Consider the following 72089-nt stretch of genomic DNA (forward strand, 5'->3'; position numbering starts at 1 on the left):
TAAAGTAACGATGGACTGTCATTTCTCTTTGCTTATTTGAGCTATTCTTGCCATAATATGTACTTGGTATTTGACCAAATAGGGCTATCTTCTGTATACCAACCGTACCTTGTCACAACACAACTGATTGGCTCAAACGCATTAAGAAGGAAAGAAATTCCACAAATTAACTTTTAACAAGGCACACCTATTAATTGAAATGCATTCCAGGTGACTACCTCATGAAGCTGGTTGAGAGAATGCCAAGCGTGTGCAAAGCTGTCATGAAGGCAAATGGTTGCTACTTTGACGAATCTCAAATCTCAAATATATTTTAATTTGTTTAACACTTTTTTAGTTACTACATGACTCCATTTGTATTATTTAATAGTTTTGATGTCTTCACTATTATTATGCAATGTAGAAAATAGTAAAAAAAAAATAATAATAATAATAACCTGGAATGAGTAGGTGTGTCCAAACTTTTGACTGGTACTGAATGTAAACAAAGTATTTATGTTTTTTAATACATTTGCAAAAATGTATAAAAACTGTTTTTGCTTTGTAATTATTGTGTATTGTGTGTAGATTGGTGACAAATTGTATTTATTTAATCCATTTTAGAATAAGGCTCTAACGTAAAAAAAAATGTGGAAAAAGTCAAGGGGTCTGAATACTTTCCCGAAGGTACTGTATATAATACATTTACATTTTAGTCATTTAGCAGATGCTCTTATCCAGAGCGACTTACAGTAGTGAATGCATACATTTCATTTCATTTTTATTTTTTGTACTGGCCCCCCGTGGGAATCGAACACACAACCCTGGCGTTGCACACACCATGCTCTACCAACTAAGCCACAGGGAAGGCTAATACGCAGCATCCCCGCCCCCAAACTACTTCCCGCGGCTATGGCTCTATACCCACAATTACTTAATATTCCTTATTGTTAGGACATACTAATTAGCCTGAATGTAAGTCAAGAGGAAAAGCCCAAATTCCCGCAAGCACGCACTCACACACACGCACACGCACACACACACACACCCAAACACACACACATTCAATTGTCATCAAGTACCATGAACTCTGTTGTGTGCCTTAGGGACATTTCTCAGTTATCTCTTAATGAAATCTTTCAAGCTTGCCAAAGAATAACCAGGAAGAGCATTGGTGTCATGTTTTTACCCACCTTCTCACATACTCTGCATGCATTCTTGATGTGCAGTGACTTGAATAAAACCTGTCAAAGTAAGATTATTTAGCTTCCTCCCTCTTTCTCTCTCACTTCTGGGAAGTCATATGCTCTTTGTATGGTTGTTCTCTGCTGTACTTTGTCCATTCATACTAGACCCAAAGATATGTGTTTGAGGCGAATATACTGTATAATAACTATGTTACTGACATGTTGTCATGAGAAAATACATGGAAAATAGCTCAAAGAAACCAGGTAGGATGGGTGGGAGGCAACACAATGGGTATGTTTACAAGAATACAAGGAGAGGGTAGCCCTTTGACCTTTTATTTAGAATAGGTTTGTTGGTCTTTTGTAGGCTTCAAATGTCACAGCTGACAGATGATTAAAATATGGTTTTGTTTATGGTTTTACTAAAGATATCAGAAATAATGTCAATAACAGGAATGAGTACATGGACAAAGGGGAATCTACTTAAATCAAACTGAAAGGCTATACATGCTATATAATTAGCAGTCAATTAAACACTTACAGTACCAGCCAAAAGTTTGGACACACATACTCATTCAAGGGCTTTTCTATATTTTCACTATTTTCTACATTGTAGAATAATAGTTACAACATCAAAACTATGAAATTACACATACGTATGGAATCATGTAGTAACCAAAAAAGTGTTAAACAAATCAACAAATATTTTATATTTGAGATTCTCCACCCTTTGCCTTGATGACAGCGTTGCACACTCTTGGCATTCTCTCAACCAGCTTCATGAGGAATGCTTTTCCAACAGTCTTGAAGGAGTTCCCACATATGCTGAGCACTTGTTGGCTGCTTTTCCTTCACTCTGCGGTACAACTCATCCCAAACCATCTCAATTGGGATGAGGTTGGGTGACTGTGGAGGCCAGGGCCCAGATTCATGAAACACTTGTTATGCAAAAATGTAAGAAGTTCACAAGATAGTTCGTAAGTGCAATTCCTCAACAATATCTTACGATTTAATGATTTTCTTACGAACTTCTCAAATATCTTCTTAAGATGTTTGTTGCTAGGCAACTGTTTTAGCTAGCTATCTAGCTAGCAATGGCAATCATGTTAGCATATTTCTTTCTTTTTTTAGCCCTTTTTCTCCCCAATTTCATGGTATCGAATTGGTAGTTACTGTCACGGTTGTCGTAACAACGGGACCAAGGCGCAGCGTGTGTAGAGTTCCACATCTTTATTCCAAAGTGAAACTTCAAGCAAACGCAAAAACAAATAAATCAAATAAACAAACAACTAAACGTGACTACGTGGTGCACAGGCACAAACACAAAACAATATCCCACAAACACAGGTGGGAAAAATAGCTACTTAAATATGATCTCCAATTAGAGACAACGATTACCAGCTGCCTCTAATTGGGAATCATACAAAACACCAACCTAGAAAATATAAACTAGAACACAACATAGAAATATTAAACTAGACTACACCCTAGTCACGCCTTGACCTATTACACCATAGAGAAACAAGGGCTCTCTATGGTCAGGGCGTGACAGTTACAGTCTTGTCTCATCGCTGCAACTCCAAGAATGGACTCAGGAGAAGCAAAGGTCAAGAGCTGTGCGTCCTCCGAAACACAACCCAGCCAAGCTGCACTGTTTCTTGACACAAAGCCCACTTAACCCAGAAGCCAGCCACACCAATGTGTCAGAGGAAACACTGTACACCTGGCGACCGTGGCAGTTTGCACTGCACCCGGCCTGCCACAGGGTTTGCTAGTATGCGATGGGACAAGGACATCCCTGCCGGCCAAACCCTTCCCGAACCCGGATGACGCTGGGCCAATTGTGCGCCAGCCCATGGGTCTCCCGGTTGCAGCTGGCTGCAACAGAACCTGGACTCAAACCCAGAATCTCTAGTGGCACAGCTAGCTCTGCAGTGCTTTAGACCACTGCACCACTTGGGAGGCCACTGTTAGCATATTTCTTACTGAGATTACTATTTCAAAACATGTTCTTGGGTTTAAATTAATCACTACTAAACCTTTCAGATGAAGTTTGTGAATGAATTAAACATGATCAATTGCTTTTATTAAGATTGTTTTCTCTCACTGCCCTGAGTTTAAGGGTTTAGCTGTGTTGGAATTAAGAACATTTCCAAAAACGTTATTTTCAAGAATCTAATTTCTTCTTAACTTTTTGTTGAAGAGAAACAATAAATAACGCAAGAAAATTTCCAAGAACCTTTTTGAGAAATAGTAACTTTGCTTAACTTTCTTCTTAAGCCTACAGTTAAGGTTTTGTAAATCCGGCCCCAGGTCATCTGATGCAGCACGCCATCACTCTCCTTCTTGGTCAAATAGCCCTTACTCAGCCTGGAGGTGTGTTTTGGGTCATTGTCCTGTTGAAAAACAATTGATAGTCTCACTAAGCGCAAACCAGATGGGATGGCGTATCGCTGCAGAATGCTGTGGTAGCCATAATGGTTAAGTGTGCCTTGAATTCTAAATAAATCACAGACAGTGTCACTAGCAAAGCACTCCCACACCATCACACCTCCTCCATGCTTCACGGTAGGAACCACACATGCGGAGATCATCCGTTCACCTACTCTGTGTCTCATAAAGACACGGCTGTTGGAATCAAAAATCTCAAATTTGGACTCATCAGACAAATTTCCACCAGTCTAATGTCCATTGATCATGTTTCTTGGCCCAAGCAAGTCTCTTCTTATTATTGGTGTCATTTAGTAGGGGTTTCTTTGCAGCAATTCGACCATGAAGGCCTGATTCATGCAGTCTCCTCTGAACAGTTGATGTTGAGATGTGTCTGTTACTTGAACTTTGTGAAGCATTTATTTGGGCTTTAATCTGAGGTGCAGTTAACTCTAATGAACTTATTCTCTGCAGCAGGTAACTCTGGGTCTTCCTTTCCTGTGGCGATCCTCATGAGAGCCAGTTTCATCAAAGCGCTTGATGGTTGTTTTGCGACTGCACTTGAAGAAACTTTCAAAGTTCTTGAAATTTTCCACATTGACTGACCTTCATGTCTTAAAGTAATGATGGACTGTCATTTCTCTTTGCTTATTTGAGCTATTCTTGCCATAATATGGACTTGGTGTTTGACCAAATAGGGCTATCTTCTGTATACCAACCGTACCTTGTCACAACACAACTGATTGGCTCAAACGCATTAAGAAGGAAAGAAATTCCACAAATTAACTTTTAACAAGGCACACCTGTTAATTGAAATGCATTCCAGGTGACTACCTCATGAAGCTGGTTGAGAGAATGCCAAGCGTGTGCAAAGCTGTCATGAAGGCAAAGGGTGGCTTTGCTGGTGACACTGTCAGGGATTTATTTAGAATTAAAGGCACACGTAACCAGCATGGCTACCACAGCATTCTGCAGCGTTACGCCATCCCATCTGTTTTTCGCATAGTGGGACTATCATTTGTTTTTCAACAGGACAATGACCCAACACACCTCCAGGCTGTGGAAGGGCTATTTGACCAAGAAGGAAAGTGATGGAGTGCTGCATCAGATGACCTGGCCTCCACAATTACCCGACCTCAACCCAACGTCCCTGAGAGGATCCGAGCTTACCCAAGTTCCTCCAAGAGCCTCTGAAGACTGCCGATTTGTCCCTTCCTGAGCCGATGCAGCTCGGCAGGGCTAGGCTGTCTCCAGCCAAATGCGTACGCGGACTTAACACCCAGAATTGTCTGTATTGCGGTACTGCTGGTCATTATGTGTCTACCTGTCTCTTCAAGAGACCTAGCTCATTGGTTGGAATGAGTACTCTGGTGGGTCTTAAAGATAATGTTTCTTCTCCCCCTACTCGCCCCCCTCTCCATACCACGCTGCTGTGGGGCGACCAGTCCAAGTCTCTCCAGATACTCATCGACTCGGGGGCCATATGAATCTTATGGACGTTACCCTGGCTTCCGAGCTGGGCATCCGCACTCAACCCCTCTCCATTCCCATGGATGTTAGAACGCTGGACGGGCGCTCACACACCATACCACCCCCATCAACCTACGAGTGTCAGGGAACCACAGCGGGACGATCCAATTCCTGCTAATTGTGTCTCCACAGGTTCCTGTGGTATTGGGATTATCTTGGCTCCAGCGACACAATCCCTCGATTGACTGGTCTACTGGTGCCATCGTGGGCTGGAGCCCGTTATGCCACGCCTATTGCCTGAAATCAGCTCTGCCTCCCCCGGGACGTCTTCCTGGGGGCTTGGAAATTGCCCTGAATCTCTCTGCCATTCCCGTGGAGTACCAAGAGTACCAGGTTCAGTAATGCCCGTGCCACTTCGCTTCCACAACACCGACTGGTACCCAAGGAGGTTAAGCCGGATGTGCTGGCACGGTGCTATAGCCCCACGGCTACACGCCCAGAAGACAAGATTTTTCCTCCCTACTCCAAAATCAATAGCCCCTCTGCTGTCCGCCCTCTGTTGCCCCGTACCCTCCGGATACTTCCTACCTTTTATGTGTCTAGATCTAAACCCATGTCTCACAGCCCTTTGTCTCCTGTTTCCAGGCCCACCCTTCTCCCCCGTCTCATCGACGGTCAACCAGCGTACAGGGTGAGACGTCTCCTGAAGTTTCGACCTCGGGGCAGGGGATTCCAGTACCTGGTTGACTGGGAGGGTTATGGCTCAGAGGAGAGGTGCTGGGTCTCCGCTAGGGACATCCTGGACCCAGGTCTCATCTCTGAATTCCAACGCCAACACCCCGCTCGACCAGGTATGCATCTAGGTAGGACGCCAGGTGTGTGTGTGGGGGGGGGGGGGGTACTGTCACGCCCTGATCTGTTTTCACTTGTGCTTGTCTCCACCCCCCTCCAGGTGTCGCCTATCTTCCCCACTTATCCCCTGTGTTTTCTGTCTGTCTGTGCCAGTTCGTCTAATTTGTTCAAGTCTACCAGTGTTTTGTCTCAGCTCCTGCTTTTCCTCAGTCTCTCTTTTTCTCATCCTCCTGGTTTTGACCCTTGCCTGTCCTGACTCTGAGCCTACCTGCCTTCCTGTGCCTTTGCCCCTACTTTGGATTACCGACCTCTGCTTGACCTGACCCTGGGCCTGCCTGCTGCCTGTACCTTGGCCCCACTATCCGGATTATCGACCCTTGTCTGCCTTGACCTGTCGTTTGTCTGCCCCTGTTGTTGCAATAAACATTGTTACTTCAACACAGTCTGCACTTGGGTCTTACCTGAAACCTGATAGACAGAGGCCTTTCAAGGGTTACATAGACAAAGACACATGGTCTCTGTATGGATCTCCTTAATATTCAACAGCTCTCCTTAGACCTCACATCTGACAGGAGCAGAGGAATGAGGCAGGCTGAGTGACAACTGTGTTTTGGATGGTTCTGCCGTAACTGGATAGAACCAGGACCAGGCTTACAGTAACAGTAAGAAGCACTGTCCTACTCTGTTCCTCAACCTGGGCTCGGGGCAGTTAGCCAACCAGCCAGCCAGCCTACAGCAGTGTGGACTGGAGAGCTCCAGTAGCTAAAGGCTGCAGTGTTTACCCAGGTCAAGACCAGGACACAGTCCAACAGGTGGCCTCTGACACACTCCAGCAGATGTTTCCTCCCTCCCTCCCAGGGAAGCAGGTGCAGACGGCTGCCCTGTGTCTCCTCTCCCCACACCCTCTCCTCTGCTCTCCCCCAGCCTTCTATTCTCCTCTTCCCACACCCCTCTCCTCTCATCTGCTGTCCCCTGTTCATCCCTTTATGATGGCTCTTATCACACATGATAAAGAACCATGGGAAACTCTAGTTGTCTTGATAAACTGGGGGAAGTAATGAGGTATATTTATTTAAAAAGTAACACAACTTTATTCCTTGTGTAGGATGTGTGGGTTATGGTAAATTACAGCTGTAGCCCTTTACACTTGTACGTGTATACGGGTTAAAATGGTAGATTTGGGCACTGATAAGAACCTAAATTGGAACGCAGTGCCTGTACAGTAACATGCTGTAAATGACGTCAGAGCTCTGGCTCTGCGCTTCACAGCTCTGTAGGGGTTTTGAGTGACAGACGTTCTGAACTTGAACACAGCACGCGACAAGAAGTTTCCCCCATCCCTCCTGCCAATTGGGCATCTTTTGCAAAAATGTTGTTGTCTAATTGAGGGAAATGCTGTAAATTAAGAGGACTCAATGTATTTTGAAAGATGAGACGTTGAGGATTTTAACTAATAGTGCTTTGATGCCTTACAAGCAAGTCAAACACCAAATGTGAACTTAACATTTCCATTTATAAAACTCATGTCATATACAGCGTCAATTTATAGTGGGCCGTTTTTGAATTGCTTAAACAACAACAGTAATTGTGTGATGGTGGGGATGCAGAGTTGTGTTCCAAGCAAACAACTAGAAGTGTGCATGCTCTAGTTCCTCAACGGCACAGCAAGGAGACAGTTGAAGACTATTCTTTGGGTCATAAAGTGCATTGAAATGACTTAGCAACTGTGCACACTCTGGAAATGTGTGTGGTGACTTGAAGACACCAGTTAGTCCTCTCACTCAAACCCTTGTAATGTTTTGTCTTATGTTGCACCTACCCCACATTTTTCAGGAATATTCTTATCATGTTACTGAATGTATCCAAAGAATCTTCAGATTTTGTTGGGGCTCGGGGGGCAGTATTGAGACATTTTGAAAAAAATATGTGCCCATTTTTAACTGCCTCCTACACCAACTCAGAAGCTAGGATATGCATATTATTAACACATTCGGATAGAAAACACTCTGAATTTTCTAAAACAGTTTGAATGGTGTCTGTAAGTATAACAAAACTCATATTGCAGGGAAAAACCTGTGAAAAATAGATCCAAAAAAAATGTGAATTTTGTGACTGTACTATTTAGTGTCATTGTTTTATAGATACCATAGTGAGAAAGGATTCATTTCGCAACACCTACGGCTTCCACTAGATGTCAACGATCTTTATAAAGTTGTTTGAAGCGTCTATGATAAACAGAGAGCAAATTAGAATCCAAGGAAGTTGACATGTCATCACTTCATTTTTTTGCGCCTGCGCATAAATCTGAGAAACGTGAGTTTTGTCTTCATTGTTTATCTAGACATAGGATAGGTTGTGTGAAAATATTACTGATGTTTAACGTTAAAAATGGACCAAAAGATTCATGCTAAACAACATTTGACATGTTTGAACGAACATAAATAGATTATTTACTAGGTTTTTTTTAGCTTTTCGGCGTGAATTACACTCCCCCCACCACGTTTTGTGGGAGCATAATGAACGCTAAGTACTTGGTGTTATTTGGACATAAATTATGAACTTTGTCAAAAGAAACCACATTTGTTCCGGACCTGGGATGCCTTCCGGACCTGGGATGCCTGCCTTCTGATGGAGATAATCAAAGGTAAGGGGATATTTACAATGTTATTATCGATTTTAGATGATGCTAACTGTATAGCATAGCCTGTTGTTCTTAGCATAGCACCCCGTTTATTGCAAAATGTGATTTCCCAGTAAAGTTATTTTGAGATCTGGCCATTCGGTAGCAATTACGAGATGATGATATATTATTCTTTGAATGACAATATTATAATTTACCAATGTTTTCGAATAGTAATTTTGTTATGTTCACCGGAAGCATTTCAGAGAAGAAAAAATCTGAATTTCACGCTACTGTAAAATGCTGTTTTTGGATATAAATATGAACTTGATGGAACAAAAAATGCATGTATTGTATAACATAATGTCCTAGGAGTGTCATCTGATGGAGATTGACAAAAGTTAGTGCATAATTCTAGCTGGTTTCTGCTTTTGGTGACGCCTGACCTTGAATTGAAAATGGATGTTTGTACTTTTGTGGCTATGTACTGTCCTAACATAATCTAACTTTATGCTTTTGCCGTAAAGCCTCTTTGAAAATCGAACAATGTGGTTAGATTAAGGAGATGTTTATCATTTAAATTGTGTAAAATAGTTGATTGTTAGAGAAATTGAAATTATTCGATTTTTGATGTTTTGAATTTCCAGCCTTGTTAGCAATCCCGGTTCGGGGTTCATTGCTAACCTGTAGCCCCAACAGGTTAACAAATGCGGCGAAAAGTACAGTAAATGTAAAATGCACATAAAATCATCAGTGTAATGTCTGGATTCAGTCTTGTGTCAGGTGAACTGTTCTAATAATTTCCCCATAATCTCCAAACTGTTCCCTTTCAATTGTTACCATGCCTATGCATTTCATATTTCTTCTGTAAGAAACATTTCAATGTAGCCCTATCCATATAGGCCAATTTTCACAAGTGTAAAGGGTTAAGTAACACTTTATGGTATGCACAACTACCTTCATCCTGAAAATCCACATACAGTGCTGTTGGTTATATACAGAAACAAGTCTCCCCCTGTTCATTGTGGTCAACACCATTTCACAAGGTCAAATTCCTAGTAATGTAGATGAACTTGGTGAATAAATGTGATTCTAATTCTAAATTGCCAAAGAAACCTGGGAGAGAGTGTCTTCTAAACCAACCCTTCTTACAGAGATGTTGAAAACATGTTTTGTGGAGCTGAACGTCTGAGGGTCTGAGGGGTCTGCAAACATAAATCTGTCGTTAGGATGTCCCCGGAACGTCATGAAATGGTCAACTAAAGTGGTCAGGACGTTGTGTCATGGTCCCCTGGAGGTTTTGTCTAGTTCTCAGTTTGTCCCCTAGGTTCATGGGACGTTGTTTCATGGTCCCATAGAGGTTACCAGTTTGTCCTGGGGACAATCAAAGAAAAAGATACGCAAAACATTCTACCCTGGGCACGCGCACCCTAGTTTCATTACATCTCAGACCTTGTTACTATTGCCAAGCCCATCAAGGAGGACACACACAGAGCTTTTAACTTACATATTTGACACTCTTTGACGTATATTATTACATTGTGTAGGTTTATTTATACAGTAATTATTAATAAACATGTTCTCACCTGGGATGTCCTCACAAACTTTGGTTCACCACATTCCGATATTCCTGTTACGCACCATGTACTGTATGTGCGATTGACTGATTTCACCTGTATTCCTATACTTCAAAGTGAATCTCAGCTCTGTTATAAATACACTCAAGAAAAAACGAGTATATTTATCAAAGTGATTTGTATTTGTATTTATTATGGATCTCCATTAGCTGCTGCCAAAGCAGCAGCTACTCTTCCTGGGGTCCAGCAAAATTAAAGCAGTTTATACAATTTTAAAAACATTACAACACATTCACAGATTTCACAACACACTGATTTCACAACACACAGACTTTGTGGCACAGCAGAAAGATCAGCATACCCTAAAGGTTGAGAGTTCAAATCCCAGGTGGGGGTCGTATTGAAAAGTCAGTACTAAGTGATTATGTCAAATTTAATCATATTGTCATTCATTAAAGATTTTGATACTATTTTAGCCAAACAGCAAACCACTTACCAAAAAAACATTTAATTACTTCACCTACTGTATAATGGTTTGGTACACCTTAGACCATCACATGACAAAAACCTCTAGGGGACCATAACACAATGTCCCAAAAACGTCCTCGGGGATGTCCCCAGGACAAACAGGGAAGTAGACAAAACCTCCAGGGGACCATGACACAATATCATGACTTCATTAGGCATCTTTTTTGTGACGTTATGGGGACGTCCTTATGGCAAATTGTTGTTTGCAGAGACGTTGCCTTAGGACCATCACACAACATCCTAATGACTAGTAAAATTAAAGTCCTGCGAACGTCCTGACATAGTCCTCGGTGACGTCCTGGGAACTTACAAGGAACGAGACAAAGGTCCGTCCCCCAGAGAACGTTCCCTTTGGCCATCACGCAATGTCCTGAGTACTAGTAAAATGAAATTCCTGAGAATATCCGAAAAAGGTCCTGACAATTTCCTTGGTGACATCCTGGGAACTTACAGGGAACTACACAAAGTTACCCAAGAGAACGTTCCCCTGGGACCATTATTTACGTCCCCTTGACCATTATGGAACGCCCCCTTGTCGTCATTGAATGTTCCATGGATAACGTCTCGCGGAACCCTTTAAGGGACTTAATGGGAATGTTGCCGAATGTCCTTAGGACTTCCCCCGTTTGCTGGGAAGAAATACAGAGTGAGATAAATTCCCCTCTTGCATTTCTGGCCTGCTCTAATGCAGAACAAAGACAAAACAACATATCTGTCTGCTGAAGCCTGCACAGATAGACCCAGTAATGCTCAGTGTTAAAGATCTGGCATGGTGTGCAATGCAGACATAACTATCTGTTTGTTCAAGCAAATGTAACAGTGAAATAGTACTCGTGCTGTCACTGTGAAACATGTTTTTATTGCATTGCTCAAGGATTTGGCCATCTCCGCTCTCTTCTTGGTCAGTGTTGGAAATCCCTAATTCAGATATCTGAGAATATGCTGCTACACACGCCTGGCGTGTATGTACCTGCACAGGAGGAGTCACCCTTCTCTTTCTCTCCCTTACTCTTTTCCTTTTTCATTGCCATGTTGATTTGTTCATGCATCTGATCCTTAACAAGTTAACTTGCCTGTGTCACACCTATTCTCTTATGATCTACCTTTCTTGGTGCAACAGGAACATTTACAAGTCCGATCCTGAAGAATGCAAACAGAGGTCTCTTATCTTCAAAAAATAGTAAACTTTAGTCAGTCTTGTTGTGGCTTGCCAACCTTGTCTCTCCTATAAGGTGGTGGACAGATAATCTAAAATAGCCATCCATAAAAACAGTGAAGCCTGACAGTGACAGACCATTCCCCCCACAGGTCAGAGAGAGGAGAGGAGAAGGAGAAGAGAGGAGAGAGGGAGCATGTCTCTATTTTTCTCCCTGGGACCTTTATCTCACCTATGCTAAAGAGTGCTAATGCCTTTGGAGGACATGAGTGTTTGATCACCTGACAGCCCACTGACAGAGCTGAGCCCACCCCAATACTGCACACACCTACAGCACCCCACACCACCCCATCCGCACACCAACAACCACACCACTTCAACAAGAGACTAGACTGTGAATCACACACTCCTTAAACAGAGGAAGTGAAGTAAATACAGTCATGCAGTTAATGCAGTTTGCATCTCTGTGCTAGAACGTCTCCTAATCCACACCAACTAAACTACCTGACCTCAACTCCACCCCACATGTCTGATAAGTAGGAGGCTATCACAACCCTGCACACACACACCCACACAAACAGAGCAGGTGTTCAGTGGCGGGCAGACCACCAGCAGTCTCACAGGGTCAGTATGTGAACAGCAGCAGGTGCACCTGCACAAAGGTGTGTGAGATAGCCCATTATGGCTTTATAGCATTTATTGCCCTGCAACATAGTTTGAGACTGATAAGAGCAGTGTATACACCTGTCTCTCTGGCTCCATCTGCCTTCTCTAGTCTACTTGAATCTGGGCTAAGCCTAGTGGGTATACTGAGGATGATTATTGACATGGAGATTGCTGTATTAATGTTTGTCTAGACTGGTATGTACTGTAAACGTGGTGTGACGTTTACAGTACAAAGAGTTCCAGGACTCCAATATGCACTGCTCTCAATCAAACTTACTTCCTCTTTTGGAGCTTTCATCATGTAATACATATTTTATATATTTTTTTATTTAACTAGGCAAGTCAGTTAAGAACAAATTCTTATTTACAATGACGGCCAACCTCGGCCAAACCCTAACCTGGACAACGCAGGGACAATTGTGCGCCGCCCTACGGGATTCCCCATCACGGTCAGTTGTGATACAGCCTGGAATCAAACCAGGGTCTGTAGTGATGCCTCTAGCACTGAGATGCAGTGCCTTAGACTGCTGCGCCACTCGGGAGCAGGGGTTATATTTTGGGAACTATAGTGAAACAGAGTTCCACCAGCTTAGGATGGAAAAGATTGAGTGAATTGGGGGGAAAAAATACAAAGAAATCAAAGGCAAGCAAAAGGGGACAGTTCCACCAGCTACAAAATCCCAATTTAACTTGCGGAGACATACAATGAGAACTAAAAGCATTTTTAGACCACAATAAGTCTACATGAAACAATGACCTAAATTAGGCTCAGCTAAACCCAAAATAAATGAAACCCCCAACAAAGTTCAATACCATTGTTTAATATGAAATAAAAATTGCTTTTCAAAATGTATTGTTGTCTAGAAAACAATTCCACTGAATAGAAGCCCTTCGTCCCATGATGTACAGTACTTTAGCAAGGTGAATTATAAGATGGGGAGAATAAGAGTATACGGAAGATCCAGGGTTATGATGAAAGTTAGATGAGGACAGAAAAGGTGACCTCCTGACCAGCTCTAAAGAGAGTCACCAGTATGGATCGAGGGCTTTGATTTCACTCCTCAAACCCCTTAACACAAAGCCAGGCTCTGTCATCTAACACTGGAGCATATGGGCCCTGTTCCCACACCCTACTCCATGTAAACATCTCATTAAGCACTGAGCAGAGGCTACGTGGCCATAAAACACAGCCAGGAACAATACACCAGCATCCCCCCACAGACAGACAGTGTCAATTAGGCCCCAGTCTTTGATTACCCAGGAGCTGCTGCTCCACTACAGAGGCCCTCTGAAGGTAAAGGTAAGGTAATGATCCCCTCAAATTAAAACCCACGCAGCACACACAGGCTCAGGGGCTTTCCTGTACTCTGTGAAAAGGTTTTAAAGATACGACTGAAGTTCTTGCTACGTCTCCAGCACATACGTGGGCGCACACACACACACTGGCACACACACATCACCATACACAACCTCGACCCTTTGAAAGACAGGTTTGCGGTGCAGCACTATTGATAATTGGTGGTTGGGAGGGGTCATGGGGCAAAAGAGGGGGTTACCAGATTAGCTTCTCCAGCCTTTGTGACTGTGCTCCAAAGAGTCTCACTATGATGGGATTTCAGTGGGGAGAGGACAATACTGGGCACAAAGACCAAGAGGGTAGTGAAAGATGCATGAGGTTAGAGCTGCTTTAAGCGCTTCCTAGCATTATGCTAAAAAACAATTAAGTGGTTCCAAGGTATTGGAGGTGATGGTCACTCAGCTCAATAACCCCTTCCACCTGGTTCATTCCCTTGAAAACACAGCACTCCTAAACTATACCACCAGCACCACCACCACAAATGAATGCAGGACCCTACCTATAAGACCCCAGCTTCACTGTCCTGCTGCTTCACTGGCCGGCTGCTTCACTGGCCTGCTGCTTCACTGGCCTGCTGCTTCACTGGCCTGCTACTTCACTGGCCTGCTACTTCACTGGACTGCTGATTCACTGGCCTGCTGCTTCACTGGCCTGCTGCTTCACTGGCCTGCTGCTTTACTGGCCTGCTGCCCTCAGCCCTACACTGCCCTGCACATGGACACTTCAATTTAAAGGGAACACCCCAAACGGTGTTGGGAGGATCCAAAGGTCTGGAGCCACAAAGAGATGCAACCATGTGATCCAGACAGATTAAGGTCTAAAGGATCCAGGAGCCTCCTGGTGTATTGTGTTAACATGGAGATGAGGGGGTGGCAGATAACCGGATCAGTAGGACACAGCCCTGGTCTGGGTAATGACGACTCATAATAATGGCTGGAATGGAGTGAATGGAATGGTATCAAACACATGGAAACCACTTGTTTGATGTGTTCGATACCATTCCATGAATTCCGTTCCAGCCATTACTATGAACAGTCCTACCCAATTAGGTTGCCAGCAGCCAACTGTATGATGTATCTACAGTCAAAGAATGCACCACAATGAACCTATTAAACTGTTGAATGTTCAGATGCCCCCTCTATCCATCCCTTGTTTTATATTCGTTTATCAGACACTTCCTTTATGTCACTCAGAGCCGAGCTTTCCAGCTGAACTCTTTCACATACTGGGAGACAGAGTAGGCACTGGCCTGATATTTGTCCCTAATTGCATAATCCATTCCCAAGGATTTGGATGGTGGTTTGGTGTCATACCCACTCTATAAGTATTGCAACGCTATTCACACTTTAATGTGGATGTGGAGGTTAACGATTTCATTCTACTCTAAATGATAAATCAATCGTCAAAACAATGAATCAATCAATTTTATGATCTCAATTACATTTAATTGAGACCATAAAATAATCATTACCATTTTACCGCTCCCATTGTTACTTACATAGGGGCTTTTGTGAAAAACATCTGATTATTTTCCATGTGTTAAGAGATGGTGGGAGGACAGCCATCACTATCTCTCTGTTTTGCCCATTCCAATGTTTTTTAGTGTGGGTGGGAAATACATAACATTCTGTTTAAGAGGGGGGCTGGGGATGGGGCTGGGGCTGGGGGTGGTGGGGGGCACTGCAAGAGCAACAAGTGTGTGCTTGATTGCATAGTTGTGGAGGTGGGCATCCCAGCAAACAGGAGACATCCTGAGGACATTCAGTGATGTTTCCATTCGTTTCCTTAAGGGTTTCAGCGCAACATTATCTCACTGCGTCCTGAGAAGGTTATAAGAATGTTGCGTGACGGTTCCAAGGGAACGTTCTCTGGGGACCTTCGTCTAGTACCCTGTACATACCCAGGACGTCACTGCAGACTATGTCAGGACCTCTTTAGGACGTTCTAAAGACTTTAATTTCACTAGTCTTTAGGACGTTGTGTGAAGATCCCAAGGGAACATTCTCTGGGGGACCTTTGTGTAGTTCCTTGTAAGTTCCCAGGACATCACTCAGGACCTTTTTAGGATATTCTCAGGACTTTAATTTTACTAGTCCTTAGGACATGGCGTGATGGTCCCAAGGGAATGGTCTCCTGAATCACTACGATAAATATCAGATTTTTCTACAGTGTATTTTCAACAGAGCTGAGATATACTTTGAAGTGCAAAATTTAGGAATGAGCCTACATGTGAAATCAGTCATTGATACAGACATGGTGGCGTAGCAGGAAAATATGCATGCTGTGACCCAAGAGGTTGTGTGTTCAAATCCCAGGTGAGAACATGTTAAATAATAATTACTGTATGAATAAACATATGCAATCAAATGTGTCAAAAATGGAAGTTGACAACACTATGTTAAAAGCTTTGTTTCTGTGTGACCCTAGCATTGCCAAAGGATAAAGAGCTACCAGTGGTGGGCTTGACAAAAGGAGCTGTCTAATAAAACTAGGCTGTGTGTGTCCTGGGACAAACTGGGAACTAGAGAAAACCTCCAGAGGACCATGATGCAATGTCCCAAAAACATCCTATAAATGTCATCAGGGATGTCCCCGGGACCAACTGAGAACTAGACAAAACCTCCAGGGGACCATGACACAACGTCCTGATGACTTAGGCAACCATTTTGTAACGTCCTAACAACTCATTATTGTTTGCAGAGATGTTTGTGTTGGCAGGAGGGAGCAGGTAGTGTAGCCTAGTGTAGGTAGGTGCTGCTTCAGAGGGTTGGGTTTTCTACAGACAACATCATTTATGACTATGACACTGTTATCAGAGAACAGAAGAGATAAAAACAGCCTTTTGAAGTACTAATTGGCAGGATGACAATCTGATGTTGGGGAATTAAATCTGCCGAAACTTGATATTTTTTCCACACATATTTTTTGGAGATGAAACACGTGGCAGAGTGAGCTAAGATGGCTGCAATCAAAGACTTGAACACGTCTTAATCGATTATATCTCAATGTAAGTTATTGCAAATGATGACTGTTAGTTTGTTGGCTTACATCAAAATCTATATAAACATCTATTACATACCATATAAATTATGATTCATGATGATGATTGTTGTATTCAAATGATAACAGTGGGAAAAGTACTTTTGTCTTTGAGTGACTGTATACTTCTGGTTTACAGCATAGTGAGTGATATAAGTGTCCTTTCAAGGCAAAACACACCATTGTTCCCCTATACAATCCACAATCTCACTAAGGAAGTGATACACAGGACACAAATACAATGCGCAATGAGGCTGCCTAACCCAGACAACAGAATTGTGGCTCCAAAAGCAGTGGGAAAATGTTCCTATGTGCTCTGAAACACCCAGCCTCCTCCCACCGCCATCCCCATGACCACACACACACACACACACACACACACACACACACACACACACACACACACACACACACACACACTCACTACTACTACTACTACTACCATTACTGTGGTAGAAATAGCTACTGGTGCTGACAAGTAACACAGGCCCAATTAGAGATGTAAAAACCCATAACCACCATCTGATGACATTACTTAAAGGGAAGATGATCTCATGCTCCACAGACAATGGGTAAAACCAGGCACCTGAAGGATCTAAAGCATCTAGGCCAAATCAAGCAGCACCAAGGTAAACAGAGACACTCACTTAAGCATCATTCCATCATCAAGACTCCACTCATTCTAACACCACTTAGGCTGGAGCTCCCTGTTCCCTTCTGCTCTCTCTCAGTTCTCTGTAACTAGAAACACCGAGCCCACATTTGTTTATTTGTCTTTTTTGGTATTTTCTTCCTTTGTCGATAAGATCTGGAGGAGCACTTTTTGGCACTTTGTCTCAGATTTTCCTCAAACGTGCTGAAACCCAATCAAGCAGGTCCACTCGCTCGTCCTCCTGACTTTTTTTCAGGAGAGGGAAGAAGGGAAAGGGTTAATTGTTAAGAGTGAAAGAATGTGAAAATTAAGTGCAGGACTATTTTTACAAGTTGCCTCATTATTGGAGGCTCACAAAATAGGGTCCTAGGCTCTGAGAATGTTTCTCTGGGGACTCTTCCTATAGAACATCAGTTTTTCCTCTGAACAGTGAACATATACAGTTGAAGTCGGAAGTTTACATACACTTAGGTTGGAGTCATTAAAACTCGTTTTTCAACCACCCCACAAATTTCTTGTGAACAAACTATAGTTTTGGCAAGTCGGTTAGGACATCTACTTTGTGCATGACACAAGTAATTTTTCGAACAATTGTTTACAGACAGATTATTTCACTTATAACTCACTGTATTACAATTCCAGTGGGTCAGAAGTTTATATATACTAAGTTGACTGTGCCTTTAAACAGCTTGTAAAATTCCAGAAAATGATGTCATGGCTTTAGAAGCTTCTGATAGGCTAATTGACATAATTTGAGTCAATTGGAGGTGTACCTGTGGATGTATTTCACGGCCTACCTTCAAACTCAGTGCCTCTTTGCTCGACGTCATTGGAAACTAAAAATAAAACAGCCAAGACATCAGAAAAAAATTGTAGACCTCCACAAGTCTGGTTCATCCTTGGGAGCAATTTCCAAACGCCTGAAGGTACCACGGCCGCTCAGCAAGGAAGAAGCCACTGCTCCAAAACTGCCATAAAAAAAGCCAGACTACGGTTTGCAACTGCACATGGGGACAAAGATGGTACTTTATGGAGAAATGTCCTCTGGTCTGATGAAACAAAAATAGAACTGTTTGGTCATAATGACCATCATTATGTTTGGAGGAAAAAGGGGGAGGCTTGCAAGTCAAAGAACACCATCCCAACCGTGAAGCACGGGGGTGGCAGCATCATGTTGTGTGGGTGCTTTGCTGCAGGAGGGACTGGTGCACTTCACAAAATAGATGGCTGCATGAGGAAGGAAAATTATGTTAATATATTGAAGCAACATCTCAAGACATCAGTCAGGAAGTTAAAGATTGGTAGCAAATGGGTCTTCCAAATGGACAATGACCCCAAGCATACTTCCAAAGTTGTGTCAAAATGGCTTAAGGACAACAAAGTCAAGGCATTTGAGTGGTCATCCCAAAGCACTGACCTCAATCCCATAGAAAATTTGTGGGCAGAACTGAGAAAGCGTGTGCGAGCAAGGATGCCTACAAACCTGATTCAGTTACACCAGCTCTGTCAGGAGGAATGGGCCAAAATTCACTTATTGTGGGAAGCTTGTGGAAGGCTACCCAAAACGTTTGACCCAAGTTAAACAATTTAAAGGCAATGCTACCAAATACTAATTGAGTGTATGTCAACTTCTGACCCACTGGGAATGTGATGAAATAAATAAAAGCTGAAGTAAATAATTCTCTCTACTATTATTCTGACATTTCACATTCTTAAATGTGGGGATCCTAACTGACCTAAGACAGGGAATTTTTACTCGGATTAAATGTCAGGAATTGTGAAAAACTGAGTTTAAATGTATTTGGCTAAGGTGTATGTAAACTTCCGACTTCAACTGTAGAGGCATTGAAAGCCTTACGACTGGTAATGTAAACATGGCAGTGTGGAGTACAATCACTGGAGATGTGATATGCCCTTGACTCCATGGCACTGAGCTGTTCCTACACTGATTGCTAATGGTTCAACTGGGAAGACAATCGGAATGCCACAGGAATTCCCCAGAATCCCCCTCCTTCTGTCGAGGTCCAGGCCTCTCTCTTATAATTCCGTGTGGAGCTAACATGGAGCACAATGGACAGGCAGCTATTCACCCTATCAATGCAAGGAAACGTTACCTCAGCACAAAAATGTCAAGACCATAGGCACAGGCCCTGGAAACAATCGCTACGGAAACTAAAGCAGGTGCCCACCTCCTGAGAAAATATCCTAGTGCACATGCAGCGGGGGAAGAGGTGGGTGTGTTGTCGTTGACAGCAGGGTTGCGCAAAACAGTAGCAGTCAGAGTAATAAAGCAATAAAAGAATAACGACACAAACTACAGTATACAGAATAGTGGGCATCTGTAATCCAATGAAAAAGTCTACTGTACAGTTACATTGTAAAATGTGTCAGACGTTGAACTTGATTGATCTGTGGCATGAAGTTTAATGATTGTTAGCATTTCATGACTAGGCCTGATGATAAACTGTAAGAGCCAGGTGAACTACATCCAAAGAACTAGAATGAATAACTCTACTTTTAGGACTACAGAGCACTAATAGCATACTTTCTCTTCCATTCGAGTTTTTGGTTTCACTTTCCCTCTAACCTGCATTATTGGAGATGTTCTGATCCTTATCTGCATAGCTGAATCCAGAGGACCTAAGAGATGAACAACAGAGGACAATGTTAATATCAGTTTAGACGACATGACACAACACACCAGCTTCCACACGCCAGTCAGTCAGGTTCTAGAGCAGCAGTTTGGTATAGAGGGCATAATAACTGGAGCTCCCAGGGGGGGCAGTGGGGATCAGAAACTCCTGCTCTCCTACAGCATGTCTTTAATGTCTTTGTGTGGGGGGATTTGATACCCCTCAGGCGTTTAAATTAGACTAAATTACATCCGTTAGTCACATGAACCAGGAGTTTCTCTACACTGGGAGAGGGTTTCTAGATTCAGGTCAATTCTACTGATAACATATGAACCCACTTCGACCCTGTAACCCCAACAAATGTGCACGTACACTACATCATTCATTCTTAAAAACATATGGGAACATGTTCTGAAACCACAAGGTCAAAAAGGCAAGGCCCAACGTTATCATGTGCTATCAATAGCATTGTTAATACAGGGACATTTGTGTTGCATTGAGTGATGGGGTAGAAATGTACTCGGTGGACTAGGAGGTGGCGGTAGAGGCTGAAGTGGGTTAAGGAAATTCCACTTTCTACTGCAGATCTCAATCTAACGGAGCACTGCCGGACATAACAATGTGGTGTTTAAACAGACCGGGGCCGATGCCGGGGCAGGGTTGGTTCTCCTCCCGGGGCTGGTTCTGAATAAAAGAGTGGTCCAGAGGGCTGGAGGCTCTGATAAGCACCTGCCATGCTGCAGCACAGGAGGGACTGCCACAGAACCATTGTTCTGGGTAACACCCAACCACCTACCCTGCATGATGTCAGTGAAGCCTATATACTCCAGGGAGTCAGGGGTTTTACTGGAGGTGCTGAAACATTAATTGGAATCATCTAAAACAGATTATGAGTCACCCTGGGCGGTGGACCACTCTCCTAAAGGTCACTCTAAGACCTGGCTACAGTACCCACCTAGGATGCAGATATGAGAGGTGGGGAGGTTGGGGCTCAGGGGCAGAGGGGAGTTGCTACCAATGACCTATATAGGGGTCCAGCACCAGGGCCATTAACCCTACAGATACACATTACAGAGGCTATCTGTGGTACACCACACACAGACAGAGATGGGACAGCAACATGACTGGAAAGGGCACTAGTATGAGACAGGGAAGATTATCCCCCCTCCTCCATTGTCCTTCACACACACTCACACACACACTCACACCAATTTTAAACCCAATTTTGTTGCTTGAAAGAAAACAAGGAGAAAACTATTTTGTTCTTGTACTGCATATTTGCCTAAAGAATAGGTGAGTGAGTGTGTTTGTTTCATGCAGCATACTGCAGGTATGGGTCAAACAGCCAGGACACACACATGAGTGGCTTCTGACTGGCACTTCAAACCCCTCCTGCTCTCTCTACCGTGTGGCCTGCGAATAATGGGAACCCGATCGGAGAGGGGGGGGCGTGGCCGTCTTTTGTGAGCGCTCTTCAAAGCTCTGGCCCTCGTATTTGTCCAAAGGAGCTCTTTGTAATGGAATACTCCACTGTCATTTTGCCCCTTTTATTTTTAAGCAGGGCTATTATTGCTCTCATACCCCTCACATACCCCTAGGCTTTGTGTGTGTGGACAGGGTCATTCTGAAACCTCCTTTCCCCCTCCTCCACATGCTGTGGTATAGAATGATGTATCACACACAGACTCATGGCTAAATTCAGGTCTCACAGGAGGGACAGGTTCTGACCACTGCCTGGGCCCCCTTTACTTCAGATGAATTCTTAACTTCCACGACATGTTGTTAATCCAATGGAATGACCATGGTAGCTCTTGAGATGCCTGTGAGATGCAACAGGGAGGCACAGACGGATATTATGTTATGTTAAAAAAGTATTTTGCGATGTTGTTGCATTGAAGGCAGGTTAGACTATATTCTTGATCAAGAGGGTGAAAAAGCTGTGATGACTGCACCACAATGGATAAAGTCACGTGTGTGTGTGTGTGTGTGTGTGTGTGTGTGTGTGTGTGTGTGTGTGTGTGTACGTGCCTGTTTGCGTGTTTGTCCACGTGTGCGTGTGTGTCTTGAGTGAACACTTATTGACCCCAGTGCAGTCGTGCATATGGTCCCCCCACCCAATCCTGTTTCTCTGTTATATCTGACATGAGTAGATGAATTATAGATCAGACGCTTTAGCAGGCCTGTAACTCAATCTGTGGCACAGGAGGCAGGGCCAGAGGTACAGGCCAGAGGATCACGTGACCAGGGGGAGAATAGCCATTGAGACAGCAGGATCCCTGTATAAAAAGACTGTGTAAAATAAATAATACAAATACTGAGCTATATTGTATGCTAAACAAATTGGGAAATTATATTATTTTACACTAATTCAGTTTGATTTTGTTTAACAAGTAATTATTATTTTTCTCAAAAAGATAGGGGTCAAAATGATTGGCACCCCTGTTTTCAATACTCCAGCACCTTCCCCTTGCGAGGATAACGGCACTGAGCATTAGACCTTTCCTCATTACAACAAATGTAAATGCATGGAGTTTGGTTAACTGCATTGGCACTTGGATTGTATCCGGTGTTATGGTCAGATGACATGAAAATACAGCCCTTTGGCAAGGGCCGGTTCCAGGCATAAGCGACATATGCGGTCGCTTAGGGCCCCCGGCCGGTAGGGCTCCACACCCCTCAAAAATAAAAATGGCAATGTTTTTGGGGGGGAACTTAGTCAGGGTCTGAACCTACTGTGGAGAGTTAGAATAGTAGAATATACAAAGTGCAATTTCGACATTTGGATGGGCATCAGCAGTTTTTCAGTTGTTGTCAGTCACTGACAGTCACTCAATTAGCCCATGTCAACTACACATTTTTAGATTGGTAAATTAGCCTAGCCAGCTAACGTTGCTATGTTTCAGAAATGCCAAATAAAACGTAAGCACATTAAGGTTGCTCACAGATCATGAAGTCAGCAAATTTCCACTCCATTCATATGCAAATCCGTTTCATTCTTACACTGGCTTGTCTGGCTGTCATGTTTTTATTTTAACCTGCTCTTCCCTTATTTACACTGATATAATATCATTTCAGTTGTCCTCTATTATGATAAAAAAAAAAAATCTCGCGTAGCTCGTTAGTACAGCCTTGTGGTTGAATATATATGTATCTATTGCAGGTCCTAGGAAACAACAATGAATAATGTGGCACAAATAAATACCATCAAAGGATACCTTACAACTTACAATAATGAACAGCTTGTGAAACAGCTGTGAAAACCAACCTGGCAATATTTAAGATTTTAATACATAAACTTTGATCTTTTTTGCTACAGTTGTGTCATTAATTTATTTTCACAGATTTTTTTGTACACTCACATGGCAATCATAGACTAAAATACTGAGTTCTGGTGTGTGGAATATTGAGGACGTGGTTGCTGTGTGGATGGGAGGTTCTGCCTGTCACTTGTTCTCAACAGGCAGCCAGTCTCGGAAAGGGTGACTTGAAGAGGGAGACTGCAAAGTCCAGGCACTGCTGTGTTTGCAGTGCCTGGACTGAAGAAAACTTTCTTAGCAGATAATGACAACTTGACAATAACAGTAGCTATAGCTGATGTAATGAAAAGTTGGAGGGTGGTTGGTAATGGAGGACATCAGGTGGATCCACGTCTGGGTGTCGGGCAGAACCTCTAGCTCCTGGAGAACAGGAGCAGAGTTAAAGGGAACAGGGTAGGAGACAGAGACTTAAACCAGCAAACACACAGGTTACAGTTTACGGTTTGAACATTTGATGGATTTGTGCGGTGTTATAAATGGTATGTACTTTTCAACACTTTTGGAAGGTATAGCCTACCTCAAGCTGGTCCCCCTCCGACTCAGAACACAGAGAATCAGACTGATCTGAACTCACTGGTTCTGGTGGATGGGATACCTCCTGGGGGGTTCGGACAGTCGATGGTCCTAAAGTCATTTGAAGAGATAAATTGAAGAGGTACATTTTTATAACCTCAGCATAACTATCATTTCTTGCTTTCTCAAATGTCAACCAAAGCTTTAACATACTTTGTCTATTGGGCTTCACTGAAGTGTAGGGCGTCAGGGCTTTCAGTGGTTGACTGTCCAACTGCTCCAACTGTAGAAGATTGTTGGCTTCCACCGAGGTAACCCTAGGAAGACAAAGATCAAAATATCAGTGTTAGGGAAACTAAAACTAGCTTCAGTTTATTTTCTGTGCAAATGAAAATAGTTATTATCTGAGATTTTTTATATTACCTTAACAGATGGTGACCCCAGCTAGGAGTGAAAGAGCAGCGAGGTTTCCCAGGTCTCGGCTTCCTTTCGTTCTTCTTCCAAACCAAGTAATTTCCCCAGATGTAGTAGCACTTGGTCCCCTAGCTCTCCTTCTGTTTTTCCTTCGCCTTGATGATGTTCAGTCTCACCTTAATTGATATCAGGAATTCATGCAATTATATTTCATATTCCAATACTTTTCTTACATATCTCTTGGAGAGACAGAAAATAAATTAATAGCGGACAATCATTTTTACCTCCACATCCTCCACATCCTTCTTAGTCGGTGCCTGAAGGTGGTCCACGAAGGCGATCTGACCTGGTTCGACAACTTAAAATGTTACCCCTTTTTTTCTCCCCAATTTCATGGTATCCAATGGGTAGTTACAGTATTGTCTCATTGCTGCAACTCCCATACAGTCGGGAGAGGCGAAGGCCGAGAGCCGTGCGTCCTCCAAAACACAACCCAGCCAAGCCGCACTGCTTCTTGACACAGTGCCCACTTAACCCACACGCCAACGACACCAATGTGTCGGAGGAAACACTGTACACCTGGCTACCGTGTCAGTGTGCACTGAGACCGGCCAGCCACAGGAGTCACTAGTACGCGATGGGACAAGGACATCCCTGCGGGGGGGGGGTTATCTAGTTTATTTAGTTCTATGTTGTTTGGTTCTAGTTTCTTTTTTCTATGTTTTTTTGTATGATCCCCAATTAGAGGCCATCGTTGTCTCTAATTGGGGATCGTATTTAAGTAGTTGTTTTTCCCACCTGTGTTTGTGGGAGATTATTTTGAGTTAGTGCATGTTGCACCTCTTTCGTCACGGTTTGTGTTTTGTTTGTAGTTTATTGTTTGTTTTGCAAAGTTTCACATTAAAATAAAAGATGTGGAACGATACCCACGCTGCGCTTTGGTCTCCTTCCTACGACGGACGTGACAGCACCTGTACATAGCCCATCTATAATTTAGCCCAAACAACTACCTCTTCCCCCTACTGTATTTATTTATTTATTTTGCTCCTTTGCACCCCATTATTTCTATTTCTACTTTGCACTTTATTCCACTACAAATTCCAGTGTTTTACTTGCTATGTTGTATTTACTTTGCCACCATGGCCTTTTTTGCCTTTACCTCCCTTATCTCACCTCATTTGCTCACATTGTATATAGACTTATTTTTCTACTGTATTATTGACTTTATGTTTGTTTTCTCCATGTGTAAGTCTGTGTTGTTGTATGTGTCGAACTGCTTTGCTTTATCTTGGCCAGGTCGCAATTGTAAATGAGAACTTGTTCTCAACTTGCCTACCTGGTTAAATAAAGGTGAAATAAATAAAAATGAAGAATCGTAGGTTGATTTTGGCAATCATGTGCTTCACTCCGAAATGGCCAGCATGCATCTCGGTCAGCACAGCCTCCTTCTCCTCCTTAGTAAACATCACCCTCCTGTGTGGCTGGCCATCCTTCCCCCGTAAGGTAGATATGATTGCCTAACAAGTTGGAAGAGAAGAGTTGTTGAAATACTCAAGTCTAAGTACATTTGCACTGCTGTCTTTCTCTCTGTTTCTCTCTCTCTGTCTGCCTTCCACTCTCTTCCCACCTCTCCCCTCTCGCTCTCTCTCTCTGTGTGTCTAGTGAAGACACCTAGTTAATTAAGAGCATTTGGAATTACCACAATTGCTTACACCTATCCATTTGATTGATCAGGTTTAACTTATAGCTAGACACCTCAATATGAGAGACATATAACTATATCAGTGGAGGCTGCTGAGGGGAGGACGGCTAATAATAATGGCTGAAATTGAGTCAATGGAATGATATCAACCACATGGAAACATGTTTGTTTCCATTCCATTAACTCCATTCCAGACATTATTATGAGCCATTGTCCCCTCAGCAGCCTACAATGAACTATATGTATAGCTAGCAACATGCAGATGACCAACTAGCTAGATGGAAAATGGTTGTTGAAAAATGTTTGTACATAGCTAAATCTGTCCAGTTATCTAATAGAAGTTAACTGCTTAATGTTACCCTGAATTGTAAAATTTTCTGAATGTTACGCCTCTTGTCGAGATCAGTGATGCCTTCATAGTACTTCACCTGGTTGGAAATATAAAAGACAATCTCCTCGAGGGATTACATTTACATTTTAGTAGACGCTCGTATCCAGAGCGACTTACAGTAGTGAATGCATACATTTCATTTTCATGCATTTTGTTTTGTACTGGCCCCCCATGGGAATCAAACCCACAACCCTGGCGTTGCACACACCATGCTGGCATTACAAACACCATGCTCTACCAACTGAGCCACAGAGGGATGCCATTGAAGTGCAAGCTACATACAAACAGAAAGCTACAATAACAGCTAACATTAGCTAAATAAAACTGTCTGGCTAGCTAAGTAAGTAAATGACAGGCTCCCAAAAGACTGGCCATGCACACCAGTGGTGGGTTTGGCATCAAAAGAAAGATGCATATGCAAAAAGGTACAACATAGCCATACTTTAAAATATGGCTATCTTGCTTTCACTGGTCCTGGGGCCCAAATTGTTAAGGTCAATCACACATTTTGAGAGATTTAAAATAGATTTTTTAAATAATTGATCTACACAAAATACTCCATAATTTCTAAGTGAAAAGAAAATTCTACACATTTCTACAAGAATAACAAAAATATAGTCATTGCAGAAGTACTCACCCCCTTTGTTAAGGCAAGCTTAAATTAGTTCAGGAGTAAAATGTCAAAAAATAAGTTAGATGGACTGAAATAATAGAGGTTGACATGATTTTTAAATGACTACCCCTTCCTCTGTCCCCCATACATACAACATCTGTAAGGTCCCTCAGTCAACTATTGCATTTAAAGAACAGATTCAACTAAAGAGATCAGGGAGCTTTTCGAAAGCCTCGTAAAGAAGGGCAGTGATTGTTAAATGAGTAAGAATAACAAATCAGACATTGGGTATCACTTAAAGCATGGTCAAGTTAATAATTACGCTATGGATGATGTATTAAACCACCCAGACACATCAAAGATACAGACATCACTATGAGGCCATTGATGATTTTAAAACAGCTACGGAGTTCAACGGCTGTGATGGGAAAAAACGGAGGATTAATCAACAACATTGTTGTGACTCCACAATAATGACCTAAATGACAGAGAGAGAAAAATAATAAAAATACACCAAAACATGCAACAAGGCACTAAAGTAATACTGCAAATAAACACAGCAAAGGAACACACCTTTTGGCCTAAATGCAAAGCCTTATGTTTGGGGCAAATCCAACACAACGCATCACTGAGTAAACTGCCTTCTTATTGTCCAGCATGGGGGTGGCTGCATCATGGTATGGGTATGCTTGATATCGTCAAAGACTGGGGAGTTTTTCAGGATAAAAAGAAACGGGATAGACGGCTTCAGTCTGCTTTACACCAGACACTTGGAGAGTAATTCACCTTCCAGCAGGACAATAACCTACAACACAATGCCAAATCTACACTGGAGTTGCTTACCATGAAGACAGGGAATGTTCCTGAGTGGCCTAGTTACAATTATGACTTAAATCTGTTTGAATCTACTTTGTAACACAATACAATGTAAAGAAATCCAAGGGGCGTGAATATTTATGATACCCACTATATTTGTCCCAGGTCTGATATTTGTATTTCGCTGCTAAATGATGAATCATCATATCACCTCTGAGAGACAGGAAGAGCAGCAGGCTGCGAAGAGTAATGAATCATGTGAAATGATGTGTCAAACTACCGCTGATGAGGTAACATTTATTATCACTTTCCCCTCCTCAGAGACTGTGTGGTGGAGGGATTCATGAGGAAAGCTATCAATGACTTAAACAACAGATCTGTATAGGATCAGCTAATCAACGGTGTATCTGATTTACACAGGCCATAGAATCATATATATGCATTCATACACACGTAAGAAACGCACACAGAGAAACACACACCATTTGTCTCCTGAGAGGATCGAGTTACCCTGGCTCTGTGACCAGTAGCTTATTAAACATTAAGTTGAACAGGTTTCCTACAGGAGTACAGACCTACCTCCACTTACTACTCTCTCCTCTACTACCCTCCTCCCTTTCTCTTCTCTTCTCTCCTCTCGCCTCTTTTTCTCTTCTCTTCTAGCGTCTCCTTTACTTTCCATGTAGCTGTGCTGGCAGTATATTAAAAACGAAAACTAATAAAGTTAAAGCCTATCATCTGGTCGCTCCAGCACTCCATTTGATCACCATCGCAGACAGGAAGTAAAATCCAGTACTATACAGTATTTACACAAGGAAGTTCTGGAATAGATGGCTGCTGGGAACACAGCCCTGTTGTGTTGTGACACTGAAGCTCAGGTGTGTATGGTGCCTAACCGGGGTCTGTGATGACATTGATGCAGAGTGCCTGGTGTTCTGTTTTATGGATTGAATGAACAGTGAAGAGTAGATTTAAAAAATATATATACTTAAACCACAGCACCACCTGATGGAGAGAGAGCGAGAGAGAGGAAATAATAAAAGATGACAAGGGAAAATGGATATCATTGTGACAATAAGTAGAAGTTTGCTCCTAGATGAAGTTTGCATACAGTTTTAAAAGTGTTAAATACATGCTTTGGCTCAGTAAACCATTATCAGTGAAATCACAGAGAACATATAAAAATCAACACAACTATAGAATAAACTCTCATCCATAAAGTAAACCCTCATGTACTCCCCCCCCCATAGAATCTAAAAGCACCACTCTCATGTCCTATAATCTCATTAATTGACAGCTCTAATTACGGAAGACCCCTCATTTGCTTTGAGGCTGCTGCATGTGACTCTGATCTCCTCTGAATGTATGTGCTCTCTTTATCTCATTCCTGGAACTCCTGTCTTCTTCTCCTCTCAGGTCTGTGAAGGTCACGTCAATTCCCCTGTGTCCTGTCCAGTCACAGAGCCTCTCCTTCATGCTAACACCCCCAGTCAGGAGGCCCATTAGCAGCCTGCAGACAGGAAGACAGGAGTCCAGCAGACACTTTACTGATCAGATTAGGGCTGAAATTGCATTAGTCTGAATAGGAGAGACTGTTGAGAGTGTTGACTGACCACCGTACTTCCCTTACTACTGAGATCATAGGGCCAGGATCAGTGAAGGCACACTCAACATCTTCATCTGAAGAGGGGAGATATTAACTGAATATCTTCAATAAAGAAGGGAAAAATCTGCCTTTTTTCCCTAAATTCAGTACCAATTCTGACCACTGAGAGGGGCAAGATGACTTATTTTCAGTCAGTATAATACAAATAACTCCACTTTTGTCCTAATTCCTCACAGTATGATGAAGCCTAGATTCGATTCTAGATCAGATGGGCCCTGTTGCTTTTTCCTTGTTGTTCTGGGCAGCATTGTACACGGAGAGACACTGGAGCTGGAGCTGGAGCGGGGATAGGATACGGATGTGTGTCGTGTGCCCATCATCTTTTCCTCTTCATAGTGACCTCAGTAAACCCAATACGGCTGGGAGGAGGGCGTACCATACTGGCTTGGCAATGGGTTACCCTATTTGGCACTGTGACTTCCTGCTGGGAAGAAGTGTAAAGCTACAGTAGCTGCTATAATATTTTCAGTGTCATGCATTCAAAATGAGATTTCACAAGAAAAAAATGTAGCCTCTGGCTGAGAAAGCGCTTTCCTACACGCACACATAAGCCCATTTACTTTAACTGTTCAGTATGGCAGGCAGTGAAATACAAAGCCATTACATTAGAGGTATGACTGTAGAGTAGTGGTGTAAAGTATTTAAGAGGAAATACTTTAAAATACTTAAGTGTTTTTGGGGCTATCTGTACATTACACTTCATATGTTTGACAACTTTTACTTTCGCTCCACTACATTCCCAAAGACAATATGTACTTTTTCCTCCCATAAATTTTCACTGACATCCAAAGGTACTCCTTACATTTTGAATGCTCAGGCGGGACAGCCTGGCCATTCAAAATATACTGTGTTGTCATCCCTACTGCCTCTGATCTGGAGGACTCACTAAACACAAATACTGTGTTTGGAAATGATGTCTGCGTGTTGTAGTTGTCCGTAAATAAATAAAAAGAAAATCATACTGTTTGTTTTCCTCAATATAAGAAATTTGATGTATAGTATTTAGTATTTTCCCACACTGTACTTAAGTATACTTAAAACCAGACACTTTTAGACTTTTAGTATTTTATTTTACTCAAGTATGACAATTTGAGTACTTTTTCCACCTCTGCTGTAGAGGAGGTTCAAAGACACTCGGGGAGGGCTGCAGCCAAACAGTCACACAGAAGTCATCTGTACGCCCTGTAAAGAGCACCAGCTCTCTGAACAGAGGATCGAATATACTATATACCCCCTGTCCTCTGCTATCATCAGGCTGATTCCTCATGGTGATTTTCAGGCAGAGCTCTATGAGGGCATGGGTAATACAATAACACACTGCCTTTGAACTACAGTCAGTAAAGCGTTTCAAATAGACGAGGACGTCTGCTTGGAATCTGCTAGCAGCATCTGCATAGAAAGATCTAGAGGTTGAGAGATGGGGGAGGGCAGCAGCAGATAATCATGCAGTGACAACGTGCTTCTACATCTGCTTGGCTTGTTGTTTGGTGTTTTAGGCTGGGTTTCTGTATAAGCACTTTTACATCTGCTGATGTAAAATGGGCTTTATATATAAATGTGATTTGATTTTGATTTGACTGTTTCTGGAACACACTGGAGAGAAACATCTGCATAAACAGCATGAATATGAATTTTAATGACATTGATGCCACACTCAGAAGAAAGGGAAGGAAAAATAAAATCTATTGAAGAATGAATATGGAATGAAAACAGAGATAAAAGAAGTCCCAGGGGGCATCTGCTGTCCATTGAGGGAAACGCGGCACTGTCAATCTACCCAGCAGGCACTTTGAGGGAGACAATGCTTGGAGCTCTGTTTTCTAAACTATGTGTAAACTCTACAAGTCCCCTCATTCCCCCAGCGTAGCCTGTACCATATTGCTGGAGGTGGAAGTTAAGCAAGTATAAGCTGGAGGTGGAGGTTAAGCAAGTACTGCTCAGAAAATTATACAAACAAACATAAATATTGCAACCTTACTGGTTTGCTGTTCTTCTGCTCAGGTTACAGTTTTAGAGAATACAGTAGAGTTTACCACCACCCCCATGTTAAATCCTGTATATTCAAACAGAACTGGCCCATAGTGTATATACAGTGGCAGGGTCACAGACTCCCAGCACAGACCTTTAACACTATCTGAAGAAAAAGGGGATAACTCATTAACCCTTCATGACCCTCCTCTCTCTCTGAGAGCCCCCCAGGACCTAGTCAACCATCTCTTAACGAGCAAAGATCGCATGAACCACGTTTCATTATGCATGAGCTCTTAACCCTTACCGGAGCTGAGAGGATGAAAATGCTTCCCCAGTAGGAAGGAACTTTTTCAGCGTGCTGTGTTTTGGTTGTAGTCCTAATGAATTCAGGAATTAATTTAATGGGGGGAGGGTTAGATGGTAACGGGTCAGGTAAAGTCTAGTAGTGAAGGTAGCTTTTACATTACAACCCTTTCAATCACTTTTCAGAGCTAAAGGGAAAGAAAAAAGAGAGAGACAGAGAGAAAGAAATAGTGAAACTATGTCCAGCAGGTGTCACTACTTGACCACTAGTCTAACCTTTTGGCCCCTAACAACAGCTCATAGGTCTAGTCCTGCCCTGCTCACACCCACAGCACTACCACCACCTCATATGATGTCACATCAATAACAACATGGGATATAGCAATAACAACACATTTTCAGGTTTCGATATATACATGTAGAACATGTATTGGTTGCACAACATATGTTTATCAGATGTTAATTGTTAACTGCAACGTATCATTGTTGTACAATAAATCTCTCTACGTGAAGATCAACAAATCAATCAATACAATTCTTTTATAAAGTCCATTTTACATCAGCAGTTGTCACAAAGATTACACTTCATCTCTGGGATGTCATCTACCCATATGTCCCACTTCTCTTCTCCATCCCTCCCTCCCTTCCTTCCAGCCCTCCATCCCTACCCTCCACCAACGCCTCTTCTTATTTGCAGCCATTTTATCTCATTTACACACTCAGCCCACATGCAATCAGCCACAACACAGCATCAGCATAGGCATGAATTAAACATGAGAAACTCAATCTGTGAGCATGTACATGGGCGTGTTCGAGCGGATCGCTTTTGTCAAGTTTTTCAAGGTGTGTTGCATTATGGGGTTAAAAATTGTCCGACTTGCGCCTACATGTCGACTGCGTTACCTTTACATGTGATCAAAGGTCATGAATTTTTGACTGCAAGTTTCTCTGGCTCTTTACCAGCTTCATCCTGCAGCCATCGCCTGCATTGTGGAAGGCTCTATTGTCAACCAATCATTAGAGTGTTTTTGTTCGACCCACGGCCACTCCACGCGAATGTGACCAAAGGCATGACTGAAACAGGAACCAATTTCTTGTAGGCTATGCAGTGGATAGCCTATATACAAATGAATATGATATTTGAGGCTCTCTCGCAGTAATTGATTTTACAATGAACACACATATGATTTCAGTTTGTGAGTGTCTGAGATGGGGGGTTGGCGACATGTTCATTTCAACATTATACAGAACATTTTTTTTTTTAAACAATGGCAAGACTGCAATGTTGATTTGAGTCTTGCTGTTGGAAAACCACATTAGTGTCCGACTTTTGGCTGTTGCAGATGCACCTGCCCTGACTTCATATATTAAGGTATAATAAGAACTAGAGACTGCGTCCAAGATGTTCAACTGTTGTTTTCAAGGTAATCTACTCACATCCACATACACCGATTCATGGACTCACGTGGACTCTGGGTTGCATCCGGTTTATATGGACCAACATCACATGCACACTAGCACTCAGGAAGCAGCAACAACGTCATCAAGTCATCCAAAAACATGTCCGACATTGGATGAATAAAACATTTTCATATCTTTGGAAATGGTCTTTCTGGGCCGGGAGTCAGTTAAACTGCAGTACTGAAGCAAACTGTAGGAGCAGTAGAAACCGTGCTTCTAGACCGGAACCCTGACCCCTCGACATTTGTCTACAGTCAGTTGCTTTCGCCTTACCACTTAAACTCATTCCATGGCTGCAGTCCAAACACTTAAAAGACACACCCTATCCCCTCAGTGTAGTGGAGGTGTGCTTTCCCAGAAGTGGACACTTCTGATGACGTATCATGACGTCTGACGAGTATACACTTGCAGGGCGAGGGGCGAGGGAGGAAGGAATGATTTTTAATGGACCACCCTTGGCCGGAAATTTGTCACTCGTTGATTGTGATTGTGTTTTCAGCCACCGGTGGCTTGTGGGTGCTTTATATGCGCTACATTCAATTATGAGAGGATGTCTACTTATATTAAATACATAATTATTAATATACGCCTACTGTATGATAGCTAGCAAATTAATTAGCAAACTAACATTACCCTGCCTAGCTGGAACTTCTGAAGAAGGAAAATGTTTTATTTCTACAATTTCCAAAAGATAATCAAACAAAAACATTTACTTTTTAGGTAGTAGCAACATTTCTGACTTATTTGCATTTGTTTTTACTTACACTTGTATGTTGACTTCTCCATTGATGTTGTTTTTAAGTTTTCTGAGAGTTTTCTTAGCAGATGTACAATTGTCGCAAATTGAATTATGGGGAGTTTCAGGCCCCGGAGTGAAGGTAATTGTACACTCGCAAAGCCGACTAAAAACGAGGTCTGAGGGGCTTACGTTGCAAACTTCCCTTGCTTGGCTAATCATTTGGACCGCCCTCCAAGATGGCGATGGGGATTCCCCCCAAGGGCATAAGGTGAGGGTAAGTGGACGAGGGTGTGTCTTTTAAGTGTTTGGACCGCTACCCATGCCTCCATGTGAGAGAGGACTAAGGACCCCTGGCTGTTGAGCTGCCCTATGAAATGCCAGATTAAATATTCATCCTCTGTATTTATAATGGAGAAGATGCTGCTGCTGCTTCGCCACCTCAGGCTAACTGTATAACCAAGGTACAGACTAAATGATTTGAAACTCCAATTAAATCATCACCACAAAGCATTCTGCTGGAATGCACTTGATCAAGTTATTATGCCCGAGTTGTACAGGTATACATCATAAATGAAATGTACAGTATGTTAAATGGTTACGTACGTTAGAAGTCTCTGGTCTGAAATCTACAGGCTGGTAATTTACATTGACTGTGGTGATGAAGAGTTCAAATGGAATAACTACAGCTGTATCACATTATGTTTAGTGAAAACATTTAACACATTGGTACACACAGTGTAGTGGAGGTGTGCTGTCCCATGATTAGACCACCCCCCTTTCTGCATGTTCCTCAATGTAGGACCCTGACCCCTGCTTCTAATCCTCTCAAGCTCTACTCAGCTGAACCCCAGCTCCGCACACACCCGTCTGGGTCACTGCTAGGAGCCAGGTCACCCCAAATTGAATTTGCTCCGTATCACCGACACATTCATCACCCTTATTCAAGACACATATATACTGGACACTGACATTGCATCAATTCATCCAGAAAATACTTTCTAAGCTGTCATTTTCTATTGCCTGATAGCTTAGAGATAAAGAGATGTATTTGTATTTGTCCTATTTTAACACAGGTTCCTTTGCCTTCCAGGCAGACAGAGACAACTAGTAGCGGCAGTCATGGATTCAACATGGCATTTCTGTGGCCTGGGGGGCTCTTGTCTTACTAGCTCTGTTAGAATAACATACCATCTAATACAGACAGGTGTAGGAGATAAATACACTCAGAAAAACATAACATAACAACTGTAACATTCCCCTTTGAGAGCGTCACGTGGTATGCTAATAATGACACACACACATGCATACACACACACACACACACACACACACACACACACACACACACACACACACACACACACCTGCATTAGGAGATGCCTAGATAACATACATTATAACCTATTGCAGTGTCACCAGCAGCATTGTAGAAACTAAATACATTACAAGGAACGTCTTGATTAGTGTTATGTTAGCTAGCTAGCTACACAGTTGCTTTGTATCATGACAAGGTGTAGTACTGAAACTATCGAGGTTACCTAGCCAGCTACACGTTCAAAGTCAACAACGCAGCCACTGCTAGCTAGCCTACTCCACCAGCCAGCAGTACTGTATCATTTTCGTCATTTTAGTCAATAAGATTTTTGCAACGTAAGCTTAACTTTCTGAACATTCGAGACGTGTAGTCCACTTGTCATTCCAATCTCCTTTGCATTAGCGTAGCCTCTTCTGTAGCTTGTCTACTATGTGTCTGTCTATCCCTGTTCTCTCCCCTCTGCACAGGCCATACAAACGCTCCACACCGCGTGGCCGCTGCCACTCTAACCTGGTGGTCCCAGCGCGCACGACCCACGTGGAGCTACAGGTCTCCGGCAGCCTCTGGAACTGCCGGTCTGCGGCCAACAAGGCTGAGTTCATCCCTCCAGTCCCTAGACTTCCTGGCGCTGACGGAAACATGGATTACCACAGATAACACTGCTACTCCTACTGCTCTCTCCTCGTCTGACTACGTGTTCTCGCATACCCCTAGAGCATCGAGCCAGCGGGGTGGTGGCACTGGAATCCTCATCTCTCCCAAGTGGACATTCTCTCTTTCTCCCCTGACCCATCTGTCTATCTCCTCATTTGAATTCCATGCTGTCACAGCTACCAGCCCTTTCAAGCTTAACATCCTTATCATTTATCGCCCTCCAGGTTCCCTTGGAGAGTTCGTCAATGAGCTTGACGCCTTGATAAGTTCCTTTCCTGAGGATGGCTCACCTCTCACAGTTCTGGGTGACTTTAACCTCCCCACGACTACCTTTGACTCATTCCTCTCTGCCTCCTTCTTTCCACTCCTCTCCTCTTTTGACCTCACCCTCTCACCTTCCCCCCCTACTCACAAGGCAGGCAATACGCTTGACCTCATCTTTACTAGATGCTGTTCTTCCACTAATCTCATTGCAACTCCCCTCCAAGTATCCGACCACTACCTTGTATCCTTTTCCCTCTCGCTCTCATCCAACACTTCTCACTCTGCCCCTACTCTGCTCAAACCTTCTCCAACCTATCTCCTGATTCTGCCTCCTCAACCCTCCTCTCCTCCCTCTCTGCATCCTCTGATTTCCTCTGTCCCCTATCCTCCAGGCCGGCTCGGTCCTCCCCTCCTGCTCCGTGGCTCGACGACTCACTGCGAGCTCACAGAACAGGGCTCCGGGCAGCCGAGCGGAAATGGAGGAAAACTCGCCTCCCTGCGGACCTGGCATCCTTTCACTCCCTCCTCTCTACATTTTCCTCTTCTGTCTCTGCTGCTAAAGCCACTTTCTACCACTCTAAACTCCAAGCATCTGCCTCTAACCCTAGGAAGCTCTTTGCTACCTTCTCCTCCCTCCTGAATCCTCCTCCCCCTCCCCCCTCCTCCCTCTCTGCGGATGACTTCGTCAACCATTTTGAAAAGAAGGTTGACGACATCCGATCCTCGTTGCTAAGTCAAACGACACCGCTGGTCCTGCTCACACTGCCCTACCCTGTGCTTTGACCTCTTTCTCCCCTCTCTCTCCAGATGAAATCTCGCGTCTTGTGACGGCCGGCCGCCCAACAACCTGCCCGCTTGACCCTATCCCCTCCTCTCTTCTCCAGACCATTTCCGGAGACCTTCTCCCCTACCTCACCTCGCTCATCAACTCATCCTTGACCGCTGGCTACGTCCCTTCCGTCTTCAAGAGAGCGAGAGTTGCACCCCTTCTGAAAAAAACCTACACTCGATCCCTCCAATGTCAACAACTACAGACCAGTATCCCTTCTTTCCTTTCTCTCCAAAACTCTTGAACGTGCCGTCCTTGGCCAGCTCTCTTGCTATCTCTCTCAGAATGACCTTCTTGATCCTAATCAGTCAGGTTTCAAGACTGGGCATTCAACTGAGACTGCTCTTCTCTGTGTCACGGAGGCTCTCCGCACTGCTAAAGCTAACTCTCTCTCCTCTGCTCTCATCCTTCTAGACCTATCTGCTGCCTTTGATACCGTGAACCATCAGATCCTCCTCTCCACCCTCTCCGAGCTGGGCATCTCCGGCGCGGCCCACGCTTGGATTACGTCCTACCTGACAGGTCGCTCCTACCAGGTGGCGTGGCGAGAATCTGTCTCCGCACCACGTGCTCTCACCACTGGTGTCCGCCAGGGCTCTGTTCTAGGTCCACTCCTATTCTCGCTATACACCAAGTCACTTGGCTCTGTCATATCCTCACATGGTCTCTCATATCATTGCTATGCAGATGACACACAATTAATCTTCTCCTTTCCCCCTTCTGACAACCAGGTGGCGAATCGCATCTCTGCATGTCTGGCAGACATATCAGTGTAGATGACGGATCACCACCTCAAGCTGAACCTCGGCAAGACGGAGCTGCTCTTCCTCCCGGAGAAGGACTGCCCGTTCCATGCCTTGTCCTGTGCTAAGAGCCTCGGCGTGACCCTGGACAACACCCTGTCGTTCTCCACTAACATCAAGGCGGTGACCCGATCCTGTAGGTTCATGCTCTACAACATTTGCAGAGTACGACCCTGCCTCACACAGGAAGCGGCGCAGGTCCTAATCCAGGCACTTGTCATCTCCCGTCTGGATTACTGCAACTCGTTGTTGGCTGAGCTCCCTGCCTGTGCCATTAAACCCCTACAACTCATCCAGAACGCCGCAGCCCGTCTGGTGTTCAACCTTCCCAAGTTCTCTCACGTCACCCCGCTCCTCCGCTCTCTCCACTGGCTTCCAGTCGAAGCTCGCATCCGCTACAAGACCATGGTGCTTGCCTACGGAGCTGTGAGGGGAACGGCACCTCCATACCTTCAGGCTCTGATCAGGCCCTACACCCAAACAAGGGCACTGCGTTCATCCACCTCTGGCCTGCTCGCCTCCCTACCTCTGAGGAAGCACAGTTCCCGCTCAGCCCAGTCAAAACTGTTCGCTGCTCTGGCACCCCAATGGTGGAACAAGCTCCCTCACGACGCCAGGACAGCGGAGTCAATCACCACCTTCCGGAGACACCTGAAACCCCACCTCTTTAAGGAATACCTGGGATAGGATAAAGTAATCCTTCTAACCCCCCCTTAAAAGATTTAGATGCACTATTGTAAAGTGGTTGTTCCACTGGATATTATAAGGTGAATGCACCAATTTGTAAGACACTCTGGATAAGAGCGTCTGCTAAATGACTTAAATGTAAATGTAATGTAAATGTGTCATGTTCACCAACGGTGAACCCACGAATATTGTACAAATGTAGAGATCAGTACCAGTTTGGCTTCATTTGGACTTTGCTATAGAAAATGAACCTATCAAGACACTCTTGCAGCTCAAGGGGCGGCAGGTAGCCTAGTGGTTAGAGTGTTGGGCCAGTAACCGAAAGGTTGCTAGATTGAATCCCTGAGCTGACTATTTAAAAATCTGTCGTTCTGCCCCTGAACAAGTCAGTTAACCCACTATTCCTAGGCCGTCCTTGTAAATAACAATTTGTTATTAACTGACTTGCCTAGTTAAATAAAGGTTAAAGAAAAAAGTAGAATGGAGAGCAGAAGAAAACAAAAGAATTCCTTGTCCCATTCTGTTAATGCCAATGTGGTCATACGATGGTGGAGAGAGTGGATGGAGGGGGAAGGAGAGAGTGGACGGAGGGGGAAGGAGAGAGGGGACGGAGGGGGAAGGAGAGAGTGGACGGAGGGGGAAGGAGAGAGGATGGACGGAGGGGGAAGGAGAGAGGGACGGAGGGGAAGAGGGGACGGAGGGGGAAGGAGAGAGTGGACGGAGGGGGAAGGAGAGAGTGGACGGAGGGGGAAGGAGAGAGGGGACGGAGGGGGAAGGAGAGAGTGGACGGAGGGGGAAGGAGAGAGTGGACGGAGGGGGAAGGAGAGAGGGGACGGAGGGGGAAGGAGAGAGCCCAACAGGCACCTGGGGTGCTGGGATGGGACAAAAGGGCAGACCATCTACCCACTGGGGGCTCATTGGAACCCCAGAAATGCTTGTTACAAGTGGTGCCTTGGATGGGCCAGCAGGGGGAGAAGGAGGGGGGACCATTGATGTCCCCTTGCTGGCCCCCTTTCAGGAGTCTAAGCAAATACAAACACAAAAATGGATATGCATACGATAGCAAACAGACGCACTCACAAACAAACACAGCTCACATAGGGAGGTGTGAGACGCAACAGCTGCCTCCTTTGAGAGAGGCTACAATAGGAGAACTCTGCAGGAGGGAGGCAGCACCTGGATCGCATAGCCACACTACCAAATGCTCCTTGTTCTCCTGCTGTAGTTTAGTCAGTGTATCTGAGGACATATGCCCTCACAACAAGGTGAGTGGTTAGCCCATCTGCCTCACACTTCCCTGCTGCAGTGTATGTGCACATTGTGTAAGTGCATATTACATTTTACATTTACATTTGACTTTTTAGTCATTTAGCCAACACTCTTATCCAGAGTGACTTACTGTAGTGAGTGCATACATTTTTCATACTATTTATGTGGAACACGTAAATACGTGTGTTTATCTAATGTAGTATTGATGAATGTGTGTGTGTGTGTGTGTGTGTGTGTGTGTGTGTGTGTGTGTGTGTGTGTGTGTGTGTGTGTGTGTGTGTGTGTGTGTGTGTGTGTGTGTGTGTGTGTGTGTGTTAGGTTTCAATATCCTTGTGAGGACCAGAAGTCCTGTCAAGGATAGTAAAACAAGGAAAATTCGGACAAGTGGGGACATTTCGCCTAGTCCCCACAAGTTATGGTTTGGGATTAAGGTTAGGTTTAGGGTTAGGAGTTAGGTTTATTAGGGTTTGGGATTAAGATTAGGGTAAAGGTTAGAGTTAGGGTTATGGTTAGGTTAAGGGTTAGGGTGTGTGTGTGTGTGTACTGGGGCTATGCGAGGCTACATAGGTAAAGCATCCGCCTGTCATGAAGATTAAAGTAGTATCAGCAGGCTATGTGGTCATAGGAGATGACAGTAGATAATAAATAGACATTCAGAATATAAACAGTACAAGAGAGAGGCTGCAGGTACAGTATAGATAGGGTACAACACAGCATTAGTGCCAAGACTAGAATATTAGATAAGTTAGAACAGAACAGGCTAGAAATAATAATCTTCCCTTACAAAATGAACAAAACTGAGCTAAAGTGTAAAAGGAGCAGCGTGCCCACAGAATTATCCTCACAAAACCTGAAAGGAAATGTGCATAAAGCATTCCTTGCTTTATGGGGTGGCAGAGTTTTGTGTGCGTGTCAGTGGGGTGAGGAGGTTATGGCTGGCTAAGTGTGTGTTTGTGGGGTGTGTTTGGGGGTCCAGTGTATTGGGGGCCGCATCCCAGATTGCTTCTTCAAAGGCAGGAACCTCCTCCTCCAGACATCTGCAGCCTGGAACATAGTGCATTTACACCCCTTTCCCACACACACCCACTCAACACTCATAGGAATGCCCCTCAGTAACAGGTCCCCTGAACGAAGTCTGTCAGACGTTTCGATGTTCCCCTTCACAAGGCATGTGCAGATGGCTGATAGAGCAGAGCTGTGTGATGATGATGACAGGCAGGATGGTCCAGACCAGCATCACACCGTGTGGAGAGGTAGCTATAGTCCCTAGGACTGACAGACGCCTGCCTGGTTGCCTGGCTCTCATAGAGCAAGCCCACTCACACTGGGCCCAAGCAAAGCTTTTCCTCAGGAGAAGTCAACTGCCCAGCTTTCCCTGAAAAAACTCTCTGTTATTTTGGAGCTCTGTTATTTGATTTCACTTAACTTGAATATTCTGTCATAAAAAAACATGTTTTCTCAACTCAAGAGATTAAATAAAAAATGACTATAGTAAGCGCCTATTAAGTGCCAAATACGGTAACGCAACAGGGTTGATGATTTCGTCTTAAATCAGCCATAAATCCCCTTGTGACAAGGGGAATGGAAGCTTGTTGTGTGCAATAGGTTGTTGTGTGCAATAGGGAGTGGCAGTTGAATGCAAGCTTGACAAAAACATTTCTATCTACGGTAACAGGGTTGACATGTTATGCTGGAACTGCTTAGTTTTCCACCCCAAAACACCAGAAAATGACCAAAAAAATTAGAACCAGCTCACCTACTTTTACACTCTGATTAGACAATTAGACGTTCAATGTTTTTTTTTTTTAAGGAATAGTTTCACCATAATAAAACAAGAGTTCAGTTCACGTAAGAGGGTCGACCTTAAAATGAGGGACATAATTACATTAAATAAATATTAACCTTCAGAAATGACTTTGTCAAAGCAACAAAATAACTGGGGCTTTACAATAATGGTGAAAACGTTGAGAAATGTTGGGTTTAAGTGGGTTAAAATCTTCCTAGAAGTCACAGAGGTGCACAGAGGGACATGTCAAAATGCTGAATTTTGGCACCTCAACAAGTGCGTAGATCTTGATATGAGACAAAACAAAGATTGCCCAAATCCAATTTTGGGAATTTTTGAAAATAAGATATTCAGTGCACCCTCCACCCCCCTCTGAAGATATGGTGCCCACACTGAACTGATGAATAAAAAGTTATAGCCAATAAGATGTGATAAGTGGGTCAGAGAATGACTCAGCAGAATCTCTGTTCAGAGCTGCTGCCTGCCAGGCTGCCTGCCACTATGTTTCACCCTCCGCCCAAACTTTCAAGGGCTCCTGCATTTTAATGCTCAGCACGTACTATAACTCCTCGCTTGCTACAGAAGCTAATGTACTCACAGTCAAAGAAAGGCTGCGTCGTGGCATTCTCTCACAGTCACTCACTTACACATGCACACAAACATACAAAACAAAACACACATAGAAGCCACAGAGTGTGTGTGTGTGTGTGTGTGTGTGTGTGTGTGTGTGTGTGTGTGTGTGTGTGTGTGTGTGTGTGTGTGTGTGTGTGTGTACGCAATGGTTAGGCGTGTCCCTGGGGCATAGCTGTGCATGGTGTATTTTGTTAGTCTTTGATAATGCCTGCGGAGGGGGGAGGGGGCCACAAGTGAGAAGCAGGGGACATTTTGGGGGGGGAACAGACTGAATAGGTTTAATTGTTTTACTTGGCTGATTGACTTATGGAGGTATGAAAGGGAGCGGCCTGCTGCCACGGGGGTGGGAGAGTGGAAGTGTGTGTGCGTGTGTGTGTTTAGGGGGTGACAGGACTCTACAGGAGCATCTGTTGAGGCACGGGCCAGATGGAGGGTGTGTGAGGGGCCTTGTGTGGAGGCACGAGCTCCATTCTCTCTATTTTTCTTCCTCTGCCTCTCTCTCTCTCTCTCTCTCTCTCTCTCTCTTTCTCTCTCTCTCTCTCACTCTCTTTCAGTCATACATTTTGCTTCAATAGAGAATTCATAGCCCTGACAGATGTGTCACTACAACACTGGAGCACCATGGAGTAAACAAAGGAGGGGAGACTATTCAGTCCAACTAACCAGGCCTGCTCAGCCCCTGACCAACCACAACCCAGTCAGACCTACAAAGAGACTGAATGAGACATGCTAACATAAATGCATCCAACCTCCCCTACACACACACACCCCTCCTAGAGCTTCACCTCCACCACACTGCGTGTCCGCATCACATGTGTGCAGTGTAACGTTTGTTACCCATAAACACTGGAGACAGACGCACTGGGCTCTCTCTCTCTCTGTGTTGTGTAACTTAACAGAGAGGGCACAGTGAAGCAGAGGAAGCACTGACAGTAGATGGCAGTCGTCTGTGATCTATGGCAGTTAGCATGGGAAACTATGTGTGCAGCTTTCAGAGTTGCGTTGCTGCCTTTAGAACTGCCACTTTAGGGCTCAGTCCCAGTCAAAGCCTGTCATTTCATTCCATCTTATAATCATAGAGCTACTAATTACCAGGGGAGGAGGAACAGCAGGGCTAGCACATAGAGGGAGAACTGAAGGACTGAGAAAGAGAGGGAGAGACAAAGAAAGAGAGAGAAAAAGAAAGAGGGAAAGAGTAAAACAAAAAGAGATAGAGAGAGAGAAAGAGAGAAAAGTTCCAAGCTCCATGGCCTTGTCCCTGTCGAGAGAGAGAGATTTAAAGAGAGAGAGATTTAAAGAGAGAAAAAAGAAATAGAGAGAGAGAGAGAGAGAGAAATCTCCCAGCTCCGTGGCCTTGTGCCCGTGGTTCAGTAGTAGATGTTACTGTATACTTAGAACTCACACCCATCTTATCTCCCCTCCTCTCCTCTCTCTCCTGGTTACCCAGCTGCTAAGGTTATGGTATCATGTCTGGAGGGAGATGAGGGTACGGGGCTTGGTGTGCGTGCGTGCGTATGTTCGTGGGTTTGGGTGCGTGTATGGGGGGACATCACTTCACTGCCTGGAAACACATGTACCAGTCAACTGGTACATAAGCGGGTTACATCACTGGAGAGAAACCAGGGGAGAACGTCTGCCCCCTCTCATTGAAGCCACGGAAGTTCAAGGCTGACCGCAGTACTACAGGCATTGTTAGCAGAAAACAAGATACCCATTGTAGTGAATGGAAAAATGGCAATCTTCGTAGTCAATCTTTGTTTAAATAAAAACATTTTTGAAGACAATCATGGTACCAATAATTGTTTCTAATACACCAGATGTATGTGCTTGAAACGATTATAAATTCTAAGGATAATTTAGTTGCTAACGGCTGCCTTCAACTTGAGTTACTCAATGAGAGGGGGCAGCACTGAGTGTTGGCCTGCAACGTCACTTCCTGGAGTAGCTCAAACTGCGCATGTGACGCCATCTTAACCGACTTGATTTAGCTTCAATATGCTGTTGAGTCTTAAAAAACAACAACAACAAAAAACAGGACTGAATGGTGTCCCATTATTGATGGCTTTGTCCATTCATATGTACAGTCATTGGGAGAAACACCAGTCCCTCCTACTTCTTCCCTGGAAGTGCTCGAAGATTATATATAAAACATCTTGTTTATTTTACTTTTATATGACCAGGTTAGTCATTGAGAACACACCATCTATCACGATAATGACCTGGGTGGTCAAGAGGTGAACGATTGAAAGAAGTGAGTGAACTTCCACTGTAGCTATTACACCACTCTGGGCGAGAACATTGACATTCCCAGGAGAAATTAACATCAGCAGAGATAGTGTATCTGTATACTTAATCTCTGTGCTGCTCACTGCCTCTCCCTCTACCATAATGTCTGGAGTTTTTCAAGCAAACACACACACACACAAACACGCACGCATGGACATACACACGCACACAACGCCTATGAACTGTTCTGACAAGTCATGGCGACTCACAGGGGCAGGAGAGAGGGTCACATGCCACGATGCACATGGCGTGATTGACTGGATGCAAAGCTGTGCCTCAGTTAACCTCCCCTTCTTTATCAAACCACAATCCTTAGATGGCTCTTTAATGTAACATATCCTCTTCATCTTCAGCATAGTTCACTCTTTAAGTTAAACAAGAAATCCTGTTGTTGGCTTTTACTGTAAGCCTCCTGTCTAAAGATCCACAAGCACATCCTCTGACATTATAATCATCCTATTCAATCTACTGGGTCTGATTCTGATAGAAAACAAGGATTCATAAGTTCTGTTTGTCCTTTGACCTTCCTACCTGGGTTGTGTTGCTGACCAATCAGACATAGTCAGCTGATCTGTACAGTATGACAGATGTAGGCAGCTTGATTAACAGCTCAGACCACAGAGAGTACATTACTTTATTTGACTATTTCAGGAACAGACACTGACATTTCATTTCCCACAGCATTGGATCATTTGCTAATGCACTTAATAGGCATAACTAATCTGCCATGGTAGGGGAAAACCCACCATATACCTACAGTGCCTTCAGAAAGTATTCACACCCCTTGACTTGTTCCACATTTTGTTGTGTTACAGCCTGAATTTAAAATGATTTTTTTTTACCTTTATTTAACTAGGCAAGTCAGTTAAGAACATTTTATTTTTTTCAATGACAGCCTAGGAACAGTGCCTTGTTCAGGGGCAGAATGATTGACCTTTACCTTCTTGCAACCTTTCGGTTACTAGTCCAGCACTCTAACCACCAGGCTACCTGCCTAGTGGAGTTTTTTTCACTGGCCTAAACACAATACCCCATAATTTTAAAATGGAATTATGCTTTTAGATATTTTTACAAATTCATTAAAAATGAAAAGCTGAAGTGTCTTGAGTCAATAAGTAAAACTTTGCTTATCAAGTCGCATAATAAGTTGCATGGACTCTGTGCAATAATAGTGTTTAACATGATTTTTTAATGACTACCTCATCTCTGTACCCCACACATACAATTAACTGTAAGGTTCCTCAGTCAAGCAGTGAATTTTTAACACAGTTTCCAATGCCTCGCAAAGAAGGGCACCTATTGTTAGATGGATAAAAAAATGCAGACATTGAATATCTCTTTGAGCATGGTGAAGTTATTAATTACATTTTTTGGAAGGTGCAGCAATACACCCAGTCTCTACAATGATACTAACATGACACAAGGCGAGACCCAGATGCAGATGGTTGGAGTCTTACAATGTTTATTAATCCAAAAGGAGTAGGCAAGAGAATGGTTGTGGACAGGCAAAAGGTCAAAACCAGATCAGAGTCCAGGAGGTACAGAGGCTTGTGGTCAAGGCAGGCAGAATAGTCAGGGAGGTGGGTACAGAGTCCAGAAACAGGCAAGGGTCAAAACCGGGAGGACTAGAAAAAGGAGAATAGCCAAAAAAACTGGAGAAATGGAAAACTGCTAGTTGACTTGGAAAAACATACAAGACAAACTTGCACAGAGAGACTGGAAACACAGGGATAAATACACTGGGGAAAATCAGCGACACCTGGAGGGGGTGGAGACAATCAGAAGGACAGGTGAAACAGATCAGAGCCTGACAGATACAGGTGTTGTCACGGTAGTCGTAAGATTGAGACCAAAACGCAGCGGGTATATGTACACTCATCTTCTTTTATTGGGACAAAGAAGGGAAACCAAAAACGTATACAAAAACACAACGACGATAGACAGTCCTGTAAGGCATAACGCTAAACACAGAAATAACCTCCCACAAAGTGACAGGTGAAAACAGGCTCCCTAAGTATGACTCTCAATCAGCAACAACGATGTACAGCTGTTCCTGATTGAGAGTCATACCAGGCCAACACAGAAATACAAAACTAGAACAGCCCCTTAGAAATACAAACACAAGAACATACCCAACACCCCGGAACACATAAATCAAATACCCCTCTACAATACACACACACACCGAACCACCTAAATCAACTACCCCCTCTACATCGACACTTACACCAATAAACCCCAGAAACACTCTACACAAAATATCCCTCTATCTAAACCCATACACAAAACCATGAAAACAAATAACCTCTGCCACGTCCTGACCAAACTAAAATAACAAATATACCCCTTTACTGGTCAGGACGTGACAGGTGTCCTTCCTAACTCAGTTGCTGGAGAGGAAAGAAACCATTCAGGGATTTCACCATGAGGCCAATGTTGATTTTAAAACAGTTACAGGGTTTAATGGCTGTGATTTCTTTTTTTTTGGGGGGGGGGGGGATGGATCAACAACATTATAGTTACTCCACAATACTAACCTAATTGATAGAGTGAAAAGAAGGAAGCCTGTACAGATTAAAAATATTCCAAAATATGCATCATGTCTGCAACAAGGCACTAAAGTAATACTGCAAAAACAATTCTACTTGGAACCAAAAAGGGTTATCCTATAGGAACACCCGAAAAACCCTTTTGGAACCCTTTTTCTAAGAGTGTAGGGACTGGGGATTTTTCAGGATTAAATAGAAACCTGGTTCAGTCTGCTTTGAATTCACCTTTCAGCAGGACAATAACCTAAAACACAAAGTCAAATTTACAATGGAGTTGTATACCAAGAAGACAGTGGATGTTCCTGAGTGGCCGAGTTACAGTTTTGACTTAAATCTGCTTGAAAATCTATGTCAAGACTTGACAATGGTTGTCTAGCAATAATCAACAACCAACTTGACATAGCTTGAAGAATTTTGAAAACAATAATGGGAAAATATTGTGCAATCCAGATGTGCAAAGCTCTTAGAGACTTACCAAGAAAGACTTACAGCTGTAATTGCTGCCAAGGGTGATTCTAACATGTAGTGACTCAGTGGTGTGAATACTTATGTAAAATAGATATTTCACGTTTTCACTTTGTCATTATGGGGTTTTGTATGTAAATGGTAAGATTTTTTATTTATTTAATACATTTTGAATTCAGGCTGTAACACAACAAAATGTGGAATAAGTCAAGGGGTATGAATACTTTCTGAAGGCACTGTGTATCATAACTCCCATTGAAGGGCAATTCCCATACAGTATATGGAAATATTGCTGGTGCATGTAGGCCTAAACATTTATCACACATTGTGCAAAGGCTCCCGAGTGGCGCAGCGGTCTAAGGCACTGCATCGCCGTGCTAAAGGCCTCACTACAGACACCCTGACTTGAATCCAGTCTGTATCTCAACCAGCTGTGATTGGGAGTCCCATAGCGTGGTGCACAATTGGCCCAGCGTTGTCTGGGTTTGGCCGGTGTAGGCCGTCATTGTAAATAAGAATTTGTTCTTAACTGACTTGCCTAGTTAAATAAAGGTTCAATATTTTTTTTAAAGGGAAATGTGTTTTGATTACCTAGTGTCACTTTTACACTAACTCAAAGCTATTTATGGGTATGCCAGGCAGTCAGGGGCAAACAGCTTACTCATATGTGAGCTCTAAAGTTAAAAACTTGACAGAGAGTTCAATTTTTATTTAGCTTGGTGGAGAAGTAATAAGAGTGACTTCAACATGGGCATGTCACATTATTATTCTGGTGGCTCTGGAGGAAGGTACGCTGGGGCCCAGATGTGGTAATCTGGCCCTGGCTACACTAGCAACTTCTTATTAAATGATTGTATCAATGTATTATATGATTCAATACATTACTTGGCATCCTGTATTTGTGTTCACCTCCTCCGGTAATGTTGCGCACTGTCTCTCTGGCTCTGTTTGAAAGGGCGCACTGGTGCACACTCAAAGTCGCAACACTTTGGTCGTGTTCCACTGCTCAACCAATGGTTGCGTGACATGTCATTGACTGTGCTGTTGGGCACCAGATTGCTAAAACATATGATGTGGTTAACTAATACATTAAAAAAAATATGCAGCCATTGTAAGATCTGGCATAGGTCAGAAACACCTGGGCAGAGGAACGCACCCGTATACTATAGGCCCCCCATACTCAACAGGCGGACCATGTTCATATGGACCCCTGGTATCATATGAACACACATAAGATATGGCAAAATGTTCAGAATTGCAGGAAATTTGCTTTAAAACAGCAAAATTGTATCTCTGCCCCATGGCAACATTTTTTGCATTGCAGGAAATTAGCTTTAAAACTTCAAAATGTTCTCTCTGCCAACAAGAAGGGTGTGAACAGTTTTAACAGTTTGGGATCACGTGGGTTGTGAGGTGGGGGTTTGTTACTACGCCGATAAAAGCCTTTGCCACCTAGGAAATTTGCGTGACCGGAACTTCTCAAATAGTACTTGGGCACCCCTGATATAGGCTGCTTTGCCCTATGTATTGTTCAGGACAACTGCTTGTTGATATAACGTGTGCTGTTAAGCTCTCTTGTTATAGACTACACTCAGCTGCATGAGTGACAGGCCTATGTTAAGCTATAGGCGTTTTGCCTTTTGTGTCCAAGACAGACACCTGTTCCGGTTTGTATTTTTGACATTTTGTCCTTTCTCCATTTTTTATGATCTAAACCCCTTGTAAAAAGCTGCACTGTTATCACCGGGCTGCACTGTACATAAAAAATGTATTGCACCATATTTCTCTTTCTCTGGTAGAGTCTGTGTTCTCAGACCTTCCTAACTAGACTGCTGGATCTCATTATATCTTAACACCCTCCTCACCACCACCAACACCCGTTCTCAAATCTTCCTAACTAAGAAATGTCCAGGACTAACTCAGTGCAGATCTGAGGCGGTGCATGGCATGGTGGAGCAGGGCAGGGTTTGGGGGTTATGGGGTTTTGGGGGTTATTGTGGTAGAGGGAAGCCCAGCAGCTAACAACAGCTCAATTTAGCCAGAGCACTGTGTAGTTTTTGAGGCATGGTCTTGTCATTATCAAGCAGGTTTCCATTGCCTATATGTTGGGCTTGCCTCTCCAGAGGGAAGCTTTCATGGTTAAGTAACAGTCCCTCCCTCCCGCTCAGTCGGCATGTTGAGGCAGGCCTCACTCTGGCTAAGAAATGAAAGCCAATGGTTTTTACTGTTTTTATAAGGTGAGTGGTTGGTTTTCATCTAGACATGATTACATGTTGTCACCAAACTGGAAACATAAGTCTTTCAGTAGCTCTTTGAAAATATCCTGCTGGTACAGTATTTAGTCAGTTGACTTTGAGCTTCAACCACATCATACATCCCAATAACAGCTCATATTGGCTCCTTTTTTAAACTTTATAAAATGTTTGTTGTTGTTGTTTCTCTGTAATATTACTAGCCACCTAGCAATTTTACGAAGGTGACTTTAGCTAGCCAAGAGAAGTTCCCAATCTCCCAACCTCATAACTAGCTACTAAGAAGCCATTTCAGGCTATCAAGTTAGAGTAGCTAGCTTGTTACATTTACATTTACATTTAAGTCGTTTAGCAGACGCTCTTATCCAGAGCAACTTACAAATTGGTGGATTCACCTTATGATATCCAGTGGAACAACCACTTTACAATAGTGCATCTAAATCTTTTAAGGGGGGGGGGGGGGGTAGAAGGATTACTTTATCCTATCCTAGGTATTCCTTAAAGAGGTCTAACCTTCTTAGCTGGCATACCTGATGGCAAAGTTGGTAGACTTTAGAAAAGGAAGCAATAACTAAATGTACTGAATTAGACTCAAATTCCTTCCAATCATTTCCCCAGATTTTAGCAGAGTGCAGGGGATCATATTTAGTTTCTTAAAAAAAGAACCAGCAGTCAGACACAGAAAGCTCAAGAGGTATGCTTAGATATGCAGAGAAATATATATATATATTTTTTTTTACATATAATTAAGCATAATGATTATGTCTTTAGATTGCAGGAAAAAGCAGTTTCAGGTGTTTGAAAAATGCTAAATTCTCATTCACATACTTTGTGCACCCTCAGATTTTTTGGGTGCATGATGCCCCTGTCTGCACCCCTCGCCTTCTCCCCCTGGCATGAGTGAGTGTGTCCGTGTGTGTGTTACCGTGAATCTCATCGGGGCCATAGAGACATAGTGGAGATTTACCGTCTGAGACAAGGGAGTGGGTGGAAGAGAGGGCAGACTGGTACCAGGTTTCTGTGTGCTGTCACTGGCCATCCATGTCACCCCCTCACCTCCCCCTCCCCCTCACCCTCCCTCCCTCCACACACACACACACACACACACACACACACACACACACACACACACACACACACACACACACACACACACACCAGCTCCTCTCCAAACAGTTGCAGGCCAGGACACATATCTCAAACACACAGACCAAAAACAGGAAAGAACAGGAGCCTTCTCTGTTACGTTCAAATATAGACTACATTCACCACAATATACAGTGCATTCGTAAAGTATTCAGACCCCTTGACTTTTTCCACATTTTGTTACGTTACAGACTTATTCTAAAATTGATTCAATTGCTTTTTCCTCATCAATCTACACACAATACCCCATAATGAAAAAGCAAAAACAGTTTTTTACACATTTTTGCAAATGTATATAGAAAAAAAACACAAAAAAATCACATTTACATAAGTATTCAGACCCTTTACTCAGTACTTTGTTGAAGCACCTTTGGCAGCGATTACAGCATCGAGTCTTCTTGGGTATGACGCTACAAGCTTGGCAGACCTGTATTTGGGAAGTTTCTCCCATTCTTCTCTGCAGATCCTCTTATGTTATGTTATGCTCTGTCATGTTTGATGGGGAGCGTTGCTGCACAGCTTTTTTCAAGTCTCTCCAGAGATGTTCGATTGGGTTCAAGTCCGGGCTCTGGCTGGGCCACTCAAGGACATTCAGAGACTTGTCCCAAAGCCACTCCTGCGTTGTCTTGGCAGTGTGTTTGGGGTCGTTGTCCTGTTGGAAGATGAACCTTCACCCCAGTCTGAGTTCCTGAGTGCTCTGGAGCAAGTTTTCATCAAGGATCTCTCTGTACTTTGCTCCGTTCATCTTTCCCTCAATCCTGACTAGTCTCTCAGTCCCTGCCGCTGAAAAACATCCCTGAAGCATGATGCTGCCCCCACCATGCTTCACCGTAGGGATGGTGCCAGGTTTCCTCCAGCCATGACGCTTTGCATTCAAGCCAAAGACTTTAATCTTGGTTTCATCAGACCAGAGAATATTGAGAGTCAGAGAGTCCTTTAGGTGCTTTTGGCAAACTCCAAGCTTAGTCTAAAAAAGTGACAACTAAAAGATACCAAAGACGATTTAGTCCAATCAACGTAAGCTAAACGTGATGTGGATGTACATGGTACTGATTTCTCTCTCTGTGTGTGTGTGTGTGTGTGTGTGTGTGTGTGTGTGTGTGTGTGTGTGTTTGACTCACCCTAATTGTAGAGAAATGCCAATGCCATCCTCCTCTTTCATGTTGCCTAAACGGTCTATTACTCTGTCATGATACAGTAGATGCTTTTAGTTTTTGTTGTCTTAGCTACGTTAGCCTACTACATCAAGCTACATATTGAACTTTCATCCTCTCAGGCAAGGGGCACAGTGTATGAATTAATGGTTGAATCAGAATCACTGTTATAATCACTGGCCAGTACGGAGAATTAAGGAGAACCACAAGTCCAAATCCCTATCTTCATCCATGGCTAATTTAGGAAAGGGACAATTTCAGCTCGCCGGAAGACAAAAACATAACAAATGCAATATTTAAAAAAACATTTTGTAAACAACGTTTGGCTTTTTGGGTGATGTGATTGGTGTGAAGCCAAATCCAAGCTGGCTTCCCTTGACAATTTTTTCTGGTGCGCCAGGACCATTCACAGTTGAGCTGACTCAGATTGGCTATTCCCTTGTATTCAATGTATGCAATGTAGAGGTGAATCCAGGCCCTGCAGTGCCTAGCTCCACTCCTATTCCCCAGGCGCTCTCTTTTGATGACTTCTGTAATCGTAAAAGCCTTGGTTTCATGCATGTTAACATTAGAAGCCTCCTCCCTAAGTTTGTTTTATTCACTGCTTTAGCACCCTCTGCCAACCCGGATATCTTAGCCGTGTCTGAATCCTGGCTTAGGAAGACCACCAATAACTCTGAAAATCTCCATCCCTATCTACAACATTTTCAGACAAGATAGATTGGCCAAAGGGGACGACGTTGCAATCTACTGCAGAGATAGCCTGCAGAGTTCTGTCCTACTATCCAGGTCTGCACCCAAACAATTTGAACTTCAACTTTTAAAAATACACCTCTCTAAAAACAAGTCTCTCACCGTTGCCGCCTGCTATAGACCACCCTCTGCCCCCAGCTGTGCTCTGGATACCATATGTGAACTGATTGCCCCCATCTATCATCAGAGCTAGTGCTACTAGGTGACCTAAACTGTGACATACTTAACACCCCGGCCATCCTACACTCTAAGCTTGATGCCCTCAATCTCACACAAATTATCAATGAACCTACCAGGTACAACCCCAATGCCGTAAACACGGGCACCCTCATAGATATCATCCTAACCAACTTGCCTTCTAAATACACCTCTGCTGTTTTCAACCAAGATCTCAGCGATCACTGCCTCATTGCCTGTATCCGTAATGGGTCAGCGGTCAAACGACCTCCACTTATCACTATCAAACGCTCCCTGAAACACTTCAGCGAGCAGGCCTTTCTAATCGACCTGGCCCGGGTATCCTGGAAGGATATCGACCTCATCCCGTCAGTAGAGGATGCATTGTTATTTTTTTAAATGCCTTCCTCACCATCTTTAATAAGCATGCTCCATTCAATAAATTTAGAACCAGGAACAGATATAGCCCTTGGTTCTCTCCAGACCTGACTGCCCTTAACCAACACAAAAACATCCTGTGGCGTTCTGCATTAGCATCGAACAGCCCCTGTGAAATGCAACTTTTTAGGAAAGTTAGAACCCAATATACAAAGGCAGTTAGAAAAGCCAAGGCTAGCTTTTTCAAGCAGAAATTTGCTTCCTGCAACACAAACTCAAAAAGGTTCTGGGACATTGTAAAGTCCATGGAGAATAAGAGCACCCCTCCCAGCTGCCCACTGCACTGAGGATAGGAAACTCTGTCACCACCGATAAATCCACTATAATTGAGAATTTCAATAAGCATTTTTCTACGGCTGACCATGCTTTCCACCTGGCCACCCCTAACCCGGTCAACAGCACTGCACCCCCCACAGCAACTCGCCCAAGTCTTCCCCATTTTTCCTTCTCCCAAATCCAGTCAGCTGATGTTCTGAAAGAGCTGCAAAATCGGTCCCCACAAATCAGCCGGGCTAGACAATCTGGACCCTTTCTTTCTAAAAGTATCTGCAAAAATTGTTGTAACCCCTATTACTAGCCTGTTCAACCTCTCTTTCGTGTCATCTGAGATTCCCAAAGATTGGAAAGCAGCTGCGGTCATCCCCCTCTTCAAAGGGGGGGACACTCTTGACCCAAACTGCTACAGACCTATATATATCCTACCCTGCCTTTCTAAGGTCTTCGAAAGCCAAGTCAACAAACAGATCACCGACCATTTTGAATCCCACCGTACCTTCTCCGCTATGCAATCTGGTTTCAGAGCTGGTCATGGGTGCACCTCAGCCACGCTCAAGGTCCTAAACGATATCTTAACCGCCATCGATAAGAAACAGTACTGTGCAGCCGTATTCATTGACCTGGCCAAGGCTGTCGACTCTGTCAATCACCACATCCTCATCGGCAGACTCAACAGCCTTGGTTTCTCAAATGATTGCCTTGACTGGTTCACCAACTACTTCTCCGACAGAGTTCAGTGTGTCTAATCTGAGGGCTTGTTGTCCGGGCCTCTGGCAGTCTCTATGGGGGTGCCACAGGGTTCAATTCTTGGGCCAACTCTCTTCTCTGTATATATCAATGATGTTGCTCTTGCTGCTGGTGAGTCTCTGATCCACCTCTACACAGACAACACCATTCTGTATACTTCTGGCCCTTCTTTGGACACTGTGTTAACAACCCTCCAGACGAGCTTCAATGCCATACAACTCTCCTTCCGTGACCTCCAACTGCTCTTAAATACAAGTACAACTAAATGCATGCTCTTCAATCGATCGCTGCCTGCACCTGCCCGCCCGTCCAGCATCACTACTCTGGACGGTTCTGACTTAAAATATGTGGACAACTACAAATACCTAGGTGTCTGGTTAGACTGTAAACTCTCCTTCCAGACTCACATGAAACATCTCCAATCCAAAATTAAATCTAGAATTAGCTTCCTATTTCGCAACAAAGCATCCTTCACTCATGCTGCCAAACATACCCTCGTAAAACTGACCATCTTACCGATCCTCGACTTTGGCGATGTCATTTACAAAATAGCCTCCAACACCCTACTCAACAAATTGGATGCAGTCTATCACAGTGATATCCGTTTTGTCACCAAAGCCCGATATACTACCCACCACTGCGACCTGTACGCTCTCGTTGGCTGGCCCTCGCTTCTTAATCATCGCCAAACCCACTGGCTCCGGGTCATCTACAAGACCCTGCTAGGTAAAGTCCCGCCTTATCTCTGCTCGCTGGTCACCATAGCTGCACCCACCCGTAGCACGCACTCCAGCAGGTATATCTCACTTGTCACCCCCAAAGCCAATTCCTCCTTTGGCCATCTCTCCTCCCAGTTCTCTGCTGCCAATGACTGGAACGAACTACAAAAATCTCTGAAACTGGAAACACTTATCTCCCTCACTAGCTTTAAGCACCAGCTGTCAGAGCAGCTCACAGATCACTGCACCTGTACATAGCCCATCTATAAATAGCCCAAACAACTACCTCTTCCCCTAATGTATTTATTTTTTTATTTTGCTCCTTTGCACCCCATTATTTCTCATTTGCACACTCATCTACTGTCAAATCTACCATTCCATTGTTTTAATTGCTATGTTGTATTTACTTCGCCACCATGGCCTATTTATTGCCTTTACCTCCCTTATCTCACCTCATTTCCTCACATTGTATATAGACTTCTTTTTCTACTGTATTATTGACTGTATGTTTGTTTTACTCCATGTGTAACTCTGTGTTGTTATATGTGTCGAACTGCTTTGCTTTATCTTGGCCAGGTCGCAGTTGTAAATGAGAACTTGTTCTCAACTTGCCTACCTGGTTAAATAAAGGTGAAATAAAATAAATGTAAAATAATGTCACTGGAGGCAACAATATCATATTATCTTTGACCAGACAGCATTAGATAGATGGGCTTCACATACAGAGACAAAGGGGCGCTGTTTCCCTCGCTTGGATGCTTTCTTTGGTGAGATACATTCAGCCTCTAGACGAATTGAAGAAAAATGATGAAGAGATTATTTATTTTTCTTTGTCTCTTTTTTGTACATTTTTGGGGAAACCACTGATGTTGCCACATGCCACTGATGTTGTGTAAAGAATGTGGTATGATGTGTAGAGGCTGTAGTAGAGTATGTTTATGAATGACGGATCACTACATGGTAGAGAGACGTATTCATAGGGACTTGTTCATACATGTTGAATATTCATGTGTCTTTTGAAGCAGGACCTCTCTAGTCACATCAGACAAGACGTGGTGAAGGTCAAAGGAAAACTGACTCATGTTAAAATGACCCCTCCCCCTCCCTTCTTCCTCCTCAGTGGCTGTGTGACAGATCCCATCTGCATGGTATCCAGACAGTGACTAATGACATCCTCTTCCACCCATCACTCACGACAGGACCATGCTTCATCTCTGGCCTACGATCAGCTGATTCAGTATACGTGAGGCACGATTCTTGAATTGTGATTGGCATATTCAGAGTAGTGATTAAGTTGATGTATTTGATTGACTGGTATATCGGATGTTCATGTTAAAAATGTTTGTGTGAAAAGCTGTAGGGGATCTGTTTGAGAAGACTGTTAAATTAATGGGGAGTAGATTCATATTGGTACGGTTTGGGGGATGCTAATTTGTCTAGTAAAGCAACACAAAAATGTAGATCTATTAAGAAATAATTAGATAAATGAGGTTCAGAGAGATATTGCAAATCATGGGGGAAATACGTTTAATAGAGTTCATTATTAGTTTTGTTGGTTTAGCTTTGTCTGTGTGTGTGACAGCCCAGGTGATTCTGCTCCACAGTTTCCCACAGAGTACCTGTTTTCCTCTGAAAATTCAATTTGCCGCTTCCTCAGTAGACCATGATGTTCTCAAATGTTCCCTCTGTTCCGTTTGTGACAAAGCTGGGCCGTTTCTGTGGTTCCCATGGCAAGACTGAGGCCCAGGGTTTAATGCAGGCTCAGCGAAACACACAGAGAGAGATAAAGAGGACGAGAAACTAATGATGAGGGAGAGGAGACGGAGGATTCAATTAGACTTAGAGGCGGCTTTCCTCTAGAGGCAGAAGTGAATCATGCTGCCAGACCACTGGCCTCCGTCGGCCAGCTCAGTCTCACACAGCAAGGATCTATTTGTTTGGGGATTATGTGGTTATAAACCAGTTGACCTTAATTCATCAAATCACACTTGGTCAAGTCAACTCTGATACAAAAGTAAACTTCTCCAGCAGGACCCTGACTCCAAACTGCCCATCGTGCATGGACCACTTTGAGCATAGAACTTGTAACATACAGTAGGCCCATGTTATATTGAGCAGAACTGTAATCATCTAACTGTTTATGTAAAAATAACAATAAAAAACAGATGGGGAAAAAACATTTGCATTATCATAATTATGATTATTCAAAGTGTAAATAGTGTGACTGAGACAGATGACTCTCTAATCTCTACCACTCAATTACCCTCTTACTCCTAAATGGGGATTTTATACACTCCAACAACCACTTCTATTATCCCCTTTTAGTGTTAGGAGAGAGAGAGAGAGAGAGAGAGAGAGAGAGAGAGAGAGAGAGAGAGAGAGAGAGAGAGAGAGAGAGAGAGAGAGAGAGAGAGAGAGAGAGAGAGAGAGAGAGAGAGAGAGAGAGAGAGAGAGAGAGAGAGAGAGAGAGAGAGAGAGAGAGAGAGAGAGAGAGAGAGAGAGAGAGAGAGAGAGAGAGAGCGAGCACAGGAGGTCTGTTTTAATGTGTGCCATTAAACCAAATGAGTCCTGTGAAAAGGGACCAGAAAACAAACAGGAGGCTCTAGAGTGATGCCAACATAACATGGAATTACCATTATCATGATTATCAGCATCATGTTTATCTGACCTCTCTATCTCTCACTTATTGCCTCATTATGAGATTGCACATTTCTTTGTCATATTGCCATTGGGGAAGTCATTTGAACAGGCCTATTTTAGATTGAGGGCAAAAATATATTAAGGGGCCGGCCTCCTGAGTGGCGCAGTGGTCTAAGGCACTGCATCACAGCGTTAACTGTGCCACCAGAGATTCTGGGTTCGAGTCCAGGCTCTTTCGCAGCCAACTGGGAGACCCATGGGACGGTGCACAATTGACCCAGTGTTGTCTGGGTTAGGGGAGGGTTTGGCTGGCAGGGATGTCCTTGTCCCATCGTACACTAGTGACTCCTGTGGTGGGCTGGGTGCAGTGCATGCTGTCATGGTTGCCAGGTGTATGGTGTTTCCTTTGACACATTGGTGCTTCTGGGTTAAGTGGGCATTGTGTCAAGAAGCAGTGAGGCTTGGTTGGGTTGTGTTTCGGACAATGCACGGCTCTCGAGCTTCGCCTCTCCTGAGTCCGTATTGGAGTTGCAGCGATGAGACAAGACTGTCAATTGGATACCATGAAATTTGGGTAAATATATACAATTATATATATATATATATATATATATTAAGGGATCTTTGCCCTGAAATTGGATAATTCAGTTTTGAATTGAAATGTCATCAAGGATAACTAACTCATTAAGGAAAGTCAACGATCTCAAGAGTCTCCATTGTACGCCAGGAACAGCTGCAGGTGCACACACACACAGTTGCTATGGATACCTTATGTTGATGTGTCCGTTTCCATTTTGCTCTGATGTTGACAAATGAGGTTCTTTACCCACCGGCACTTACGGAGTAGCAGCATTGTCCCTTAAAAAATACAAACATTTAGATGGTTGTATATAGATGATGTATGGGCAGGCTGGAATACATTGTGCTGTCAGTTTGTTCGGTCTTAATGACTTTATTAACCTTTCTCAAAAGGCCAATTAGAACACTTCTGGGACCCACCTCAGCCACCCCCTCCACTCCTTTTCTCTCCACTCTCCTCGTTTTCAAGGGTGGTCTATACAGTTTAATTGCTGGTAATCACTCACAGTCTGTTTCTACATGACTAATAGGCCCATTACTGGTGGAGAGCAGGCGCACGGTACCAGAGCAGACACAGTCATGGTTTCCAATGTTTGCTCTATGGGTATGTCTGAGCTGAGGAGGGAACACGGGTGGCAAAAGGGAGGGAGCTGTCTGGCACCCCCCGTTTCATGTCTAGCGTCTTTCCATTTCACTAACAGATTGTAATTGCTGTCCTACTCATAGAAGTGTGAGTCGCCACCCAGAAATGTGTGTTTGTGCGCATGTGTGTGATAACAAGCTGCCTCTCCTCAGTCTCAGAGGGGGCTAGGCTGAGGAGCACGGCTGTCTAAACACTCCCCCATGCATCACATCACTGACTGCACAAACAGGTTGCATAACATCCACTCTAGGGAATAACCCGCTCCCCACCTTTCTCCCCACGCTGACCCAAGTGCATGGCAGCAAGCAGGCTGACAACAGGCTCTGCTACAGGGGTTAAGTTATCTGCCCAGCTACCTGCTAGGGGAGAAACCTCTGCTTAGGGGCTGACCCCAGATCAGCTATCACTGTCAGTACTGTTCACAGCTACGGTGGGGTGGGAGGGGAAGAGGGAGAGAGGATACAGCCCTTAAAACAGAGGAGAAAGAGAGGGAAAAAGAGAGAAGCTCACTCATATTTATGTCTGCTGCTGTGCACAGAGGGATCGAGACAGAGAGCAGGCGGGGAGGGAATGGAGAGCTCAATGAGGCCAAGCTTCACCAATATTTTACATTTGTTACATCCCATTTGTGGCAATGCTGTCAGTAGAGGGCTGCAGTCTTTTCCAAACCATGACTGTAGTCTAAAGAGGAGGTGGCAGAGTTTGTTCCCCAGTACAGTGTCCCAAATAAACCCAGCAAATAAAACTCTTCATTTTCTGAATAATTTATTCAGCCTTTAAAAAGCAGCCTAGTATCAACGAGAACCCTAGATAATGAGGATGGGCTGGAAGGAGGCGGAACAGAGCAGATGGGAGGATTTCAACATGATAACCGTGTGTGATGCAAACTTACAACTCAGCGATGTTGTTGTCTGTGTTCTTGTAGTTGTTCTGTCTGTCTGTCTGTCTGTCTGTCTGTCTGTCTGTGTGAGACATTAGGAAGTTTGACAGAGTGTGGGCTGTGGATTTGGACCAGTACAATGCAGAATGCTGATACAGTCCATTTCTTCCATCTCACCCCCCATCACAGCACCTCTCCCCATCCTCTCTCAACCCAAACACAGACAACAACATGACAGAGCCCCAGCCTCTGGGTGCAAAATTCTAATTCCAGATAAAAGCCCAGAGAGATATCTTTTATGTTGAATTCAAATGAGATTTTTGGCTAATTAATAAGCCATCTTATTGAGGGCCAAACCCTAGGCAAGAAAGGAGGTAAGAGGAGAAGAAAGGAGAAGAGTGGCCCAGAGGAGAAAAAAGGATGGTTAACAAGGGTGGGGGGGGGGGGTTCCGGGGGGGTTCGGTAGATAGGGTGGTTCTGTAGATAACAACAGTCTGGTCATTACTGAAGGTCTGTCAGATATTTCCCTCTGTGGATCTGCTCATTCATTTTCAAATGACCTTCATGGGAGGAGTCATTGTGGGGCTGGGCTGAGTGATGGGAAGGATGGGAGGAGTCACTGTGGGGCTGAGTGATGGGGAGGATGGAAGGAGTCACTGTGGGGCTGGGCTGAGTGATGGGAAGGATGGGAGGAGTCACTGTGGGGCTGAGTGATGAGGAGGATGGAAGGAGTCACTGTGGGGCTGGGCTGAGTGATGGAAAGGATGGGAGGAGTCACTGTGGGGCTGAGTGATGGGAAGGATGGGAGGAGTCACTGTAGGGCTGGGCTGATTGAAGGGGAGGATGGGAGGAGTCACTGTGGGATTGAGTGAAGAGGAGAATGGGAGGAGTCACTGTGGGGCTGGGCAAAGTGAAAGGCAGGATGGGAGGAGTCACTGTGGGACTGAGTGAAGGTGAGGATGGGAGGAGTCACTGAGGCTGGGCTGAGTGAAGGGGAGGATGGGTGGAGTCACTGTGGGACTGAGTGAAGGGGAGGATGGGTGGAGCCACTGTTAGGTTGGGCTGAGTGATGGGGAGGATGGGAGGAGTCACTGTGGGGCTGGGCTGAGTGAAGGGGAGGATGGGAGGAGCCACTGTGGGGCTGAGTGATGGGGAGGATGGGAGGAGCCACTGTGGGGCTGGGCTGAGTGAAGAGGAGGATGGGAGAGAAAGATAAATAAAGAGGTGCAATCTCAGGATGTGCTGATGAGTGTTTTTGTGGACAGTTTTGACGGATGAGGGTGTTGTATAGAGATTAAATTTCCTCCCTGTCGACGTTGATGGGAGACAGCTGTTTCATAACGCTGCAGCTCTCTAGACAGAAGAGAAGTGGCTGGCAGCTGAGTAAACAAAGTTACACTAAACAAAAATAAAAACCCTCTCTTGTACTGTAGGTATCCAAGGATAAAAGGGTTTTAGCATTTCATGAAGCCTCTCAGTGTGTTCCGTGGCCATGTTCAAAACAAATAGTAGCACAAAAGAGAATAGATTGAAGATTACATTTTCTTCAACCAATTGATGGGATTCCAAAACGCCTACATAGTAAAGCAGATGAGTTGGTCATTCAGTGTCTTTTTTCCCAATTGTAAGCCCTGTCTTGGGGTCTTTAGGATGGGGGGGTTGGAATTGGTATGGGGGCTGTCGGAAGAAATGTTGTGATAGGGTCATGGGTGTGGGCCAGGAAGGGCGAAATGTTCTCTAATCTTCTGACTTAACCTGAGTGGGATGTTCCACTGTCAAAATTAGATTTGACCATTTAAAATAAATAAACAGCGATAAACCCAAGCTAGTCCAAACACTCACTCACTTAGTCATCTGATTAGAGATGATTGTCTCAACCAACATCATAATAGCATTCTTACATGCATATTTACAATGCTCAACACATACTACTTTTACATGTCTGATCATCCAACCCTTGGCCCACCAGTTCTACGCTGTGTCCTTAAACACAGGATTCTTATATGAGTGGGCTGTACACAGACTGTCTGTCAGTGGCGGCTCCTCAGAGGAGGAAGCGAAGGACCATCCTCCTCAGTGAATTTCATACAAATAAAAATAGTGAAACATAAAAACAGTTATCATTTTTAGATAAAACAAAATGTTATATATTCATGTCACCAAATAATTGATGAAAACACACTGTTTTGTAATGAAGGTCTTCAGTAGCCTCAAGCACTCTGTAGGGTAGCACCATGGTGTAGCCAGAGTACAGCTAGTTTCCGTTTTCCTCTGGGTACATTGACTTCAATACAAATAGCTACCCGGACTATCTGCATTGACACTTTTTGAACTAACTTTTTGGACTCATCACATACGCTGCTGCTACTGTTTACTATCTGTCACTTTATTCCTAGTTATATGTACATATCTACCTCAATTACCTCGTACCCCTGCACATCGACTCGGTACTGGTACCTCTTGTATATAACAGGGCGGCAGGTAGTCTAGTGGTTAGAGCGTTGGACTAATAACCAGAAGGTTGCAAGATCAAATCCAGAGCTGACAAGGGGAAAATCTGTCGTTCTGCCCCCACTGTTCCTAGGCTGTCATTGAAAATAAGAATTTGTTCTTAACTGACTTGCCTAGTAAGATATAAATAACCAAGTTCTCATTGTGTATCTATTTTTACTTTTTATTACATGCTCTATTTTCTTTCTCTCTGCATTGTTGGGAAGGGCCCGTAAATAAGCATTTCACTGTAAGTCCACACCTGTTGTTTACAAAATGTGACGAATACAATTTTCTTTTATTTGGTTTGATTTAGGTTAAAAGTTGAGGGAAAAAAGATGAAATGCCCTTACATTGATAACTTTTTGCAAATCCAATTAATTGTCCATGTTGATTCAACTTCATTACATAGATATTTTGGGTTGAAATGAGGTGGAAACAGCGTTGATTCAACCATTTTTTCCCGTGGGTAGCTACTATGACAGCGACAGTGGCTTGCGAAAATATTCACCTCCCTTGGCATTTTTCCTATTTTGTTGCCTTACAACCTGGAATTAAAATAGATTTTGGGGGGGTTTGTATCATTTGATTTATACAACATGCCTACCACTTTGAAGATGCAACATATTTTTTATTGTGAAACAAACAAGAAATAAAGTCAATACTTTGTAGAGCCACCTTTTGCAGCAATTACAGCTGCAAGTCTCTTGGAGTATGTCTCTATCAGTTTGGCATATCTAGCCATTGGGATTATTGCCCATTGTTCAAGGCAAAACTGCTCCAGCTCCTTCAAGTTGGATGGGTTCCGCTGGTGTATAGCAATCTTTAAGTCATACCGCAGATTCTCAATTGGATTGAGGTCTGGGCTTTGACTAGGCCATTCCAAGACATTTAAATGTTTCCCCTTAAACCACTCGAGTGTTGCTTTAGCAGTATGCTTAGGATCATTGTCCTGCTGGAAGGTGAACCTCTGTCCCAGTCTCATGTCTCTTGAAGACTGAAACAGGTTTCCCTCAAGAATTTCCCTGTATTTAGCGCCATCCATCATTCCTTGAATTCTGACCAGTTTCCCTGCCGATGAAAAAGATCCCCACAGCATGATGCTGCCACCACCATGCTTCACTGTGAGGATGGTGTTCTCAGGGTGATGAGAGGTGAATGGGTTTGCGCCAGACATAGCGGTTTCCTTGATGGACAAAAAGCTAAATTTTAGTCTCATCTGACCAGAGTACATTTTTCCATATGTTTGGGGATTCTCCCTCATGCCTTTTGGCGAACACCAAACATGTTTTCTTATTTTCTTCCTTTAAGAAATTGCTTTTTTCTGGCCACTCTTCTGTAAAGTCCAGCTCTGTGGAGTGTACGGGTTAAAGTGGTCCTATGGACAGATACTCCAATCTCCGCTGTGGAGCTTTGCAGCTCCTTCAGGGTTATCTTTGGTCTCTTTGTTGCCTCTCTGATTAATGCCCTCCTTGCCTGGTCCATAAGTTTTGGTGGGAGGCCTTCTCTTGGCAGGTTTGTTGGGGTGCCATATTCTTTTCATTTTTTAATAATGGATTTAATGGTGCTCTGTGAGATGTTCGAAGTTTCATATGTTTTTATAACCCAACCCTGATCTGTACTTCTCCACAACTTTGTCCCTGACATGTTTGGAGAGCTCCTTGGTCTTCATGGTGCCACTTGCTTGGTGGTGCCCCTTGCTTAGTGGTGTTGCAGACTTTTCAGAATAGGTGTATATATACTGAGATCATGTGACAGATCAAGTGACACTTAGATTGCACACAGGGGGACTTTATTTAACTAATTATGTGACTTCTGAAGGTAATTGGTTGCACCAGATCTTATTTAGGGGCTTCATAGCAAATGGGGTGAATACATATGCACGCACCACTTTTCAGTTTTTTTATTTTTTGGAACAAGTTCTTTTTTTCATTTCACTTGACCAATTTGGACTATTTTGTGTATGTCCATTACATGAAATCCAAATAAAATCAATTTAAATTACAGGTCGTAATGCAACAAAATACGAAAAACACCAAGGGGGATGAATACTTTTGCAAGGCACTGTACGGGACAGAAACAGGATGTGTTATGAATGAGAAATCAATTTAACACAAAAGCTGCATCCCAGGTGGCTGTGACCTCTGATGACCTTTAGGCCCCCTGTATTCATCACGGTTCTCCTGGAGACTTCCTCACTTCCTGTCACTGGGCTGAGGAGGAAACCAGCAGGAAGGAGAAAACATCAACACAGCGTTGGCACAACATCAGATAGTCCCAATGTGCCATCCCCTGGGGGAGCGAGACAATGCAGACATCTGTGCAGAAGCTTTACCTGGTGTGTCTCCAGAGACATGTCAGTGTGTAGAATAGAACATCAACACTTCCTCTCACAGAGACACTAGGCACACAGGAATCCACTCAATGTGTTTTTCAGCATGGTTGTTGTTGTTTGTGTGAGTCATGACATCCACAGGAAGTATTGGACACAACTTCCTGTGGTCACCGAGCATGAGGGCGCATCCAATTTAGGAGAAAGGGAAAAATGCGGAAAGGGAAAGAGGCAAGGGGGAGAAGAAGAAAGGAGATAGGAAAGGGAGCATCCACCATCCTTAATTATTCACACGTTCTGGATGTGAACGTTTCGGATCGTTGTGCACTGTCTGCAGACATGCTGTAGCTGCATTGTTCACACATAGAGACTAGACTGGGTTCTTAGAACCTCAGGGCACTACTGCACACAGGGAATGGGGAAAACTGAGAAGTTGTCCCCTTCAGGGGTGTCAGAGTGAGCGGGCCAAGACAAATGAACATGTCAAAAACATCATCCTGAAGCTCTGTCTGCAGCACAATGCAGACGTTTGCTACATTGCAACATGAGTCCCCCATAACAGACAGGAAAACGACAAGATGGATATAGAATCCCATCAAGGTATTCATGAAGACTGCACACAAGGGAGTGTCTAAATCTGCTCAGTTTGGCAAAATTCAGCAGTAACCTTTACTGAATAGATTTGTCTTATGTGAACCAGGAGGGGAGTTGATGTGTTTTGTTTTGCTGTATTGGGGGATATTCAAAATCTTTCTCTGCACACATTTACATCCAAATAAGCCTGGAATGAATATTTCATAGCAACAACTGGGGGATGGAGAGCTTTAGAGTTAAGCAGTCTGATTTGGGTGGTTAAATTATATTTTTGCCAGTGATCTTTCCAAACATACAATTTTCTCACTCTCCTGCTGTGAGGTATATGCTGTCCATTTCCTAAACACCTGCATAAAGTAAAAACCTCACGTAACACTCCACTGAATTCACCTATTGTCACTCATTATAGAGCTAATGGGCATTAGAGGTGGGTGGTTTTAACATGTCCTCTTGTGTTCATGGGAAAGCATGTAAGCCTACGCATGCAGCCCCAGGCTGGTATGGCATGCCAACACTGCTAGTGCTACTGGAGGGTGAGAGGAGGAAGGGGTGACTGTGATACAGTGCTTTTGAAAGTGCCATTTAACAGCTGACAACACTGACAGCCTGCCCACACGCTACAGTTAATACCAAGCCATTACTTTCCCACACATCCACACAGGCTGACGCATTAATCCGCCTGTTGAGAAGGTAACACGCTTCATTTAGTAGTGCTGTAACTGGCAATTTGGCCACCAGAGAATATCTCCACATGCTATCAACATGGAAACTAATGGCAAGCTAGGTGGCGGAGTGGCATTGCTCTGACCTCAGCCTGGCTGTGTGTATCCACAGTCAACCTGCTCCTGTCTGCTCTGATATCAGCTCAGACTACTGAGCTGGACCACTGTAGAAATCATGGCTGATTAGCACCAAGGTAAATCCCCCACAGAAACAGCTCAAATCAATTAGGCCATACTGTGGAAGGGGAGCTCAATTTACGCCGCTTTTCTCACGATCCTTGGGAGCTCTGGAAGCCAGGCTGATCGTTGTGGAGAGCAGCCCCACTCCCAGAGGTATCCCTGAGGCTGGATCCCTGTGCACACACACAGCCCCCTCTCTCCACTCTACTCCTCACATCCTTCTCTCCACTCGCCCACCTCACATCCCTCTCTCCAGACTGTACTAGACATAGACTGGCCATCACATCACTGCTACAGAGACACCCTCCATCATTCTCCCTGCTTGTACCAACCATTCATCCACCCAAACATACTGAAGAGAATATCCCCTATCCTACCTGCCTACCTACATTATACAGATACATGTGACAGGGCAGGAACCAATGTTCCTATCAGTGATACCTTTTCTGTTCAATTTGAATAAACAAATACTGATACAGTGAAATAAAAATATCTTCCAAACATATTTTTGGACGGAACTCTCAATTTTGAACACGTATAAACACAGAAGTGAATCACGCAGCTGGCCAAATTACGTAAGATTTTACATCTGGGTTAACAGAGATTTAGTGCGCAGAAACGACACCACATAGTGTATAGACCTTCAAATACAAAAGCTCTCACCTGAAGAGAATTGAGGGAAACACTGATCAAAACATTGGTTCATACCCTGTCACATTAACATAATACATCCAACCTGCTCACTAACGGTATAATACATCTAGATCATGACCAGTAAGATACTTACAGTGGAGGCAATGTTATGAAAGTACCTTCCAGCTGAATTTCATCTACAATCAACATTAAAGAAACACATTTCCAGCCGTTGTGCTTTCAAACATTTGGTTATTCCCCTCCAGTCCAGGTGACCCAGAACTCCCTGCCAACAGACAGATAGATGTGGGAGAGCTGAGTGGGCGTGGGGTCTTGTCTGTGGGTCCTGTCTGTAGGGAGAGCAGAGAGAAGCCTGGCCCAAACAGCCTCTGGCACATGCTATATACTGAAACATGATGAACCCCTTCCCCTATAACCACCCACCTGCAAATAGAACAAAACAACAATCTCTTTCCAAGACAGCAAAGCAGAGATATCACATTTGGCAAGGAGCTAAGGACATTCTTTCATGTGCTTACATACTTCTTTTTATTTACTTTCTTCTACCCACTCTAGCGCTTGAACGGTTTAAAGGGAGACCTGTAGACTTCCAGTCATTGCGCTGACGCTAGTTAGCACTGGCTCAGTAAACTACCTCTAACTTCCTTCAAACTGCACGCAGAGACATAAAAATGGTATCCACGAGTTCATCTGACTCTGGGAAAGTAGAGAAATTGAGCATCAGAATATTCCTTTAAGCTATGTAAAAAAAAAAAACGTAAGGATGTTGCTTGAAAAAATATTTTTGACACGATTTATACTTTTTGTACCACAGCCATGTTTGCATAAAACCTAATGCATTTCGACGGCCATAGACTTTAATGGTGAAAAATCTAAACAATTCTAGACGCTACTCCTCAGTCTCCACTTTGAAATGTGGAGACTGACCCAACTTAGATTAGTATTCAGATGTTACTATTTATATTTTTGAACTAGCATTTTATATTTGCATAAATATTTGCATTTTATATTTGCATAAATTCGCATGGGTTTGAAAGAGTACCATAGGTATACAGAGCTTCAAGATCAAGTTTAAAATTAAGCTACAAGATCAAGTTGAAAACGTTCAAGCTATCCTAACTTCAAATTCTTTAAAACCTTTATAAACTATAACAATTTTAATATGCATAAATTAGCATAAAAAGTCATGGATTTAACGCCAACCATAAGAACACAGTGGAAGACATTTCAAATGCTACTGCTCTTTAACCATTTCAGCTAAAAACAAAAGAACAACTTTAACATTTGCATAAAATAACCCACCAACAGTAATAGTGACTGTTCAAGCTAGAGAAACCAACTTTCACATGTTCAGGCTATCCTATCAATCTGTCCATCTTCCTACTTTTTCAACTATAACCAGTCACTACCATTACTACTGTAGTCACTACCACTACTATAAATAAATACTTTAAGACAAGCTTGCAAGCACAAACATTTTCTTTAGGAAATGTACTTTTCTACTATGAAATAGATAACAGTTGTTTGTGGTGTTGGGTTGACTGCTCCGGAACATGAGGCTGACAGAGACCTGACCGAGCCGACAGATTCAGAAATCAGACGTTTCATCTCCGGGGAATAACGTGATGTGCAGACCCCCTCCCTCCTGGTCCCAGCAGCTGTGCACACATAATACCATTTACTCAGCCAAGTCCAGCCTGTTCTAATTAATTACTGCCTCTTGCAATGAAGAGGAAAAAAAGAGTACCTGAGTATTTACAAGAGGATACCGTTAGAGCAGCTGTTTGTGCCATGCCCCTCCAATGGTAAAGCTGCTATAGCCTGGATCAACAGAGGAGAACAAAAGCTGCAGCTGTGGCTGGGACTACTCCTCAGACTCCCTCTTTGGAGTCTCGTAGATCGATGCATTGCTCTGTTTTTGTTTATGAAGCTATTTTACAAAATCTCCTGCTGTACCTAACACCGTTAATAGCCTTAAGACATATAAGTTACCATACCCAGTCTCAGGGGTGGCTAACTCTGGAAATTCCTTCGGTCTCTTCAGAGTTAGGTAAATCAGCTTTTAGTTTTGACCCACAGGGCACAAACTCATTGAATCAACGTTGTTTCAATTAATTTGTCAACGTATTGCGATGTGGAATCTATGTGGAAAATACATTGGATTTCAAAAAAGTTATCAAACTCTAAATAACGTTTGATTTGATTTAGTCCTATTATTTAACTTTGATTATTGGTTAAGATGGAGACATGAATCCAACGTATCAATTATTCATTTGTAGACAAACTGGAACAAAACATACATCTCCTTCAAATGTTGATATTCATTTTGGTTGCGTTGACAACCAAACACAATTCAATATCACTTTTACAGTAAATAGCCTGTGAACTTGTCGACAATTTAACAAATGATATGTTCGATTCACGTCTCCAACTAAAACAAAAATTACGTTTAAAGATTAGGCTTAAGCCAGTGGCTCAGATGAAACTATCCAAACATTAGATATCCTTTAAATGTTGATATTTGGTTGCGTTGACAACCAAACACAATATTAGTTTTGTAATACAGAAAATAGCCTAAAGTTAATACTATCTTACAAACTAATGTAACAACATTTTTTCAACCTTAAAATGAGTAAGACACCCATGGCCACATTGAGGTTAACTTACTATAACTATAAATGTCTTCTTATGTAATTATAGAAAGCGTCCATGGTCAAGATAGCGTGCATAGATTGCAGGTCTATGGAGATCTTCTGTGGAGATCAGGTCTGTGCAGAATCTCAAACAGCATTAATTTATCACTTACACTATTTACTTTTAATGTAATCTCAACTGAAATCCAGGCTATTTAGTTGTACTAATAGATAAGGCACAGTGAAAACACATGAAGTTGTTGTATAAATACAAACTATCTGACATTGCATTCCCATTTGAACTTTATTGTGCTTTTAAATGGTTGAATACGCAGTGATAACACATTGATATGACAACTAAACCAAAAATTAGACATTGTTTTTCCATTGGAATTAGGTTGTGCTGTTAGATGGTTGAAAGCATAGTGATAAGCAAACAAGATAATGGTCACCCAGAGATGGTTCCCCTAGTGGCTAGTGACCTTAATTCTGGAAAACAACTCTGTTTTACCAAATTTTGACCAGCATGTCACCTGTGCAACTAGAGGCTAAAAAAACTCTGGATCACCTCCACACATGGAGGCGCAGACAAGGCTCTCCCTCGCCCTCCATTTGGCACTATCCTCCTGATTCCTTTTTACAAGTAAAAACTAAAGAAGGAAGTACCAGTGACACGCCCTAATACAGACGTGGTTCTATGAAGCGGATGCTAAACAACAGGACTGTTTCACTAGCACAGACTGGAATATGTTCCCGGATTCATCCGATAGTATTAAGGAGTTTACCTCATCAGTCACCGTTCATTAATAAGCATATCCCAACCAGAAGCCATGGATTACAGGCAACATCCGCACTGAGCTAAAGGCTAGAGCTGCCATTTTCAAGGAGTGGGACACTAACCCAGACACTTATAAGTTATCCTGCTATGCCCTCCAATGAACCATCAAACAGGCAAAGCGTCAATACAGGACTAAGATCAAATCCTACAACACCAGCTCAGACGCTCGTCAGATGCACTGATACTCGTTGGAGGGCTTGCAAACTATCACGAATTACAAAGGGAAACCCAGCCGCGAGCCTACAGACAACATTTTTAACATCTCCCTGACCCAGTCTGTAATACCTACATGTTTTAAGCAGACCACATAGTCCCTGTGCCCAATAATGCCCAGGAACCTGTCTAAATGGCTATCACACCTTAGCACTCACATCTGTAGCGATGAAATGCTTTGAAAGGCTGGTCATGGCTCACATCAACACCATCATCACAGACACTCTGGACCCACTCCAATTTACATACCGTCTTCAATTCGCATACCGCCCCAACAGATCCACAGATGATGCAATCTCTATTGCACTCCATACTGCCCTTTCCCATCTGGACAAAAGGAACACCTACGTGAGAATGCTGTTCATTGATTACAGCTCAGCGTTCAACACCATAGTGATCTCCAAGCTCATCACTAAGTGATCTCCAAGCTCAGCACCCTCCCTCTGCAACTGGATCCTGGCCTTTGTGACGGCCGCCCCAGGAGGTGAGGGTAGGCAACAACACATCTGCCATATTGACCCTCAACACAGGGGCCCCTCAGGGGTGCATGCTTAGTCCCCTCCTGTACTCCCTGTTCACCCACAACTGTGTGGCCGCGCACAACTCCAATACCATCTTTAAGTTTACCGATGACACAACGGTGGTAGGCCTGATCACCGATGATGATGAGACAGCCTACAGGGAGGAGGTAAGAGACCTGGCAGTGTGGTACAAGGACAACAACCTCTTCTACAACGTAAGCAAGACAAAGGAGCTGATTGTGGACTACAGGAAACTGAGGGCCGAGCATGCCCCCATCCTAGTTCCTCGGTGTCCACATCACTTAGAAATGCTGCTAAATAGTCCGGGTAGCTATAGGTGAAATGTTTAACTATCTGCATTCACCCTTTTTGCACTAACTATTTTGGCTCATCACATACACTGCTGTTACTGTTTATTATCTATCCTGTTGCCTAGTCATTTTATCCCTACATATATGTACATATCTACCTCAATTACCTCGTACCCTTGCACATCGACTCGGTACTGGTACCCCGTGTATATAGCCACGTTATCGTTACTCATTGTGTATTTATTCTTCATATTATAATTGTTCTATTTCTTTTCTCATTATTTCTCTCTGCATTGTTGGGAAGGGCCAGTTGGTGAGAATTTCACTGTTAGTTTACACCCGTTGTTTAAGAAGCATGTGACAAATACAATTTGATACCACATTGGAAATCCAACAAACTTCTGTGGGTGAATAAAGGTTGAAATCTCATTGATCAACAATAATACCAAATATTACCCACATTTCCACATTAAAATGACGTGGTGTGCCCAGTGGGTTTGCACCTTACTTGTGGAATAATATCCAAAAATGTGATGAATTTGGTGCCTCTAGGGCATTTCAGGAGGCTGATTGAGGACCTTTCTAATGAAGAATGTGTTTGTTTT

At 43.5% G+C, this 72089-nt stretch overlaps 1 long non-coding RNA gene across 2 annotated transcripts; it reads right to left on the bottom strand.

Annotated features, from left to right (window-relative positions):
• Nucleotides 1-23423: 23423 nt before the first annotated feature.
• On the bottom strand, nucleotides 23424-34360 carry LOC106599864 (uncharacterized). Of its 2 annotated transcripts, none has more exons than XR_006769573.1 (8): nucleotides 34078-34360; nucleotides 26452-29999; nucleotides 25727-25907; nucleotides 24675-24736; nucleotides 24400-24566; nucleotides 24190-24293; nucleotides 23981-24087; nucleotides 23424-23823 (listed from the first exon to the last, which is right to left on the bottom strand). It is a non-coding gene; the product is annotated as an uncharacterized lncRNA (long non-coding RNA). The 2 variants fall into 2 exon arrangements; XR_006769572.1 differs by having other exon boundaries at nucleotides 23427-23823; nucleotides 26452-29422.
• Nucleotides 34361-72089: the final 37729 nt, after the last annotated feature.

The sequence above is a fragment of the Salmo salar genome, chromosome ssa01 (genome assembly GCF_905237065.1).
Source record: "Salmo salar chromosome ssa01, Ssal_v3.1, whole genome shotgun sequence".
NCBI lineage: Eukaryota > Metazoa > Chordata > Actinopteri > Salmoniformes > Salmonidae > Salmo > Salmo salar.